This window comes from Arvicola amphibius, chromosome 4 (genome assembly GCF_903992535.2).
Source record: "Arvicola amphibius chromosome 4, mArvAmp1.2, whole genome shotgun sequence".
Lineage (NCBI taxonomy): Eukaryota > Metazoa > Chordata > Mammalia > Rodentia > Cricetidae > Arvicola > Arvicola amphibius.
The window spans coordinates 157,061,646-157,133,571 of NC_052050.1; the positions used below are offsets into that span (position 1 = coordinate 157,061,646).

A 71,926-nucleotide genomic window follows, 5' to 3' on the forward strand; every position below is an offset into this window, starting at 1 on the left:
ATGAATATTTCTAGCCCTCACTGATTCAACTCTGTCTTTCTTGAAAGTTGCATGTCCATGCCTCAGTGTTATGGGGTGTGGGTGTACAGACTGGAGGGCTCCCACAAGTGTCTAGAGCCATGATGACCCAGTTTCTCAGAAGTGGTTCGGGTCTTAGCTTGGAGACTTTGGCCTTAGCTTCCGTGGTTTGGGTCTGCCCAGCTCGGCTTGACTCTCAGGACTCAGCCATGGACACCCTCAAGCAGATTTGAAGATTTCATCCTTCTCCAAGGGTCTACTGATTTCCTCCAAAGTCCTGACCCATCAGTCCTTTTCTGGCTCTGTAGAGTAGAAAGAGCACGCCATGCACCTACCCCCACAGAAAAGCACTACAAATCAGTCCTTCTCACCCTTCGCCCATCCTAAAAGGATCCGTATCCATGTCCTCACCTTCTGCCCCCCACCATGTGTTTGCCTTTTGCCTGCTCAGGTTCAGTTCTCCAGAGTCTTCTCAAAGAAAAATGCTACATTTGCCAAGAGTATGTCCACCTCAGTCATGCTAAAATAGGGGTTGCTGCAGGCAGTTCTCCAGTTCCCACTCCAGTGTCCACCCCTCACGGTTATTACAGATCACCAGGAGAGGTGGCACACACTTTGCAGAAGAGAGAGAGGAAAAATGCTCACATACAGAGAGTGTCCAATGACACAAGCAGGTGCTTCCATTCCTTTATTGGAGCCTTGATCTGTGATGTTTAGATCCAAAAACAGGAGCGAAAGAAGTAATTGTCCTGATTAAACAAAGATGTGTATGTTACTAGAATGTAAATAATATGTATCCAAATAGAAGTCCGCAATCCTTCACATGCCCTACCTAGGGCATGAAGAAACATCACCTTAATGGTTATTTGCTGTGACCCGAATTGTGGTTTATTGGGCATTGTTTTCAGTTCGCAAGCTGACTGGCAGCAAGTGATGTTGGACTGGCGTGGGTACACAGTTGGGATTGCACATAACCAGGTAGGATGCTCAGCACATGAATTGTGGCATTTTCATGCTCATAGTTACGAGCTGAGATGGTACAAAGGAACAAGCTTCTCTCTAGAGATGAAACTGACTGACATCAAATAAAACAGGGGAACAAAGCAGGGGTACAAAACTTCCCAGTTCCCTTCTGCATGTGTGTCCTCTGTGTGTGCAGGTGTGTGGGGTGCACACATGGGGCCAGAGGACGACCTTGGTTTGCTCCCAGAAGCTGTCCACCTTGTTTCCCAGCTGGGGTCTCTCACTGTTCTGGAACACGCTGGATGGTTTGGGCTGGCTGGCCGGGGAAGGTCAGGATCTACCTGACTTTGCCATCCCGTGTATGATTGCAAGCAGGAACAGTCATGCCTACATTTTTATGTGGGTACTAGGTGTCAAACTCAAATCATTGTTCTTAGGCCCAAACCCTTTGTCATCCAAGCCACCTCCCTGTCCCACCCCAGCTCTCTTGTTTGGGTTTGTGGGTTGGATTATTTATTTAGCAACTTCTCAGCTAAGAAGCATGAACTCAGCTCCTCTGAGCCAAAGCTTGCGCTAAGCAAGGGCGAAAGCAAAGGGACTGAGCTGGAACTAGCTTTGGCACTGATCGACCCCAGTCTGCAGGCAGAGGTGAGCACAGGTGTATGGACAACTATCACACACCGCCACAGACACAACGGAAGCAACTTTTTCCCCTGATCCCTTTCTCATACCAACCCTGCTCTGTATTAGCATCCCTACTCCACACATCAGGAACCACTGGCCCAGGGGAGTAAGACACATGCCTAAAAGGAACACAGCTGGAATCTCAGCCAGCTCCCAGAACTCTGGGTCCCAGAACCTCACCTCCTCATCTGTCAAGGGCACACAGTGAGACTCGTCAGGTTATAAATATTCCCAAAGGAGAGCTGAACAATACTAAAAGGAGAAATCCACAGAATCTCCATGGCAAAGGCAGGGAGTGGCTGTGTGAGCAGAAATGCTGGCATCCAGTCGTAGACAATGAAGACGAAATAGAAGCGTTTCTGCCCCCAGAACCATGCTACATATACATACACTCTCTATAATTACCAGCTTACAGCTTGTGGGTCAAGGCGGAGTGTGTGGGCGAAGATTTACAGAAAGCTTTTCCCAGCTGATGTCTTGAGATGCGCATGATTCCTGAAATACAGCACAGGCCTGGGTTTCACAGGGTTGGGGTCGGGTACATTCATGCTTCGAGAAGAGGACTGGTGGGTTTCAGCTCCAAGGTCAACGTGAATACAACAGTCATTAACATTAACATGGTTCTAAATGCTAATAAGAGTCACTGAGATAGCCCTGATCTATGTCAGTTCCCAGCCAAGCTGAATCCTTCTGCCGCAGTGATGCCCCACCTGACTAGCCTATCTCAACCATGAATTTAATGTGGCTGCCTCTAAGGCTCAACATCTATAAGCTTTATTCATTATTATTAAACCCCAAAGCAAATTAGAATTGAAAAAAAAAGGCAGAAGAGATGCACCCTCCACCACGAATGGAGACAGTTAGGATGCAAAGCCAAGACTATGGCCATGCATGGACATCACATTCAAGAGCTTCAGAGAGACTTGGGGGCTGTGGTGGTCAGCTTTTGTCAGTTTGACACAAGCTAGGGTCACCTAGAAAGAGAACTTCGGTTGGAAACCTGTCTCCGTCATTCGGCTTGTGAGCAGTCTGTGATTCATTTTCTTGAATGATTATTGCTGTGTGAGGGTTTAGCCCATCGTGGCTGGTGTCACCCGGGACAGATGGTCCTGGGGTGTTGTTTACAAAAGCAGACTGAGCATGAGCCATGGACTGTACTGCAGCATGAGGTGCAAACAAATTTACAGCATCCTAAGTGCCTCTGCTTCAACTCCTGCCTCCAGATTCCTGCTTGTGTTCCTGCCCTGGATTCTTTCCACCGTGGCTGATGGTCCACACACAGAAGTCAAGTAAACCTTCTCCTCCCAAGTTGCTTTTGGTTGTGATGTTTTTGGTTTTTGGTGTTTTTTTTTTTATAACACAAAACAAAGTAGACAGGCGTCAATGTAAAGAAAATACGCTTATCACCCTCAGAAGGCAGGAAATAAGGCTCTAGAAGCTGTCTCCTCATGGGGGTGATCGCTCAAAGGCAGGAGAGGGAGATGGATGGTGGCTGTGGGTGGACAGCTAGAAACCCATCTGGTCATATTATAGCTCACTCTTTCCAATTGAGCTGTAATCGTGCGTGCGTGCGTGCGTGTGTGTGTGTGTGTGTGTGTGTGAAAGGGAGAGAGAGGGATACCAAATCAGCTTCAATAATAATTCCAGTGTCTCCATATTGGCTGTTTCTTGTGTTGGAAACATTCAAAAATTATTTCTTTTCATTATAGCTCATTTTGTAGCCAAATGAAGGATAACTAACATGAAGGATCTTTGAAAAGCCACGTAGAAATGGACCACTTCATAAGCTATATATAAATACATATTTATACATTCATTATTCATATTTGTTGTATGGTACATATTTACATCAACATAATTATTATATACTCCATTTATGTGTGTATAGGTAATAAAAAGAGTTTAACTGGAGTTGCCCTACACAGGGGATAACGCTCCTCCCAGAATCCATATGTTGCCAAATAAAAGACGTGGGATTCTTCCCCCTATGTTGTTGGTCAGCAGTGTCCCAGAGATAAGCCAAACTATATGCAAGTTATCACCGCTCTTAACTGTCCTCCTTAACCTGATTGTAAGACCCAGTGCTGAAGACACTACAGACACTGGTCACAGGCCATGGAGAAATCAACTTGCTACTGACCAGAAATCTTCCAGATGACCCTGATTCGATTCCCAGCACCCACATGGAGGCTCACAATTGTCTAAATCTCCAGTTTCAGGGGATCCAACATCCTCTTCTGGCTTCCATGCCCATTAGACACATACGTGGTTCACAGACATACATACAAGCAAAACAATCAAAAACAGGATGAAATTTATTTTTTTTAAATAAAATAATTAAATGGACACTCGTTTGGGAGGGTGAGACATCTGGGAGGAGTTAGGAAGAGAAGTAGGGGTGCATATGATCAAAGTATGTTGTTTGCAGGTATGAAATTCTCAAGAATAAATAAAATGCATTTTAAAACCGTCCTCTCCTTTATAATCTTTCATTGCATGATCTGGAATTTAGAACAGAGACGTGCATACCAGACCAGCAGGGCTTTGGACTTGCAGCATAACTTCTAGGGAAAGAGAATTAAGTGTTAACAAAGTCCAAAACATTCCATACTCTGCCCCGCAGTAAGAAAACGTGTGCTTCCACAGAAGAGAGAAAAGCCACACATACCTTTGCAGGCTGAGCCTAGTAATCAGACTAGTACCAGGTATACAGCAGGCGCTTAGTGATGGGGAAGGCTACAGACTGAGCCCTGCAGGCCACCGTGACAGTGTGGCTGGCAGTATATTGTAGAGGCTGAGACTCTTGTGTGAGGAAAGCTGAGGACATAGTTGGGAGAGAGATCCCATGGCTGGGAGAAGGTGGAACATGAATAGCAGGATGGGCACAAACCCACAGGAAGCACGGACAGAAAAACAGAGCAAAGTAGACTTCCAGCTATAAGCAGGAAACCGAAAGGGTGGTGACCGTCAGCCCTGGATCCAGTGCCGTCAGCCCTCACCTTCAGGCAGCCCTTGTCTCTTCCATGCTTGTCTGTACCCCAGACACAGAACTATACCAGCGATCTCCCTTCTGTTTTCTTTAGATATTACTATTTTTTTATTGTGGGGGGGGGCAAGGCAAGGTCAGAAAAGAACTCGATGGAATCTGTTCTCTCCTTCCACTGTGTGGGTTTCTAGGACTGAATCAGGTTGTAAGGCTTGTCCACAGAATTTTTTACAAAGTGACTCATCTCACTAACCCTCTTCCTTATCTTATGTGGGACCCCACAACCTCTACCCTCCTGAAGACGTCCCCTTCCTGAATCAAACGCTCTCTGTGTGTGTGTCTGTGTTCAGCCTGCGTACCTGCTAAGAAGTCCCACAAAGATTGTCCCACTTCCTGTTTCCATCAAATTGCTCAAAATCCTGTCATCAGCCCACCTGCCTCTTTGTCCCAAACTGCCGCTACATACGTGGACTCCTTGGGGCATGCCCAGAGCTGGCCCCTTCCCCAGGCTTCCTCCCTCCACCTGTGTGCACGGACAACAGCCCCAACCTCCTGGGCCTTCTCCAGTCCTCGCTTCGGTGCTGATGCTGGGCACCAGAGGCCACAACTCCACAGCGCCCATGTCTTGTCGTGTGCCCATCTCACCCAGACGTTCTGCCTGGAAGTGACTCAGCCGATCGTGTGAGCCATCTCCTGGAAAGAAGATCCCTCTGTGTTCTCAGGAAAGCCTGTCTCCAGGTAAGCTGAGGTGTGCACTCTGGAGCTGTGCAGGATAAAACATTGGTGATTATTTCTACTTTCAGTCGGCACACAGTTGAGCCTGTGTGGGGTTACGGTGGAGAGCGTCAGCACTCACACTCAATGAGTAAGCACTCACACTCAATGAGTAAGCACTCACACTCACTCAATGAGTAACAGTCGAGTGGCCAGCATTTCCAGCCTTCTTCTGCACACTTACCGTTTCTTTGACCGGGAGGTTTTGATGTCCTCTCTCCTAGTTCTTCATGACAAACTGCTGTCAGCTGCTGTCTCTTCATTGCACTGCAGACACCAGAACTCACTTCTTTCTGGCTACATTTTGGTGCTCAGCCCCTGCCCCCTCCACCACCATCCTCCTCCGCTTCCTTCCATCCTAGTTCATGCTGTTGATGTGATAAGACACAGACGAAAAGCAACTTGGGGAGCAAACGGTTTATGTGAATCATACTCCCCCAGTTATAAATATTCATTAGCCATATAAAACCTTCTCTCCCAACCCTCCTTCTTGTCCTATTTATAGTCCAAAATGCAAACATTTCCTGTTCAGTATCTTTTAAAACATAAATTTTATGCACATTTACAGAGAATCTGTGATGTTTTGGTACAGGTACTCATTATAAATGTCCAAATCCATCTACAAGAAACTATCTGTTCACATGTTTACCTTTCCCTGGTGGTGAGAACATTCTGATTCCTTTCTGTAGATTTCCTGAACTACTCCATGAGCATCGTGGAGTATCGATCTGTCTACAGTTGTTATTTTCCTGCAGGACAAAGGTGAGTCAATCTCAAAACAAAATGGGACAATTGCAGATGTTAGTCAGCTAGACCAGGCTCATGGCAGACTTTCCCACATAAAAGTGTCATCGGTATTTGCTCAGTGAAGACGATGGATGCGTGAATTCATATTTTTCTACTGGGATTACTTATTGAAACTGGAAGAATCAGTCCCATGATACAGTGAAGAAATATTTTTGGTGCAAAAAAAAAGTGTTAAGTACTTGGTGGTTAGATACAGAAACGATGATCGTAAAAAGGGAGCGCTGTCCTGGGGGTCCTGGGTGCTGGGTTGACAGAAAGGGTGAGAGGGAGGGGCGTGAGCCTCCCGTATTCATGGGTCAGACAGTGACAGGTGATCTAGCTAGCTTTTAGATCAAACCCTTAAAAGGTGAAAAGGTCAAGAGGAACATGGACTCCCTAAGATTCGTCGTAGCTCTTACGAGACTCAATGAAAGTGAGAAAGACTTCATTATAAAGTGCAATTTGAGTGGCCGCGGCCTGCAAATGTTAATTCAGGTCACTCCTATGAATATGACCCTCTGCGGAAGTGGTTACATGAGATGCTATTAGTTACCAAACCAAGGCATTTATAAACCAAGGCATTTGCCAAGTGTATTGGTGGGGACTCCAGATGAACGGGCTGCAGCAAAGAAGAGAAACTGCCATAGGCTTCGGAGGCTCTCTGACAATAGCCTTAGTGATCTATTGGGAGACCCCCATACTCTGAGTACATATGAATGCATGTTTAAGGTGTTGAGAGTCCCAGAAAGTTAGATCACACACAGGAGTGGAAAATGAATATTTTTCCATGTTATGAAATAGCCAGAGATAATCTGCACTGGCCCGCAGACTGTTAAATGCCAATACTCATGACATTTAGTCTCTTGGCCTTAGAGAATCTTCAACACAGGAGTGACTTCTGTCTGTTTGTCTATCTACTATCTATCTATCTATCTATCCATTTATCTATCATCTATCTTTATCATATATCTATTATCTAGCTATCATATATATATGTCTATCATCTATCTGTCTATCATCTATCTATCATCTATTTATCTATCATCTATCTATCTATCATCTATCTATATCTATCTATTTACCTATCTGTCTATCTATCATCTATATCTGTCATCTATCTATCATCCATCTATCTATCTATCTATTTATCTGTCTGTCTGTCTGTCTGCTGTCTGTCTGTCTGTCTGTAAGCTCAGCTACACTCCCCTCCCACTGGAGCTGTACCATGTTTTCAGGGATGTAAGTGGTTTGCCGCAGTGGAACTTCCCCAAAAGACGCACAAGTGGGAGCTCTGGGGATGCCTTGGGGGTTGGGGGTCCAAAGAACACACTTTGAGGAAACATGGTGTCTGCCTGGCGGCTCATTGTTCTTCCTTGTAGTCTTAACCGTTTCTACCATTGGCTTAATTGTAGTTAATGCTGCAGATGGCTCCATTAGGTGTTCGGGTGCTTCCCTCTAGTGGTTGCATGTGTGTACAACAGGGCAAAGGAAGGACCTGCTTTACCTGTTTGGTTTTGTCCCCAAGTGAATGTAACATGGATATATAGTTTCATGTCTAGAAAAAAAAAATTAGGACAAACTGTAGAATTAAAAGTAATTTCATGCAAATTGCAAACTGTGCCCATACAGGTGATTTTCTTAGCTTTCTCTGAAGAAAAGAGCGCTGGACCTCTGTCACAGCCACAGGGTAACAACAAAAATAATCGCCCGACCCTCTCACTCAACAAAACAAGCCACCAGCATGCCTTAAAACGGTTAGGGTGCAAACCCTAAAGAGAGCTAGAAGTCTCACTGATATCCTCTTCCTCTACACCCTCCTGTCCTGTGCTCTGAGCTCAAGTTCTGAGTATTTTAATCAAATATGTACCATCAAGCACAGCACAGTACATACATTAAAATTAAATTTAAAATGTATTAAAATGTGATGGTATTCCTGTTGTGAAATAGCATTTTAACTAGGCAAAGCTGTTACATTTGTTTATGCTGCAGAAAATTACTTTAACTGTATAAAGGTGTGTGACTTTTGTTTACACTACATTTGTTTAATGATGTAAGGATGTGTTACATTTGTTTATGCTTTGCTTAGTAATGTAAAGATGTGTTACATTTGTTTATGCTGCTGAACATTACTTTAACTGTGTAAAGGTGTGTGACTTTTGTTTATACTACATTTGTTTAATGATGTAAGGATGTGTTACATTTGTTTATGCTTTGCTTAGTAAAGATGTGTTACATTTGTTTATGCTGCTGAACATTACTTTAACTGTGTAAAGGTGTGTGACTTTTGTTTATACTACATTTGTTTAATGATGTAAAGATGTGTTACTTTTGTTTATGCTGCATTTGTTTAATGATGTAAAGATTGTTTCACTTTGCCTGCCTAAGGCACCTGATCGGTCTAGCAAAGAGTTGAATGGTCAGTAGCAAGGCAGAGAAAGGATAGGCAGGGCGAGAAGGCAGAAAGAATACATAGGAGAAATCTAGACTCAAGAAGAAGGAAGGACAATAGAAGGAGGAGGAGGGATTGAGGGAGACACCTGGGCCAGGGGCCAGCAGCCAGGCAGCTGCCAGCCAACAGACCCGAGAAGCAGTGGAAGAGATATACAGAAGGAAAAGAGAAGAGTAAAAGCCCAGGGCAAAATGTAGATAAAGAGAAACGAGTTAATTTAAGTTATAAGAGCTAGCCAGTAAGATCTAAGTAAGCTAAAGCCAGCATTCAAAACGAGTAAGTCTCTGTGTCGTGGTTTGGGAGCTGGTTGGTGCCCAAAAGAAAAATCCTGGTACAGTATCCCAAGTAATTTTCTGAAAAAATCTGGAGATTCAGTCCTCTGTTGATCCTATCTCAGTCTTTAAATACTGAAAATGCTTTGCCTTCCTCTCCTCCCGGCTCCTTCTTTCCTTCCCTTTTTCTTTGTTTGAGCATCATAGTGGGACAGTAAAGTGTCTTTAGTCCCATGGTTTGAATGCTGCCCATAGCTTGAGATACTTTGTTGAATATCATGGGGCCTTTTGGAAGATGTGAGAGACAGAAGTAAGTCACTAGGGCCTGATCTTCACAGGCCATACGCCATGGGTGTAGGCAGAGTTTCTGCTTGCTGGCCTGTGCTGTGTGAGCACCAGCCCCCTCACACAGGTCTCCCCGCCACACCTGTAGCATGAAGAACTGAAGCCTCTCTTCGACCAGAAGCCAAAATCAACTATTCCACTCTTAAATAGCTTCTGTCCTGTATTTTGTCGCCATGGTGACAGCTAACTAGTACAGTCACCATGGGGACAGCTAACTAGTACAGTTGCCATGGGGACAGCTAACTAGTGCAGTCGCCATGGTGACAGCTAACCAGCACAGAAAATTAATATCAGAAAAGTGAGGTTGTTGCAAAAATAAGCCTGCCTGTGAGATAACTAGACCTTTGAAAATTTTCAGGAGGAACTTGGGAGAGGCTGGAGCTGTGGGCTACAGGTGTCCTGGGATAAACTGGGCCCCACTTAATGGGGATGCTGCTGGGAGGCCGGACTCAGACTGCCTGGAGAAAGGTGGACCAACAAGGACAGCACTCATGAGGTTCAGGTGGGAACAGAACCTTCTGGGAGACTGGACTATGGACCATGTCATGTCACATTTGTGCAAAGAACCCTGTGTCCTTGGGCTGAGTGAATATGAACTCAAAAGTAATAAATTAATTGATTTATACATTTTTATATAGGACTTTATACAGGAATTTTGATACAGCATAGGACGTAGGCTACAACATTGCTCCTTCTTGTTTCTTTAAGCCAGACTGACACTGAGATTCAGCACCAAAGATCAGAACAGGATCTGAAAAGCGTGCGGTTTGGCAAAGCAAGGAGAGTGAGCTAATGTGGGCAGAGAAAGTGCAGGTCAAAGGGCTTTAACTGACGGAGATTGGCACCACTAAACTGAAGGCGGACAAGTGCCCAGAGGCCAGCGCAGCCATGGTCCGAGGGGACCAGCTACATCTCACAATGGCAGCTGAAGCTGGCATGTTCTCTGTGTGGTGCTGGCTTTTCAGACATGCTGAATACAGTAACAGAATCACAGAGGTCAGAAAAACAAGTCACAGTTCCAGGCAGTACTCAGCAGAAGTGGGGTCCCTCTCTCAGGGGTCAGCACATTCATGAAGCTTCGCACACACAATCTAGGTTGCCACGGAGACCTACAGATGCTACAGAAGTGAAATATTTGCCAGGGTAAGCTGCAGATGCCGTGTGGATCTAGGCCAAGGCATGAAGCAAGCGCCCTACAGAAGCAGGGCTACTCAGGCCCACTAGGGATCACAATGTGATAGCATGAGCCACAGACACCGGCCTGGGCTACAAGATTTGATACCTCCATTTCTACCCTTTGAGAGTGATATCAGGTTAGTACTTTAGACTGGAATATTATTTTGCATACCTACACATTACCTTGAGACTGAGAAATGACTTTGAACTTTGGAGATTGAAGAAATTAGAGTTGTTAATATGAAGGGACTAGTTGAACTTCCCACTGTTAGACAACCAGAAGCCTTTAGCTACAAGGGACAGAAGATTATGACTTGAATCTGAAAGGTGCCTTCTACCAGCTCCTATTTTGAATATTCAATCCCCAGCTTCCAGTGTCGTTTTGAAGGTCATGCAACCTTTGAGTGGTGACCCCTTTAGGACGGGCAGAAGTAGTCACTAGAGCCTTTGAGGGTTCTTGTCTCTTCTGGTGCAGACCAGTTCTCTGCTCCTGCTGGGCCACCCATCAGCACAGAATGGAGCCACCATGCCCTGCCTACCATGATCAATATAAATCCCTCTGAAACCAAGAGCCTAGATGCAGGTTACATTCTCTGCTTGTACACACTGAGAAGGAACACACCTCGTCATGTTCCCGCCACCACGGCTGCCCTGCCAAGGTGGAATGAGAGCTCTTTGAAGCTGTCCCCAGAACAAACCTGCCACAGCACCACAAAAACAACAGCCAGCACAAGTGTTGCTACAAACGTCCTTCTTTCTCTTCACACACTGGCTTCCAGGCACCCTCCGCTCTGTGCCTGGACAGATTCCATGTCTTTCACCATCATGCTATTATCTCTTAGGCACATCTAAGTGCTGGAAGCTGTGCATCCCAGAGCTGAAGACCTCCAGGTTTCAGAAGATGAAGGAAAGTTACTGCTGCCTCTTGATAAGGAATGCCAGAAATAGAAATATGATAGAGTGGATTGAACCTTAAACCTTGGACACAAAACCCAAACATCTATTTGTTATGTGATTTCAAGATGTTTAGTGTCTGTGTCAAACTCACATTTCAGTATGGTTAGCATATGCCTGGGACTGCTCAGCAGCAGAACACTCCGTCAACACGAGGGAGAACCTGGATTGGACCCACAGCAGCCCCATCACGGCTTTGTTGCCTCTCACCCTGCTTGTCTCAGATTTGGCCCCAGAGTCACTGTCCCTCTGGCTGGAACACACACTTTCTCAGAAGGAATGGGGGATCCGCGTGCAGCTTGTCAATCATCATGACAAGAGTTACACATTTTGAGATTTCTTGTAAATCTTACCCTGTCCTAAGTGCCAGATGTCTGTGACTTCCACTGTGTACACAAACACTCACACACACGTACATGCATGTGCACACACAAACACTCACACGCGTACATGCATGTGCACACACATACACTCACACTGTATAATTAATTAGTAAAGAGCATATGAAGACACAGCAGCACCTGGGATGAGGTAAGATGAAACCCCAAAGGTGCCACCAGGTCCCTGTTCGCCCAGGCGATAAGGATTTCATACTCTTCATGAACACATTGACTTCTGCAGGTCTCCACTCCAACCCCTGATGGCAACCTTCTGCGACTGGCCAAGGGAATTCCTTGCTTGGTGCTACATTGTTTTAGAAATGCTTTGTTTATTTTTGTCGTGACATTTGGAAGAGGGTCTGGAAGTGCTTTTAATGTCATGGCTCCTACTCGGGAAGAAATAAACTACTTCTCTTTAATTTCCAAGAGTCCCACTGAACATATTGTGCAATAACTTATTGGAAATGAGAAGCTAATGCAGAGGGGCGTTCTTTCCCACCCTCCCGACTGTGCTGTTCACACGGAGTGTGTCTGCTCCTCCATTGGTGGTCTGGGCCCCAACACACACTCCCTCCCTAGAGAGAGTTCGCGGGAAGACTTGGGGGATTCCTCTTATCTGGGGAAAACACTGTGGAGGGGCATGTTGCGGGTGAGCTCAGGCATTGCAGGCCTGTCCACCTTCCATGTCCTGGTCCTACACTACAGGGTGGCCAATACGGCCAATCCCTAGTCACCAGACCCTTTCCTGGATGGCTTTTCCTCATCCAGCTCCCATTTGTTGTTTTCCTGTTACTGTTACGTGGTGCCAAAATCCTGGTTGTCTTTCTCTTATATTAAATTAAATGCCAAGCAACCTTTGACCTCCACTCTGGAGTCCTTGCCACATCTGACCCATTATAAGGTGAGCTATTAGACTCACCACAGGTGAGTCTTCTGTGACGATGGAGATATCTGTTTGGAACCCAGAGGTTGCTTCACCTCTCCCAATTCTTTCCCTCATTAATCCCTCCCTTTCCCCACCCCTTCCTTACCCTAGGTGCCTAAAGAGAACACTCACTCTTAGATGGCTTACTTTTCTGACACCTGAATTCTTGACTGAAGAAACAGGGGAGGAAGAAAGGACACATTTGAACTTATGTCTGAAAGAGTACAGTTCATCACAGAGGTGTGGACAAATTCATGGAAGATAGAGTGTGTAGCTACAGAGCCTCAATTCTGAGCAAAGAAGAGGTTCAGGCCAGAATCGGCATAGCACCAACCCCAGTGACCTACTTCCTGCCATGCAACTCCACTGTGAGGGTCTCACAAATCCCCCAGATTGCATGACCAGCTGAGAACCAAGTGTTTGGCACAGGAGGCTGGGTGGGAATAGCTTACATCCAAACCATAAACCCTCTTCAAATTTTACTTTCAGATGTTTCGCTAACATAAAACCAGACAGTTGACTTCTTCTTCACCTCCTGGTTAATTGTTCAAATACGATATTAAATAGGTATGGATAAAGTGGGCATACTTTTCTTTGCTCTGATTTTTGTGGAAATGTTTTAGTTGGTTTTGTTTTGTGCTTTCTTCCCATTTAGCCCAATGTTAACTGTAGGTTTGTTATATACTGCCTTTATTATGTTGAAACCTAAAATTCAAGCTGATAGAGGAAATTGGTGGGAACACCTCAAAGGCAAGTACCTGACATGAGTCCAGTATCTCAGGAAAGTACACATCAGTTGAAAACTGAGACTTTATAAAATTAAAAGACTTCTTTGTGGCAATGAAAGCAGCATTTCTAGAGAATGAACAGTCTAGGAGAAATGAACAGAATAGGAGAAATCTTTGCTAGGTATATACCTGATGGAGGTTTGTTCTCTAGACTATGTAGGAACTCTGGTATCCAGATCCCTCATAGTTAAAGACTCCAGAGTCAGGATACAATATAAGAACTCAAACAAGACCGATGGATATGTGCTAATAAACCAAGCAATCAAATAAATAAATGTGCTAATGAAATGAGCAGGAGGTTCTCAATGATGAAACAGTCACAGCCAATAAACATGCAGAACAATATTCTACATCACTGGCCACCAGGGAAATTCAAATAAAAGTCACAATGAGACCCCATTTCACCCTGGTCAAAAAAGCCAGGTAACAAGTGCTGGCGGGGATGTGGACAAATGGAAACTCAGCACTGGGGATGTAAACTAGACTGGAAACTATGAAAATCAGCGTGAGGGTCACTTTAGAGAAAGCTAAAAATGGGTCCTCTTATGACCGGCCTGGGAGTTTCCCTAAAACACCCCTCTTCAAACCCTGCATTTTTTGTTGAAGTTTATTCTCTAAAAATAGTGATAATACGTAGACACGAGAAGATCCCCTGGAGAGGCGTGAAATGTCCAGACTGGATCATTACTGCCCTGACGTTATTTACAGCGCAGGCCAGGAATGCGGCTCACCTCATTTTTCAAGGTTACAGTTGAACAGAGACATCTCAGGGGTGGGAGTCGGCAGACAAATCACGCAGGCGACGGGGCAGAAGGCACAGTGGTTTTATTTGGCAATCAACCTTAGCAGCAACACCATGGAAATCGCTAGCCATTCCTCTGAGTCAATGCCCTTCCCTACCGACCAGACCACTTCTGCTTTCTAATTACTGTTTTATAAAACAAAATAAACTTCCAAGTCCATCTCACTTGAACCCCAAAACAAAAGATACAGAGGATGGAGAGTTAAGCAATATTAGATTTGTGATACGGATTCGAATTGTTTCCTGTGTTGTGGCAAGGTCACCTTCACACTGTTAAGGTGGATGGGGAAATAGATGTCTCCTCTTCCATTTCCTCTTTAGTGAAGCGAAGCTTCCAGTGGGAGCAACTAATGACACACAAGACCTAACACACAGGAAGCAGACGCCACGAGAGACGCATGTGCCGCTCTGTGAAGTGCAGTTCTCTGTGAGGAACCCCCTGAGGCACAGTCATCATGGGAGCATGTATGTGCCCTGTGTGACGCCAGACGCTATGAACTCTGCTTAAACCTTAACTGTTACAGAGCAAATAAGGCAGATCTTCCTGCAGGGCTGCACGGCAAGAACTGCAGCTGCAGCAGCAGCAGCATGCAATGGGACTGGACACCGGCGCAACGCATTCATTCCTCTGCTACAGATGCGGCCTCTACCTGAGGGGTTTGGTGGGTGTGACCGCAGTTTTGCATTTTGGGTTCTCGGTGCTCATCAGGTGGTGTCTGCAATAACGTTTTACAAAGCAGCTGAGAGATATTACAAGATACACATGTGATCCAAAATGAGGAAATGCCCTCCTCCCATGAAAAAGACTTCGATAAAGTTTTAGAAACAATATCACACTTGACCTAAACCAGGAAAACTTCAATAGTCAGCTCTTATCTATCTAATTATTTGATGTTTAAACATTTTAAATTAAGTTTATTTTAAAATGGTCAAAGTTGAACCTCTAAGTATTTTTGTCTATGACTAGTTCAAGACACCTAGATTTAAAAAACAAACAAACAAGCAAAATTTTTCCCTAGTATTAACTGGAAAAAAGAAGAGTCTATTTAATGTGAAAAGAAAGACAAATCCTGAGACTTTGCAGGAATGTTTCAGTGACTACAGATACGAACGAACCCTCTTCTCACTGTGAAGTCCAAAAGTCCTTTTCTGAAGAAATCTTCCTGCTTTCTGAACTGTGTGTTTCCCAAGATGAGAAGCAAGGGCATTGGCCATGTTGACACAGACTGCAGAGCACCGCCTTCCGGGTCCTGTCTTTACGACTACGGACTGCATTTCTCGTAACCCACATGATAAGTTCTGATAGTGGTTGTCCATTAAATCTCCTGTTTTGGACCAGTTTCAGTGAACCAAACTAAACGGCTCCCAGGGAAAGTTTGGGCGATGATTTCCCGGTCTTTTGATATTTCCAGCTGTTCATTTTTCCTGTGGAGGTCCAGGAGAAAGGAGGGAAGGGGTCGCAGTCCAGGAAGTGGGGGTCACAGCAGTTTTAGGGCCCCAAAGAAGGTGCCATCTCCATCTCTGGAGATCTGTGCGTTCTCTCGAGGTATCGCGAGCTGAATCTCGTCTCCTTCTTCCAATCTCGCTATGCCTAGGAGAAATGGAGTTGACAAGAGTTCTCAGTAGCGCCACTTAGCTGGGCACATTCAAGGAAGCTATCGTATAACGTCAACAGAGCATTCACGCTTCCCCCACAATGGGCCTCTAATTTGCTCATAATTCTGTTATGAGCAAATTAAGTAAAGTGAGGAAATTAAGAGAAGAAACAACAGATTCCAGAAAATGTGTGTCCACTGTGCGCAGACAGGGATTCCGGTGGCAAATGTCAAGGTCACGCAGGTCAAACCTTGTTCTTCAAGAGACTATTATATCATCACGGGTGGTGGTGGCGGCTTAATTTTGCTACTAAAGGAAACGTTTAATAATATTAAAAATATGAAATTAAGCATATGTACATGTGTGATATTGATAGATAAATAGATGATAGCCAGATAGACAGACAGACAGTCCTTTTGTAGCTTGAAAGAAGCCTAGCATTATGGGAGCCCCTTTTTTATTAATTTTTATTAGTTATTATCGAGTGAGAATGTATATGTATGGACACAGGTCACAGCACGCATATAAAGGTCAGAGGGCAATTTTGTGGAGCTGGTTTCTCCCTTTCCACCTTTCCACAGGTTCTGGGATCAAACTCAGGTCACCATGCTCGCATGGCAAGGGACTGAGCCATCCCACTCCTGATTAACTGCTACACACTGAGTTAAAATTCAGCCCAGGTCACAGAGTGAGACTCCGTCTCAAAAAGCCAAAAATAAACAAACAGCTAGAAAGTGAAACCCTTATTTAATTTCAATCTATACTGTTTAATAGTTTTTCTCTGAATCCAGGTTTCTGCTTTGACATCCTTGAAGTTCCTTCCCACCGTCTATACTTACGATTTCCTTAAGTGACCATGGTCATCTTTATGATCAAAAGAAAGTAATAAACTCCTTGATGATAGAGATGCCTGTCTATGCCTAGTTTATAACAATGTATTCTGTGACTTGGAAGTGTGAAATCCTGCTCAGGAACCTCAATCTGTCTATCAGGTGACCAACACCAACAAGGCTCCACAGACATGCTGCACTCGGTGCTTATGTGTTTCAAAACTGGCAAAGCATGAACAGATTAGTTACCTTATGAGTGTACAAGGTGGGAAAAGAGATCAGAGCATGTGTGTGGCACAGATTTGTGGTTGCCCTGGATACTGGGCATGATATACTACTGTGGCCAGGGCTTCGGCAAACACTGCAAGCTCTAGAAATGGATGTAAATGGGCTATAGGCTCCTGTCTCAAATCCCAACCCTGAGTTATTGGCTACCTTAGTTCTTCTAGGCTGTAGAAATCAGCTGTGACATTCTTCCCTATGAGGAGCCTATTCAACTCATCAACATTTCAATTACTCATCCTTGTTTATACAAGGATTCCTCCATACCATGCTGGGTTTCTCAAACTCACCACTTGAGGTTGGGCAGGTTCATGTGGGGTCATATGACAAACTCAGCATTAAATTAACAAGCCTGAAACTTTTTAGAGCTGGTTCTCATGCACAGCGCTGACCTGCTGATGCTGATATGTATCTTCAAGATCAAAAGCGTTACTCTTCAAAAAGTAAGGGGCCTGGGGAGTTCATCGGAATTCACCCACAGGAAGGAGCTGTGAGGAAATTAAACAATTTGGAATGTTTGGGGAGTGTTAACTGAAACATTTTATAGCAAGTGGGAGCAACAGAGTGAAGAGGCTTTTTTATTCATAAATATTTTTGCAATATCAAAATGCTGGTCAGCACTGGGCACAGACGCCTATGAAAATGAGGGACTTCCAACACGACAGACTTCCTCCTGACCACTGACATCACTGGAGGCTACAGATCTGGTATGGCACTGCCTCTGGGATGGAGCTGTGTTCTCTTCTGCTTCCAGCTGATTTATTGCGCGTTTGTTTGTAAAGGCCTTTGAAATACTTTAGAGGTATTTCACAATCCTGGGTTTAGTCCGAGACTAAAGACATTCTTTGGGTTCTGAATAGGTTTGTCAAGGCCAGTAGAGAGAAATACACGTGCATAAGGGGAAAACAGTTTTCTAAAACCAGCGTCAATGAATCTGAAAGAAAATGAAGAAAATGCTGGCAATTCCAGTGTGGACTGGCTGGAACTGATAGAGTCTACCTTCCTATGAGCCCCTGAGCTCGATGCAAGGCTGCTGCTGCAATTTTGCATTCACAACTAGCCATGCACCCAAGGCCACCTGTTTAACCATGAGAACGAACCCAGCCATTCTGCAATGCACCCTTCCTTGCACTCAGGACTGACCAGCGTCATTATTTCCTCCACAGGCTACACCGTGGGGCCAGACGCTGCTGCCGCTGGGGGCTGAGGCACTTGGGAGCAGCTGTGCTACTTCTGCAGCTGGGGTTTTCCTGAGATGAGAAGGTTGCGATTGTTAGGAAGCCTGACTGACAGGTGGTGACGCAGCCAGAGAACTGAGCAGAGGTGACTCTGGCCTTTATCTCTGACAGTGTGTGGACATTGTTTCTGTTGCTGGTCTTATAAACAATGGAAGAAAAGCCACCTTAGAATCGTCCCTCTGCAGCTGTGGTGACCTGCACAGGACCAGAATAAGATTGGAACCCTTACCTTTGCTGCATGAACTAGGCAGGGGCTCGTGAAGCTGATGGGGGGGTTCCCCTCTGTATGCTGTGAATATGTTTTATTGCCATTGGTTAATAAAGAAGCTGGTTTTTGGCCAGTGGCTTAATAGAGATCCAGATAGAGATGTAGAGAGAGAGAGGGAGTAGGTGGAGTTGAGGAGACGCCACGTAGCTGCCGATGGAGACAGACGCCCTGGAAATTTACTGGACCATAAGTCTCATGGTAAAATATAAAATAATAGGAATAGGTTAATTTTAGATATAAGAGTTAGTTAATAAGAAGCCTGAGCTAATAAGCCAAGCAGTGTTTAAATTAATATAATTTCTGTGTGATTATTTCAGGTCTGGGCAGCCGGGGAACAACCAGCCTCCACTGACATGAAGCCACACCTCTCCCAGAGAGACCATTGACAGCTAATGGCTTCTGGAGAAGGGACATCATTTTCTTCAGTGGTGTAACTTCTACAAAGCTGCCCAGGATCCTGACCTCCCTACCACACTCATAACACAACTGTGATTAATTAAGCTCAGTGGGGCTAACCCAGAAGGAGACAGGAAAGCAAGAGAGGGCTTGTTTAGGAGAAGAAGGGGCACCATCGAAGGGGAAGGTGGTTAAGGAATTGCAACAGTAATAAAAAGGACTAAAATCATTACAGAGATGCATGAATTCTCACACAAGAGAAGAAAAATAAGAATTGCTTGAACGTAAAACTCTGTGACATTCATTTTTAATTTTTTAAAAACACATTTATTTCACTTAATTACTTCTTATGTGTATTGGTATTTTCCCTGTGTGAATATATGTGTACTATGCATGGACAATGCCCAAGGAGACCAGAAGAGGGTGTCAGGATCCCTAGGACTGGAATTCCAGGCAGTTGTGAGCTGCCTTATGGGTGCTGAGAATCGAGCCAGGGTCCTCTGGAAAAGTAGCAAATGTTCTTCTCTGCTGAGTTCTCTCTTCAGCCCCAATTCCTTCTTAATTTTTATAAAAAACGGTTTGACCATAGTAATGATATTTTCTCAATTAACACAGACTATCGTAAAATAAACACCACAGTCTACAACAGAAGGTCTTTCCATTAAGATCACAAAGCACCACTATTTGGGGTATCACTGTCTACCTTATTCTGCTAAGTAAGTCTTAGGACAGCTACATACCAGCTGAGTAGCAGGAATTGTTGGGTAGTGTTCTTGGCATATTCTGAATACATCGGAAGAGGGTCACCAGGCTCAGCTCGTCCCCAAAGACGTGCACCTTTTTCCTCTGGATGAGGTGTCCCATGGCAAAGATGGTGTCTGTGTATAGAACCTGAGAAACAAGCCAGGACGTCATCCGACGTGCAAGATGGTGAAAATGCAGGACCAGGAAGGCCGAGGGAAGGACTGGCCCTACCTGGCTGTAGATGAAGAAGTAACCGGTTTGCCTCACCACGATCTTGTTCTCTCTCTCCTCCAGGGCGCTTCCTCTTTTAAAGCTGAGAAGCCATGGAACAAATGTATAAGATCCTGAAGTAGAGAGAATTACCCGTAAGAAAGTAAGCTGAGCCGGGCAGGGGTGGCGCACGCCTTTCATCCCAGCATCTCTGTGAGTTCAAGGCCAGCCTGGTCTACAGAGTGGGTTCCAGGACAGGCTCTAAAGCTACAGAGAAACTCTGTCTCAAAAAACTAAAATGAACAAACAAAAAGAAAGCAAATTGAGAAAAGCAGTTTTCCCTTCCACCAAATTTGAAACAGCACAAACAAAACAAAACAAAGGAAGAAGGAAAAGGACTATTCTCCCTTGGGCTGTCATGGGCAACCGCGGATGCGGATGCAGGTGCCTAAGAGACCTCACTCCACAGGAATGTCTGGCCTTCCATTCCTTGTTTTGTATACTGGCTATTTCCTTATAAAGCCCGGTTTGGGGGGGGGGTCAGGAGGAGAGAATGGACGGTCCTCTGCACAGCACACGGAGAGGAGCGTCCTCTTCCATCTTCCAAGCTGTAAAGAATGTAATAAAATGTGTCTGGAGGAAGTAACTCTACCCCTGACCTGGCAGTAGAACACAACTAGGAAAGACAGGCATCCACTGAGATGTACCCCGTTCTGGGAAGGTCCCCAGAGCCCAACAACATGCTGAAGAGAGTTCTGTTCAGTCCAGGGAAATCTCCTTAATCCTATCCAGAGTGACAGGAAGACCGTGTGCTCACGGCTGTCCTGAAGGTAGACAGGAAAGTTAGAGCAGCCGGCAAGCAAACCAAGCCACTGGGCCAGACTGGAGCAGGGTGCTTCCTAGATCTCACACCCAGGGAGGGAGCTCCAGCACCATTTCCTAGGAAAAGCTTACTCATGCAGGAGTGTGCACAGCTGAGCAGGCAGACAGAGGCATTAGGCTGGACCTCCACGCTAGATAAGAAGAGATAGTAAGTCAATGAAGGGAAGCGACGGGCAGAATCAGGGGCACGGCATAGTGAGGACAGAATAGTAAGCAATGCCGTGCTGTGAGCCTAAACATGCCAGGACATTCTTGTACAGTGGGAAATAGTGAGTCAGTCTTAAAACCTCACCTCTGTGAGAAAAACAAAAACAAACAAACAAAAAAAAACAGTGGGTGGGGGGGAGTCAAGAAGTTAAAAAACCAAAACATCAGTACTAAAACAAGGCAGATGCCCTTGTGAACTCAGGTCATCTTGAATATGATTAACAAGCACTGATTCAGCTCCTCAAGCCAGCATCACTATAGACAGATGGGGTGGAGAAAAGATGCGGGGCAGCTGGGGAATATGGGCAGGGAGGTGAGGGTGCTGGAGGTGAGCAGAGAGGTACAGCAGCATCCTGGGTCCTCTTTGTCTTCAGCCTATCTGGGTGCACTCACTCCCTGGGGTTACTTCTGTTGCTCCCAAGAGAAGTGTGCCCCTGAGGACTGATCACCACACTTTCTTCTCAAGAGAGAATTTCAAGGATTTTCTTAAAAGGAAATCCCTCCATGCTAATGAGGATAACAGATTCAAAAAATAGAGGTCCTATCCATTGTAAATTGTAAAGGCAAGTGCAGTGATATCTCATTTGTATTTTAATAAATAAAGCTTGCCTGAAATTCATAGAGTAAAACTGCTGCACTGGTCAGCCTTACAAACCAGGCAGTGGTAGCACACACCTTTAATCCCAGTAGCCACGCTGGTTTGCCATAGAAACCTGGTGCACGCCTTCAATCCCAGCCCTAGAGAGGAATATAAGACAGGGGGAGACAGCTCTTACACAGAGTCTCATTCTGAGACTCCTGGAGGCAGACTGAGGTAGAGGTAAGAGCCAGTGGCTGACTGTTTTGCTTTTCTGACCTTCAGGTTGAACCCCAGTATCTGCTGTCTCTGGGCTTTTATTAACAGTGCTACAGGGCCAGTCCACTTTACGGTTTACATGCAACATAATCCCAGTGAAAAGTCTGTAATGAGTCTTTTCATTTTCTTAAAATGACATGAGGTATTCAAAGTGCTCTTAAACACTCCATGCCGAAGAACGTGAGGAAGAGTTAATATACAGATTGTTACTGGATGGGCATGGGGCGTACATCTCTCAGTCCCCAGACTGAGAGTTCAAGGACAGCCTGGTCTACCACAGCACGTTCCAGGACAGTCAGGGTTACATAGAGAGACCCTGTCTCAAACAAACAAACAAACAAACAAAAATTGTTGCTATAGAATACAAAAACTGATTATGTTGAAGTTGTTTACTTTTACGAATTATTTAAAGTTCCAGGTTACAGTCCATCACTATAGGAATGCCACAATAGCGGAAGCTTGAGACCAGTCACAACATGTCCATAGTCAAGAGAAGAGAACAAGAAATGCATGCATGGATTTTGCATCCTTGACTGAATGTTTAAATGTCTTCATTCTTGTTCAGTTCAGGGAATGATGCTGCCGCATGGAGCCGTATCTTTCCACATCATGTAGACAATCCTTCACTGATACTCTCTTCCCAAGTACTTCTGGGTGTTTCTAGTTGACAATTAAAGCTAATCACCCCCCGCAGCTGACCTTTGGGCTCTGTGCCAGCAGGAGATGACAGTAGAGGTCAGATAATTAGGATGAGGGGAATGATCAAGCACAAAGCCCATTTGTAAAGGTCATGGGGAACAGTTGCATTTTACTTCAGGTTTCTAGTGTTTATGATAAATAACTATGAAGACTAGGATAATGGAAAGCATTTGTCAGACTGACTGCAGAGACAGCAGGACAGACCTCATCAATGTGGTGTGTGTATAGATGTATAGATAGATAGATGATGGATGGATGTGTGGATGGATGGATGAATGGATGGGTGGGTGGGTGGGTGGATGGATGTGTGGATGGATGGATGGATGGATGCATGCATGCATGGATGGATGGGTGGGTGGATGGATGGGTAGGTGGGTGGATGGATGGGTAGGTGGGTGGATGGATGTGTGGATGGATGGATGGATGGGTGGGTGGATGTGTGGATGGGTGGGTGGATGGGTGGGTGGATGGATGGGTGGGTAGGTGGATGGATGGATGCATGCATGCAAGGATGCATGGATGGATGGATGCGTGGGTGGGTGGGTGGATGAAAAGCAACTGAACAAATAAGCACTTATGCTGACAATGTCACAATAAACCACAGAAGAGTCTGTGGTGGGTGGGGCATGTCATTTTCAGAATCAACATATTATGATTTCCAAACTGTCTAATTTTCAAGAATATGTCAAAAGGCACACAGATATATAAGGAAATCATGAAGCAACCACAAGAGAGAAAAACCTTAACAAAAACCATCCCTGGAAAAGGCCAGACATTGAACTATTAGACTATGTTTATGCAACCGAAGGGAACCAGGATGGTGACATATAAACAAACTTCCAAAGACTTCCTCAAATTCTTCTAAAAAAAAGATTGAAGAGTTACTAACTCATGATATGGAATCACCCTGGTACTGAAGCCAGAAACCACAAGGAACTCCATACCACACACTAATCATGAGTGTAAGTACAACACTCCTTGGCATGATGCTAAGCTCACGGGCAGGACTCTTATTACTGCTGCCCACAAAGGTTCAATCCTCACCAATGATCCTGGTGTCAGTTACTCTTGGCTCTTCTACCATGGTGCAAGGTCACAATTAAAGGGAAACGGAGGAGGAGTGAATCTGGGGAGGGGAGAGATGGAGGGAGGGGAGGATTGGAGGGAGGGGAAACTTCAGTTGGGATATATTGTATAAGAGAAGAATTAGAAAAAAGAAAAGACAAAGACAAACACCACAGAAAACAATTGTATGTTTAACAGATCTCCTGGCGACTGGCTTTAGACTTTTCTAGCCCCCAGCATTGTAAGAAAACAAACTGTTGTATAAACAGTCCAGTCTATGGTTATTTACTATATCTACCTGAACTAATACTGAATTCAAATAAATAAAATGCCTAAGAATAAATTCACTCAATATATTAATATGTATTATAAAACTTATAAAGTATTGCTAAACACGGGAGACATAATAAATAAGAAGATGCTGCACGTCCATGGAGTATAACCCTTCAGTGTCACTAAAACGGCATTATTAGGAGATGCTCTCTAGAGAGTCAGCACAGCTTCTTGACAATCGCAGTGGCTCTTTTTCTCTAAGTGGAAAAGTCCACCTGAAGTTCATTTATTATTGACAAAGATACTTGAGTGTTGTAGGGCGAGGGTTGCTTGTTCATCCCGGCTGCCCAGAACCAAAATAAGCACACAGAAACTGTATTAATTAAAACACTGCTTGGCCCATTTGCTCTAACTTTTTATTGACTAACTCTTAAAACTAATTTAACCCATTTTTATTAATCTGCCATATTGTCACATGGCAGTGGCTTGCCAGGAAAGATTTGGCATGTCTTTCTTTGGCGGCTCCATGGTATCGTTTTTTATTTTTTTAATCTTTTTTTTAAGCACTTAGTTTTGTCTTCCCCACTACCTTAGTTTATCCCTGTCAACTAGGCCAAAGCAGTTTATTAACCAATGAAGGCAACACAAACAGAAGGAACTCCTACACCACTTGAGTCTCTGCAACAGTCTTTAAAAGGACACACCATGTCGAAGAGCTAACTCTCAAAACTTTACAATTTAACAAGAAGCAACAGTAGGCAAAATACTGTCGTGTTCTGTCACAAATGTAGGCCTATTACTCGACAGAATATTGAGTGCAGAAATAAGGCCACACTTCTAGTCCCAACTGGACCTCTACAAGGGTTCAAGCCTGTGCAGCCCTCTCCAACAAATGATGCTAGAGTAACTGAATATCTAAATATTATGGGTGATGTTGTGCCACTGTCCAGAACATAGACAAGACTGATGAAAATAATCCAGTGACTTCAGAGTAGAAACAAGTGACCTGAATGTAAACATACATGGTCATGAGGAGGAAGCAAGGGAGTCAACCGTGCTGCTGAGTTTGTTGACATATTCAGCAACAGTAATGTCCAAAGCATGAGAAACAAAAGAGAAACCAATAAAGAAATTGGATTTTATCAATTTAATATTTCTGACCAATGTAATAACCCAATGGCTGTAATTCCAGCACTCAGGAGCTATCTCCGACTTCATGACTAGGCACTGTCTCAATAAAATCAAAGAATAAAAAAACAGATAATCCTCAAAATAATGGAAAATATTTGCAAATCAAGCACTTTTTAAAGGGTTTCTCATCTACAATACAGTTTTATATCTCAACAGGATAAAAAGAAAAACAATTCAATTAAAAAGTGTAGAGTATTCAAGGATTTTGAATAAATTTTTTTTAAAAAAAAAGATACCCAAAAATTCAGTGAGAATTTGGAATGATGCTTAAGATCAGAACTCAAAAAGGAGATGTAAGTCAGTACTAATATGAGGCCCTTCATAGAAAAGCAACAGCAATAAATGAATCACATTTTGGTTAGCCCCTTCTACTCATTCATCATCCACATCTGTGTTTAAACCATATCCTTGCGGTTATCAGGAAAAACCTGTAGAACGTGTTAAAATATGACTTTACATCAGCCCAAAAATCAATGTCAACAGGTAACTCTCCCCTCTTCGCCACCACCCGCCTGACACTTGCACTGATGCATTTGAAAAATGCTTTGACTTATGGCTTTCCTTTGCTCTGCAGCTATAAAAATGTCACAAAGCTTTCTATATTGGAGCGTTTCTCAGGGCAACCTGAATCTGGGCTTCCAGTCCATCATCAGTCAAACATGGAGTAAGAATAAATGTGAATTTCTTTTAAGCAGCTTTGGATGAGCAGATCATAGTCATAGCCGACGGTGAGCAAATCGGATGAAAATCATCCATCTCTCTGGGCCCTCCAGCACGAACGAGACTTCACCTAAGACCCCAGTGATACACCAAGCAATGAGATAAAAATATGGTATCTGTTTGGGAAAGACTCGCTTGCCACTTGCAAGGGGCAGTGGCTTGTGGCGCGCCTTTTCCTCTCACGTGGGTCTGCCTGACTCCTCACTAAGATGCCAGTGCATGCCACAGTTAGATACCCTTCTCCTGTGTTTGTTCCTGTCCTCAGATGGCCTGCCAAGACCAGCCAATGCAGGCAAAAGGCCACGAAGTTCTGACAGTAGCCCAGGCCTGCATCCCTGTGTCTGTAGCACAAAGGCACAGAAAATACAGTGTTTTATGTGGGTTTGGGTTTTTTCCCCTCTGACAAATGTGAGCAGCAATTCTTTCCCAAGCACCGTTTTAACGACTTCAGTTCTGAGGCTGTTCTGGCTTCGGTTCTACTCTTAGAGAATCAGTTGCTGATTTCTGAGTTCTGCAAACATGAAACAGAAAGCTATAAACAATGATAGCTTTTCAGATGGTCTGGTATTTGTTTGGCATTTAACACCATTAAAATTATGTAGAAAAGTATAAATGCCAAACAGCACCGAGACTCACCACAAAGGTCAACCTGTACTCATCGGCCCTGCTTTGTTTCTCCATTCCTGGTCATCACGTGTGGTCTCAAACTCCACCGTGGCCCAGGACTCAGAAATCCCCACGCCCTGCCTCCCAGCCACCCACTAACATTCTTTACTATTAATTTATGGGGTTTCCCTCTTTTTTCTTTTCTCCCCATTAGTAGTCAAACATCATCAAAATTAAATGCCTGTGTGTTTTCTTCAATACAGGCATTCTGATATCCTCAGAGGTCCAGTCATTGTATGTTCTTAGTCAGTACACGCAGAATGAACAACTCGATCAGCAGATGGGTGGACAGCATGGTACATGTAATGGAATATTTTTTTCAGCAGTAAGTTAAATGAAATTTTTACATTCACAGGAAAATGGATGGAACCAGAGGTCATTGCCTTAAGTAAAACACAGACCCAGAAAGACAAAAGATGGCATGATTCTGGTGTGCGTGTGTGGCATGTATAAGTAGTCATGTGTGCATAGGTGTGTGTGCATGTGTTCACATGTATGTGTGTATGCATGTATGCATGCATGTCAAATGTATGAGACTCCAAGTGAGGAGGATGTCTATAGGAAGGGAGAGGAAGACAAGTAGAGACACAGGTGGCAAGAAAGCTAAAGGGAGGAGGGAGATCAAGGCAAGATGGGGGAGTAAGGCAGGAATGGCAGGGTACCAGCAAAGGACAATGACACACATGTATAAAAGTCACCATGGAGGGGACTCATCTCTTTGTGCCCTAATGAAAGGTGAACTGAAGATAAGACATGCTCACCAGATGGATCATTCCTTTCTTGAACATTTTTGCTCACCGATTATTCTGCATTCTCAAAAGCTGTGACATATCAATGTTCCCCAAATATTTTACTTTTCAGGCTGCTGCTGCATGCAAGAGTGGCCAGGTCACGTGACTCTGTGAGAAATGGGACTAAAAGGTTTTGCTGGAGCAGCGATGTGATAAAGAGCCTTGTGAGTCTGCAAAATCCTGGAAGGAGCAGCAAGCTGCTTCCAAGGGGCTTATCAACAGAGCCCTTGTATCAAGACCTTCCTCTGGGTCAAAATCGTGGGTGGAGCCATTTGGGAAATGGGGTGAAAAGTGGATTCTTGTGTCTGGCCACTACTAGAGAAAATAGTTTTGTTTTTTCTAAAATTAAAACTAGCAAAACTTCAAGGAAGCAAAAATCAAATTGAAAACATGCCACTCTTAAGAGTAAATAATCCATCATCAAGTACTGGGTGGACATGAAAAATGGATCAAACTACAGCTTTTAGGACATGGTAGCCTTGCTTCTATCTCTTAAGGAAATCCCCAGCCAAGGATCACAGATGGACACATGAAGACAGTCATGTGTCACTGCAGAAGCCAACACTGCCCCGAAAAATTAAAGCAAAACTCAATTTTCTCTACTTATCTAAAGTTTAATAGTAGCGTCTCTGAGGCCGTATGTTCACTGTGTTGTTACCCTAGTCTGTGTGTTCATTCCCTAATCATTTTGAAAAGGCTCATGTTATAGGAAGCCTGGATGGCGGCTGACGGCAGCTGCAGTCAAAACACTACAAGCGTAAGCCACACTGGACTGAATCCTGAGCAGACACAGAGCAGGCGGGTCATTACCTTTCCGTATGGTCGGTGTGGCACTGTCTGCAATCAGCTGTAGACAGTCTTGAGTGACTGAAAATCAAAAACACAAGGTTTTAGTCATTGGCAAAAACAGCAAGGCCGCAGAGGAGACGGGGATGCTCTGCCTGCCTCCCCAGAGCACTACGTTCCTCTCAGCTTACAGAATGGCACCCTTAAGAGTCTTGGTGAAATCTGCCTACTTGTCGGAATCTAAACACCCAGAGTTATTGACACCCAAGGCGATCCTTCCGTGTTTTAGGAATGCAGTGAACAGCCATCTGTACCTTCCCATCTGAGCTCTTTTGGAATATTTCTAAGGCAGATTTATTCATTTTGGTGTTTTCTTTTTATTACATTTTTAATATTTAAAACAACTTCTAAATTTAAATATATTTTGATCAACTCCTTCCAGATCTTCTTCCCCTTCCTACCCACCAAACTTTAATTTCTCAAAAAAACAAAACAAAACACACACAAGCCCAATATAACAAAAAGATCCTTCAAAATTAAGAAAACAACACCCAAAGAACAACAACCACACACCACACAACAAACAAAAAATATGCCAAACTTTAAACAAAGAAACACACACACACACAAAGACCTGTGGAGACAACTGATCTTCTCTCACCCAGCAGGGATAAGTGACATTTCATTGTTATTCTTTGCCTTTGTGACTATGTTTTCATTCATTCATTCATTCATTCATACATTCATTCATTAATTTTTTAAAAAATATAACAAAATAAAATATAATATGATAAAACAAAAGCTATCTAGTTGAAGTTAGTCAAACCGACAGAAGGAAGAGAGACCAAGAGAAGGCACAAGAATCAGAGAGCCCCTTGTCCGCACACGCAGAACCCCTAAAACACCAACCTGAGTGCTGTGACGCTGAGGACTTGGTACAGACCTGTTCAGGTTCTTTGTTTTTCGTACATCTTATATACTTGAAAAATTAGGTTTATGAGGATTTCTACGATAATTCTCATTAAAGATTCTAACATTAAGTGGAGAACTGCTCCCAGAAATAGAACTTTTGCCATGACTAAAAATGAAATAACTGTCAGAATTTACTGAGCAGTTTGAGTAGTAAACGCCATCCTAAGGTTTGTTGTGCGTTCTGTCTTTTGCTACTGACAAGTACTCTAAAGATCAGGTTCTGGAAGTCTAGCGTTAGAGAGTGTGGACAGCTGGTTCAGAGCCTCAGGGATGCCAGGGATGGGACCAGAGTTTAGAGTCTGTCTAATTCTATAGCCAAAGTCAAGGTTTTTGGCAGAATATTTTGGATAGAAGGGAAAAAAACAAAAAAAGCACCTTAAAAATACAAAATAAGAGTTTCATAAGGCTGCACACACAGTCAGTGAGATCCCTGGAACCATCAGGTCTAACCACACATGACCAAGGAGCAAATAACACTGCTAAATAACAGACATGGCCCAAAACAGAAGCAGGGCCTTTCTCTCGATGTGTAAGGAGAACAGTGAGAAACAGTAAAGTCCTGTGCAAGAGCAAGTCCTAAATCTAAGCATGCATTTAAAAATTAAAAAGTATTGGGAGACAGAAGCTGCGTGATCTCTGTGTATTCCATGTCAGTCCAGGCTACACAGTAAGACTTACCCTCTCAAATAAAGCTAATAATAAAACTTCTTATTCAAATATATTCATTGTCCATTGACTTCCATAAAGTAATTTTTCTTCAATGTATGATGTAGTTTGACAACATTCAGTCCTCATCACCTTTCCTATCCCCTCCTGTGAGCCCATCTCCTCTTCCCAATTATGCTGGTGTGTGTGTGTGTGTGTGTGTGTGTGTGTGTGTGTGTGTGTGTGTGCATGTGTGCATTAACATTGTATGTTCCACATACAAAAGAAAATATGGCATTCATCTTTATGGGGTCTGGCTTGATCTTTTTAGCATGATGATCTCTATTTCTGCCTCTTGCATGTGACATTATTCTGCTCTTCATGGCTGAATAAAACTCCCCTGTATACATCTGAGCATAAAGAACGTGCAGTTTAGAATTCTGCTATAGAGGAGGTCTTTAGTCTGATGGAAACAGTACTCGATGCCCCCATCTTCTTGATGAACGTGCTGGTTGTGTTAGGAACTGGTCATGGTAGGGAATGCTTGCTACCTCTCAGTGTTGAATTGAAAATGTTCTTACATTTGAAACTTGAACAAAGTAATAATGAACTAATCTTGGGCTGTCAAGCACAAATTGTTAAAGGGCAATCATATAGGAAAGAATATTAAGAAATCTTCCCTTGTCTTTTAAAAGTAGAAATACAACATTAAAATACAATTTCCTTATAACCACAAAGCTTGTGTGTGTGTGTGTGTGTGTGTGTGTTTCAACACGGGGTTTCTCTGACTAGCACCGGCTGTCCTGAAACTCCCTCTGTAGACCAGGCTGGCCTCGAACTCAGAGATCCTCCTGCCTCTGCTTCTTGAGTGCAGGTTAAAGGTCAGCACTTCCCAGCTCTAACCTCTTTTTCTGTTTTTGGACCACTCTGATTGCCCCAGGGATAGCAAAGCCACTGGAAGGCATGGGGGCTTAGGGAGTACCATGCAGAGAATGGTTTGCTCCAGTTTTTTTCCTCTCCTGGAGATGGAGGTAACCAGGCCTGTGCTGGAGGAGGGGAGAGGGTTCGCTCCAGTTCACAGCTGAAAACATGGAGGCACTTGGCAGCAGACTGAGTAGCTATGAATAAAGGCAGCTGGGAAGAAAGGAAGAACGGTGTTTACAGTCTGGAGCCCAAATTACGGAGAATTCAGGCAAGTTGCACAAAATATTTGAATTTGTTGTTTGTTTTCCCACAGGTTGTTCTTAGGTGCTTGCTGTTCATAAGGAGATACCGCGGGTTACATGGGCAGCGCTCATGCCAAGGGAGCATACGTGGCTCTCATCCTTGCCTCACAAGGCATGAGGGGTGTTAAACAAGAGCGAAGGCAAATTCCCGAATTTCCAAGCTTTCTGTTGTTGTGGTGCTGAGTGTGTGTGTGTGTGTGTGTGTGTGTGTGTGTGCGCGCGCACGCACAAAACACCTGAACAAAGCAAAGCTGTAAATCTTTACATTTCTACCCTGTGTAGAGCATCCACAGAGCAACACTGTCAGCAGTGTGAGCACTGTTGATCTTAGCAGAATCCACTCAGACAACCCGGAACATGCTAGAAAGCCGCTGGTAGAGCATGACCTAATTACTGAAGCTAATGAAGGCTGGATGCATCAACTTCATACTGCAATCCCTCTTCCCTGACTGTCTCTAGTGTTTGTGTCCTGCCTAGCATATCTGTTGAAACCTACCACCAACCTAGATCATCATTAAAAGATCATCATTTAATTCTAGCCAAACCTCGATACAACTCAGCTATAGCCTACACATTGAAAAAAGTTTATCGGGTAGCATGAGAAATCTAACCCTTTCAGAAGAAAATGTTTTTTGAAGGAAAAATTTATTTCAAGAACTGCTCCTTAGAGAAGAAAATGGGCTCCCAAGCCGGTGATTCAGTAACAGCTCCTCAGCTGCATCCACCCAAGCGTGTGGATTCACCAACGGTGCTTCGTCTAGAGAAAGTCTTCGGGCCCTTTGAATACATTTGTCTTCTTTTAAGAAATTTGAAATCTATCATTACATTTTCCAACTCTTTTATGAGAGTCATCCAATACAGCTCTTATTTTATAATATCTATAGTTGTACAGCAAAAGGTTTGCTGCACAGTAAACCAAACTCAGATGACTGTAGTGATTCCCAGCAGTGTAGATACCGAGCCACAGCATTTTAAAGACACACGTCTAGTGAAAGGAACAGATTCTGGTGACAACTGAAAGTCATTGACAGTCCTGCACTATGTTCTTCATGGTCGCAGCACTTTGTGAATTTAACAAATACCTTCTCCTCCCATACAACCGAAATTATATAAGAAGCTTATAGTTTCTTCTATAAGAAGATTCCTTCTCAGCTAACCTGATGCTACTCATTAAAGTCTCTCTGAGCCACAAGAAGATATTTTTCATGGTCTACTTCTGGAAATTATGTCATAACGATATACAAAACCAGGATAACTGACCCTCAGATTACAATTTAGATCTCAAGAGTACTTACTCATAATCTTTCTAAAAGACAAAGCACACTAGTGAAGAAAATAGTTTACAAACAAAATTCCCAAAGGATGAACACAACTGCCCCCACTTAGTATCGGTGCAAGGAGAGCTGACACTCTTCAAGTCGGGACTCTGAAACAGGCCTCATAGGCAAAGCCTGTCTCTATGGATAAAACCTCCCATTGGCAATATAACATCTACATGCCTTTTAGTTGAGAGAATTTGAAGCTCGTGATTTGAAAAATGAAGGAAGTCACTAATGCCCGCTGCTATTTTCTGTGTTGGAATCAAACCCTTAGAGCTGAAGCTGGTTGGCTGTCAGTTACTTCAACAACGCTAAGTCTAATATGAGCAAAGTAAGTAATGTCACTGTGGATGATTATGGCTGGTTCACGTGGAAGATGTCACACGTAGAGCTTTTGTCCGGCAACACAAATTTTCCAGTGTGTCCTGACAACACTTTGGCAATCACAGGAAGCACAGAGGAAAGCCAGACTTGAAGGGGAAAAAACACAGTGACAGATGAACACCCGCATAACTCGGCACTTCTTCCTGCCTATAAACGCGAACAACTCAGGACATTTTTCTGCATCCTATTTCATTTAGTTCCCTTAAGTTAGACGGTTGAGTACATTTTTCCAAGTCTATACAATCCTCAATCCCTACTGAACTATTCTTGGCCATGGTTGGGACAATTGCAGAAGCTGTCTATTCCTGCTTATGAAGTAAAAGTCTATATTTGAAAATAATTACTGATTCCTCAAATAACTAACTGGTCTTGTTGTTTTTGTTATTGCCAAGGAGACAGACATCACATGGTAGAATCATAGCACACTGTCAACTGTGGAGATCACACAGCTTCTATAACTAAAAACGCTGAACGTACAACCAATAGATAATGAATTCAGACACTCCTCCTATCACTGACCTAACACACATCTTGTAGTGTTATCAAAACCAAATTATTTTGAAACTTGCAGGTGGTTTTTCATAACTGTAAGGAGCTCATTTATTTGATTGCTAACTTATTATTTTAGACTTTGTGCTAACTCTGTGCAGTTCCTCCAACCGACGCTGGGCTTTACTTGACTCTTCTAAAATGTGTTATCTCTCCTGGGAATATTCACAAAGAATCTAGTGCAGCAGACTGCACAGAAGTGTGCATATTCGTGTGTATTATACAGCTACTCATAACAGCTAAGCTGTAGAATTCAGCCTGCCTGTTCATCCAAAAATGAACATTAAAAATGTGGTAATGTACATACAATGAAGTTTTATTCAGGCATAAAGCAAATTGAGTCATTTTCAGGAAAATGAATGGGCTGCAGATCGTTACATTAAATGAAGTATGACAGAATCAGGACGCTAGGTATGCGTGTTTGCTCACAGATTTGGAATCTACATTTTTACATATGGCATGATGTGCACAACACACATATATGACATATAACATGCAGTCACACAAACACACATAACACAAAAGGAAATTGGGAGTTATTTGGAGAGAGGAAGGAACCCACACAGTGTTGCATGGCAAAATGTTTTCTGGGGAGACACAACACACATGTCTGCATGTCCACTCACCCCAGATAAAGAACTCATGACAGACCACAGTGTGGATGCCATCAAAGTCCAACTTGGTGAACTGTGAGGTTTTTGGGGGATTACTTGGAGGAGCAAACATGACTCAAAGACAACTGCATCACCAAAGCCTACCCCAGCATGGGTGAAAGCTCACAAATTAGGGACCTGGAGCTCACTGCACAGCCTGCAAGCAGCTCAACATGTCGGCACATGTCCTTTCCAAGTGACTCAGATGGCCCAAACCTGTTCCAGGCAGCAGGTCTTGCCTGGGGTCTTCTTTGCAGCTAGCTTTCTCACTTCCTTCTGTCTGAGGGGGACCCTGAGCTTTCATTTCTTACTCTGGCAGGGAGGGGCTTGCTGAATCTGCTCAGTCTCAGGGACTTCCTGAAGTTATTTTGAGTGTCTACTTTCCTGTTAAGTAGCTTCCTGTAGAATAGAAATGTTCCATGCTCAGAGGAAACTGTTATACAACACATGGAGAGAACGGTAAAGGGGGAGCCAGGGGAGATGTGTAGGGTCAAATTATATGATATACTCTATGAAATTATTGTAATGAGACCTGTGACTTTAGTAAATATACATTAATTCTTAATTTCAAATAAAAACCATGTTTTTGCCTAATGAACACAAAGTTTCTTGCTGAGTAAAGGACACCAGTTTCATGGGGGAACGCATTATTCTGCCATGCAGGTTCCTCCCTCTCCTCTTGTCTTTTCCTTTAGAGAGACTATACAATGGCATACGAACAATGGTTATCCACCTATTAGCTCTTTAGAAACAGGCATGTCCTTAAAAGGGTACTAACACTGGGATGAGCTTGCACCTGCCCAAAGGGGATCTTTTAAGTTGGAGCTCACCTATAAAAACAACTAAATACTGAGACAAATATTCCCAGCTGTCGTAGGTTCACTGCCGGTGCCGTGACAAACACTCTGACAATGAGCATAGCTGGGGAGAAGACGGCTGATTTGGCTTACAGTTCTATGTTACACGCCAGCCATTGTTCGGAGGAAGCCTGGTAGGGACTCCAGCAGCTCCTACACCACACCCACGGTCAAGAGCAGAGAGAACACACACACACACACACACACACACACACACACACACACACACATGCACACGTGTCTTTGCTCGCATGCTTGTGGTGCCAGCTTTCTTCATTCTCCCCAGTTCAGAACCCCCACCCCCGGCCAGGGATGGTGCCACTCAGAGTGGTATGGATCTCCTACATAAACGAACAGCCGAGACCCTTTCCCAGAGACAGTCCCACACAGAGACAGTCCCACACAGAGTCAGTCCCACACTGAGACAGTCCCACACAGAGACAGTCCCACACAGAGTCAGTCCCACACTGAGACAGTCCCACACAGAGACAGTCCCACACTGAGACAGTCCCACACTGAGACAGTCCCACACAGAGACAGTCCCACACTGAGACAGTCCCACAGGCCAGCCTGCCTTGGCCCATTCCTCAAAGTCTCTCTCCTCACGTGATTCCAGGTCATGTCAATCTGACTGTCAAAAATAACCTACATGTCAGCCATCTAGAGTTATTAATACAAACAACATACCATTTGAAATTATGAAAGCAATTGTTGAAATTTTAAAGCAATTATTCACACCTGAAAAGTACAAAAGCTAAAACCCTGAAGAGATATTGATTGTTCAAGGGAGGTAGGAAGCCTTCCTCCAGCATCCTGCATGGGTCTGATACTCAGAAAGTTATCTTATGTAGTTTTCAACATACTGACCATTTCCAGTATTATAACAACAGATTACATGTATGAGTCATTCATTTTCTCTGTATATTTCACCACCATGAATGACTCTGGAGAACACACGCAATGCTTCATTTGGCTGTGCTGACTGCCCTGGCTTCTTGGCTGTTATTTCCCAAAACTTTGGGTTCAATCAGAACAGGGTTCAGAGATTTGGTTATCAGATCTGTAATCTTAATTTTAAAGAGAGTTTTGGAAATTGAACAGATTCCAGCTCTTGCAACACCCTCTCACAGGGTGGGGGGTGGTAAGGGGAGTCTTAGCCATGAAGCAAAGGAGAGGAGGAAAAAAAATAAGAGAAGACTGGGTCAAAGATCACTTAGCAGCAGCCAGCTGTTCTAGGAAGGAGCCCGCCCTTGCCCGGTAGGAGGCTCGAGTTCACCTAACTGGTGGAGGTTCTACACTGCATTCCTTCACAGACATGGTGCAGCCTGCAGGTCAGGGCCATGCCAGAAAGGATCAGCCAACACCGGACATTTCCAGTGTAGCAGATATTACAACTTTCCTTCACTGGATGGGATTATGAAGATCAAGAAAGGCCACTCAAAAAGAGTTTCGGCACCTTTTATTTTTAATATAAACCCTTTAGCCCAGGAAACTCTCATGTTATAATATTGGGTGTTACGTTTGTGTTGTCCTCAAATTTCTAAATTTTAGGATTGTTAAATGCAGGGCAGCATGCTGGATGGACCCTGAACTCCCAAGTCACTTCCGGTGTTGAATTCCCAAATGAGTATTAGCCTGGGTTCCTTCTTGGGGCCTGGCACCCCATAATTAAGTGGAGCTGCTTAGAGGTACTCCCCAAGACTCTGAATTATTTTTTGCAAACCTGTATAATTCAAAACCAATTCGAAACTGAGAAATCCGTATAAAAATGTTTAAAAAACAAAACAAAACAAAGTAGATTGGCCCAAGTTGTCCAGTAATTATCTGGAGATGCGGCTGTGAATGCTGAGCCGCTGCGGTGTGTGCACTCCTGATCTTTGGAGCCTTGTGGCGCTTGCACCCTGGCCTGTGTCTCTGAGATGTTCGTGTTTCCACCACTACTTTGCCTCTGTCATTGAAGCAGGCTTGATAAGTGTTACCCACAAAATAATCAACTCAGTAACTTTGAAAGAATTTTGTCTTTCTAGACTCTAAAACAGATTATCTCCCCACAGGGAATTAAACCTGGAGTACTGTGCTGTGCCAAGGAACCATCCCTCCCCCACTCCCCCAGGTTCACTAAGCTGCTGAATGCTGGGATAGAACTCAAGGGTCAGCCCAAGCCAGCCTGGAATTTCTGATCCTCCTTCCTTGGCTCCAGAGTAGCTAGGAGGTCAGCCCCATGGCATAAGCCCTGCTCACTAAGTGTTTTGTTTGGCAACAAGCTGTTTGAAAGAATTCACCTTCCTTAGGCACTAAAGATGATTTTGTTTGGATTGTGGAATGGATAGAAATCACAGACCGTGAGGGTTCAAAGTTCAGACCACTGTGAAGCCATGAGTAAGGAAACGGATTATGTAACGTTTTCCAATCATATTGCCTTAGATTTTTTCTAAAATTCAGAGTCTTTCCAAACACATTTAAGGGATTAAAAGCGAATTGTCGACTATGATAAAGTATTTGGCAATTTTTAATCCTGGATTTCCCCACATTTCTGTTTATTATACTTTAATAAAAAGTGACCTTATAAAATACATTAAGATTAATAAAATGTAATTTGAGATTCAAAATAACTTATAAAAACAAAATTCATCCCAAGACACTAAGTTTTAAGATTAAGTCAATGTAATATTTGCCCCTGGAGGGCTCGGAGGGTTGGCAATCTGACTGAAGGTCAGGGCTGCCCTTCCCTTCTCTGTTGGGAGATCAGGCTGCAGATGCCAGCGGCTCAGAAACAGGCACAGCAGTTCACACGTAAGAGCCTTGATGGACACTTGGAAAGCAAAAGGAGCACCCCAAGGTTATTAAGCCCTACAGAAAACAAATCAGAACAAGAATGTGTAACAAAAATTTGTAAAAATGCATAGAATTTTCTCAATTAAAAAAAGACAGGAACTCTACTAAATACCAGTTGAAAATCCTTGTGTTTCAGATAGTCTTCATGTATGTGTGGGCAACCATCCTGGTAACTGATAACAAAATAAAGTTTCCATCTTCAAAAGGATAATACAAAACAAAGTTGATACTTTAGCTGTCAGGGAACACTGGCACTTCCCTACTGAGACTCATATATGCAACCTTGGATTTATGAATGTAAGAAAAATACATATGAACAAAATATGATAGATTTATATATGTGTGTATTATTCTCTGAATTGTACAAATTTTAATTAATTGCCCTCCCCCAATTGTGTCAATCTGAAATATTTGGAAGCATAAAATCACACATTTGTAAAATGTGCAAACAGGAGGATTTAAAAAAATACAGCATTATAGAACCCTAGTCTCTCTCTCTCTCTCCCTCCCTCTCTCTATCTCCCCTTCCCCCTCTCTTTCTTTTTTTTTCCTTTTTATCCCTTGTTTCTCTGGAACTCTCTAAATAGATCAGGCTGGCCTTGAACTCACAAATATCTGCTTGCCTTTACTCCCAAGTGCTGGGATTAAAAACATGTATCACAATTCTCTGATATTCTTTTATCCTTAAAGCTCTTGAAATGAGGCTATGCCCTCTTTAGAATGGTGGGGTTGTGGTTGTTTTCAAAACCAGTCTTTAGAAGCCAGAAAGGATGGCAGAGAGACCACTGTGGCATCCTGACCTGAGGACACATTCATGTCCATTAAAATGAGGATGGTTGCAAACGTTTGCTTGTGACAACAGTCTGGAGGGAAATGAAGAAAGGAGGAAGTGATAGCAACATGAGAGGAATTTACACAACAGAAGTCAAAGGATTGATGAGTTAACTGCAAAGGACCTGAAATCCTGGCAAAAACCACTGGCTACTGACAGAGCCTGGGCAAATGTACTTTAACATGATAAACCAGAGGAAACAAAAATCTTGTTGATATATATACAACATTTCTGTACAGATTTGAAGGAAACACAAGATTCCATAAGAATTTTTACATCAATGCGAAATTGTAAAAAAAAAAATAGGATAACCAATTGATAAAAATTAGCAAATATAAAACTGAAAATAAAGAAGATAAAACAAAAATGTGGGAAATATTTGTAATTAGTAAACAGGGTCCATATCCAAAAAATGTGAGAAGCTATTTGAAGCCATGAAAATATCAAGATGAAGGTGTAAAGATGAAGATGTGGAGAAACCTGCATCCCAAAGACTTCAGAGTGATTCTATCAGATGTATAATTCAACAGAAACAAGAGATACGCAAAAATTATGCATCAAGTATCATAGTAATAATTAAAATTGGTGAGATCATCTAAAATAAACAAAATACAGCAGAGTGTACGCCCTGCTTCTGCTTCACCGTAGTACAAGCACTGCTGATTATGTGATATTATTGCATACACCGTGATATATGGGGCGCTATCATATGCTCTGTAATTACCTGCTGTTATCCTATGCCTTGTGGTCTATGTACTGAACTTACATGTACTGTGGCATATGTGTTACTATTATACACACTGAAGTATATTTGTTGTGATTATTTCAGCAAAAAATGAGGTAGCTCATGCTACATACAGTAAAATTCAAATTTGTGAAAGATTTTTTAATGTGATGTAATATTTGCATACTCTTTGGCATGTTACTTAGCAGTTCAATAATTTTTATTGTCTATATGACTTTAGTTATGTTTAACTAAAAGGTGATAACAGCAAGGGTGTGTTAAATTGTGCTGTTAACGAACATGGATTGCTGCTGTTTCCCTCCTGAAGCAATGAGAATAGTTTTAGTAAACTCCCAACTCGAAATGCTAGGGAGTGGCCGGAGAATCACTGAAGTCACTACGGAGTGATTGCACGGAAATTATACTGCCTGCGGAAGAGTGTGCGTTAAAGAGTCTTTGCTGTCTCCGTGTTGTGCACACCCTTGGGAAAGGCTTCTTGACTGGGATGCAGGTGCACACGTCACTCTGCAGGGACAGGAAGAGCTCTTCCGTTGCTGCTGAGCACAGTCTCTATCCGTGCACCCTCATCCTCCGTCATCTCCCACAGGGCACAGACGTCCTGCTGTCCACACACCCTGCTCGTTGGAGGACCAGGCAGGCACTCATGCAGCGGCTGCAGGTGTGCGCAGCCCCAGCTCCTAATTGCTACACCCCAGCCGTACCTGTTTCCTCCGGACTCTCGAAAGCGCGTCTGTTCCTGTGGCCAAAGCTGGAGTTGTGGGCTCGCGCAGCTGCCGGTGCCAGGAGCTAAGAAGAGAGAGACACCCACCAGGTTATTGGACGTGCAGGGGAGAGCAGCAGCGCGCCTGGTGCTCCCTGCCCAGCAGAGGAGGGGTGAACTCACTTTGGCTCCTGCGGGGGCCCCTGGAGCCCCTGGGGCGGCCGGTGCTGCTGCAGCCCGGTAGCGCTGCAGTTCCGCGCGCAGGCTCATCAGGTCGGCTTGCAGAGCAGCAAACCGGTACAAGGATATCACCGTGAGGCTGCTGGACAACAGGGCTAGTAGGAGAGTTGCAGTCAGCAGCCTTCCATCCCTGCAGATCCCAACCCAGGCGCACTCCTTCTGCGGAGTGATGGAAACACCTCCTACTTTCATTTCTTCTCCTTTCTCAGGGCAAAACGAAGGGCGCGGTGGCTGGGTCTTTGCAGACTCATCCATTCCACGAAGAGCACTTTGAAGGTCTGTGCCTTTGGAGTAAGTGACCACAGGGGTGGGTCATTTCCTGTCATCTGTATCTGTGGAGGCTCCCCTAGGAGCGCTCTCCTGACTTTCTCTGTTCTCCATCTTTTGCTATCCTGAAGTAGGTTCTCTGGCTCTGTCCTTCCATGGATTGCTCAATCTGCCTTCCTGATTTCACTTTCAGTTTTTGTAAGATTTTTCATGCCACCTCCTGCTGCGGGTGATGTGGGGCCTCTGACACGGCTGGGTGGGGGGAACTTGGGGTTCAGACTGGCTCACTCCAGACAGAACTTTTAACAAGAGGCTATTGAAGGTGCTTTCCCTTCTGCATACCCTTGAGAACTGTCTGCATGGGCTGCAGGGTTCTAGGGAAGGGGAAAAGGACACCACTGGTGTAATAAAGGATAATTGATGTGCAAGTCAGATAAGCTCGGTGCTTGAGCATGGAACTGCACTTGGCTGCAGGACAGCGAAGTTAACAGCTCCCCAGTGGGAGAGGAAATGAAGTGCCGTTGAGCACACTGAACTCCGCTCCAACTTCCCCGCTCTCATTTTGACAGTGCAATAAAGAGGCTGCGAGTGAGTGATCTATTTACGGCCACACTGGGGGCTCTTTAAATGCGGGGTGCATTACAGGGAAGCGTGGCTCCCCTTTGCCTTCTGAGGCCCAGTGTTTGAGAGCCACTAGCCTCAGTTTCCCCCCATAAACACTGCCTAGGAGCTGATGCGCAATCTCCACTCTGATGGCACAAGTTCCGCAAGTGTGGACACAGAATGTCCTGGTTCCATGGCTGGACTTGGTGACACGCAGTCACTAGTCTGGGTTGGTGGGTTGGGGACCCAGTACTTCAATGCCAGTTCATCTTGCAGCCTAGGCCACTGGGCGCTTACTTAGCCACACAGTCACCACCATTCACCTCAGCCTGACCGCCGAGTCTCATGCCCCCTTCCCTGGGAACCTTAGGAAGGAAGTCCCAGACACAGAAAAGCACAGACGCACACTCCAGAGGTAGGCTTCTCAGGCACCGGTCCTGCTTCTATCTCTTGCCCTCCCTATGTCAGTTACAGAACTTTGTGTGGACCAGCTTCTTCCATGAGACACTGAATGAGGACAGTGCAGATCCCTGGGGCAGCTCAAGGGTGGATCACATTCACCATGCTTCCATTTCTTATTCATCCTTTTCAAAGCACAGATGGAATGTTCTCATATGATGTAGGGTTTCCCATTGGTTAATAAAGAAGCTGCTTCAGCCCATGGCAGGGCAGAATAAAGCCAGGCAGGAAATCTGAGCAGAGATATAGAGAGAGGGTTGGCAGAGTCAAAGAGGCACCATGTAGCTGCCCAAGAAGCAAGAGGTAACAAACTACGAGCCTCATAGTAAAATATAAAATAATAGAAATGGGTTGGTTAGTTTAAGATGTAAGAGCTAGCTAGAAATAGGCCTGAGACATCGGCCTAATCATGCTATAATTAATATAGCTTCTGTGTGATTATTTGGGTCTGGGTGGCTGGGAAATGAATGAGCAGCCTCTGTTTACAAAATTTATAGTCAGTTCTGAAACTGGTGTTTTTGTAGAAGTAATATCTGCAGGGGCTTCCCCACCAAGAGACACATCTTCCCCATTGAGTAGTCATGTCCTGTCTCACTCCCAAGAGATGCTATGGGTCTTTCTCGTTGTGGGTGGGAGCTTTTCTTCTGTTCACTTCTGCGAGTTCTAAAGACCCTTATACCAGTTGCTGCCCTCATTACTCCCAAATGAGCTCTTCTCTAATCTCCCAGGCGGAAGTAGAATATTGAGTATGGGTGTGAACTGTTTTCAGTTCTGGCATCAAATAATGCTTGTGTTACCATGTTCTAGGTCACTGAGCAAAGCATTGTGGGTAACGACCCCGGTATAAAGTGTGATTTTTCTAAAGACCTCCACACTGCAAGAGATTACAATTCAATCTTGAGACTTAGTGATAGGATTGTAATTCCATTGCACGATAGGAAGACAGGAGGATTGTGGGTTCAAGGTTAGCCTTGGCTTCATAGTAAAAACACTGTTTCAAAATCAAGCATGTATCTCAATTGTGTGCTAGCATTACCTAACTGCATACAGAAATTAAAGGATGCGGAGGAGTGCAAGAGCCAGAGACGGCCCATTTCTCCATGTCCTTCTTAATAATCATCCAGAGAAAATTCTCTCGCTGGGCTAAAAGACATCCTTTGCCTTCTCTGCTCTATTGGGCAAAGAACGTCATAGCCAAGCTCTCAAGACAAAGCCCAGGCCAATCTGAGTCCAGGTCATTTTAGAATAAGTACCCAGGGTTGGCTCATGGAGCGGTGTCACCCTTGCTTCAGAGGCTGCTGCTTCTCCTAATACAGGTTACCAGGGAGCAACTGGCTAGCAGGCACTGTTTGTACCACCTCCACAGAGTTCACACAAAGACAGCTGTAAAGACTGCTACATTTATGGATTTCTTAAGAGATGAACAAGACAAAGTTCTCTCTGTGTAACTCAAAGGTCTGTTTCCTGCAGAGGAAATGGTCAGATGATGATTTAATCAGAACTTTACTAAATAAGTACTGCATTCTTATGTCTTGACTAACTCACAGTGCTAGTGTATCTGCTTGCTTGACAGGGTATCTTCTATCCTTAGACTCTGCGTGTCTCTCATATAAGGCGTGTCTCTGAATAGTTAGGTCTTGCTTCAATGCAGTGAGTTAGTATGCCTCTTTTAATTGCTGTGTTGAGGCAAAGTAGAATTCATTCCTTCACAAGCTATAAAACCGTATAGCCTTGGGATTCTGTTGTGACAACATAAAGAAAGGCTTCAGAAGCTGTCATTATCCACTGGAACCTGACTGTGTCCCCCAAAAGCTTGATTTGGACAGGTGTGACACTGGCAGAAGACAGACGTGTAGAGACATGTTCTGACGGTGAGAAAAGAAGCACTTTGTACTTTGTACTAATGTATTAATGTATTAATCTCACCATTTTATAGCTGTTGCCTTGTTTTGCTTCCAAGGACAAAGAAACTATTTTCTGTGATCTCATAATTCCAGTGCAGGTTAGCTCACACCCATGTTCTCTGTGTCTGATTGTCTAATGCTTTGTGTAAACATGTTCTAGTCCCATGTTGATGTTCTCTTCAGTGGCTTTTTGTGTGATTTAAGTGAAGGCAGGAGATGGCTGATACATTTACTAACTACGGTTCTTAATACCAATGCTCTGTGTTCATGCACACATCAATCTGACTTGAATCATTGTACATTACTTCCTGCCAGTGCAAACAACATCCTGTATTTCCTGAAAAGTGGGTCCAATAGCAACATTCTCAGCTCTCCCTTTTCATTTCTGAGTTTCCCCAATTACACGCGTCCCCAATGGCAGCTGTCCCCAGCATGTGAGCCCACAGTCCCTCACCTCCTGTGCTCCAGGGTTCCCAGTGAGCCCTCCGTCTCACTGGAGATTCCTTGACATAACTGGCTGGTTTCTTCTGATGCTCTCTTAACTTTTCCTCTCAGGGTTTCTACTAAATGTTTCTATGTGCTGGTCACTGTGTGTTCACCCTGTTTGGGGTTCTTTCATCTTAAATATGGATATTGGTATTTGTCATCAATTGTTTGAAGTTTTCAGCCATTGCTTCTTTGGATATATTTTCGTTCCCACTTTTTCCCCTGGCACTTCCATTCTGCTTAGATGCCAACAGCTCTGAATCTCTATTCACGTTCTTCCTCCTCTGTGTGCTTCAGACTGCATTGCATGTTTATGTTAGATATTTCCACGCTAGAATTTCTATCCGACTCATTAACCAATCCCTGCCATTTTTGTGGTTTTCTATTTGAGGAGAAAAGACTCGGTTTTGTTTGTTTACAGGAAACTATCCATGGTGTTATCCACCGTGTAGGTGTTTATGGGCTGCAGAGTCTGATTTCTGCACAAATCCACAGGAGGTTTGCTCAGCAATACTGAAAACAGATGCTAGACATTTCAGCCGAAGCAGTGTAAATATTGACATTTTCTTAAAAAGTTATGTGCTCATCCCTTTATTTGGCAACAAATATAAAGATTGAGTAAGAAATGTACTTATGAAATCATTCTTGTATTTTACAGCCTATGGTTTTGACAGTCATGATTATATTCAGTTGTCAGCTTAAAATCAATAGGCCCATCTCATGGTGTGTCATAAGAGGATTTCCAAAGGGAATAGCTGGGGACAGAGGACACCACCCTAGGGGCTGAGGTGCTGGACTAGAGGAGAAAAGTGATGAGTATCGGCATCTGCCTCTCTGTCTCCAACCGCACTGCAGTGTGACCAGCGGCCTCCTCCCTTTGCCTCCTGACTGCACTGTGGTGTGACCAGCGGCCTCATGCCCCTGCTGTACTGCATCTACCTCCCTTTGCCTCCTGACTGCACTGCGGTGTGACCAGCAGCCTCCTCCCTTTGCCTCCTGACTGCACTGCGGTGTGACCAGCAGCCTCATGCCCCTGCTGTAGTGGTTCCCACTACTACTCTCACATTCTGAACCAAAGGAAAATCTACTGAAGTCACCAGTCAGGTGTCGTGCTATCGTGCTATAGCAAAGAGAAAAGCAACTAGAATGATGTTCAGGCAAGGGTCAGTGGGTCACTGGCTCACTTTACTGCCTTGCTGTAAGCAGACCCATGTATGCCATCCACATCAGCACCTAGAACAGCAGTGTTTGTAATGTTTGGCCTCTAACTCCAAACCAGATGCAACATGCTTGATAAAACCTATCTGATGCTGTGGGCAGTGCAAAAAATCAGCTGCAAGCTTAAATAATTACCATGTGAAAGTAGGAGATTTTATAGTTATGCTTAAAGTGATGACCATAATAGTTAATCAATCTAAAATGTAAATCATGCTGATAAATTGCCTTTTCCCCACCAAATGAATAGAGAACACTGAGAAGAAAAGCTGAACTTGCATTTATCCACAAAGACCATAAACTTCACTCTGGTCTTTTGTTCACAGTGCATGTTAAAGCTCATGCTTCTGTCTGACATTTGAAGGCTGCATCGAGTGTTTAGTAAAAAGGCTGTATTGAGAGGATGTTTGGTAGATATGCACCGCTCACAGGTGACCGAACACTAGCTTCACAGCTTAGACATGGTTTAGGAGAAGTTACTTTGATTGTTTGTTGTGGTTTGCAGTGTCTTGCAGAAAGGACCATCTGTGGAAGGCTTGTTGGTATTGTGGAGAGGTGATAGACTGAGAACAAAGACCTAACGAATGGGTAACTCACTCACCTCAGAGGTGAAACGGCCATGAGGAAGCAAGGCCTAGTAGAGGCACGTGCGTTTAAGGTCATTCTTGTCCCAGAACACTTTAAAGCTGTTTGCCAGGTGCCGGGCAGTGGTGGCGCACGCCTTTAATCCCAGCACTCGGGAGGCAGAGGCAGGCGGATCTCTGTGAGTTCGAGACCAGCCTGGTCTACAAGAGCTAGTTCCAGGACAGGCTCCAAAGCCACAGAGAAACCCTGTCTCGAAAAACAAAAAAAAAAAAAACAAAAACAAAAAAAAAAAGCTGTTTGCCAGGGATGTAAGGTGAGTAACCATGGGCAGAGACCTCTCAAACACAAGCCAGAGGAAACTGTTCACTCCATTGGAATGGCTTCTCTCCATTTGTCAAGGAGATAAAAACTAACACATGGTGCTTTTCTCTACGTTCATGCTTCCCCCTCACCCTCCACCCCCCGAAAAAGAGAAGGAAGGGAGGGAGGACACAGAATAAGTGTTGTAGAGAATAAGAAGTGTAAGGAGACAGGACTTAGGGACTCCCCATACAGCCAGAAGAGCTAAGGCTCAAGCAGGAAGGGAAATCCACAAAGCTCCACATGACAGCCTCATATTCCAACATCTTATTGCCTGGCTCTCTCTTGCCTTTCAGTAGAACATACTTTGTTTGCTAACACCAGCTTCTTATGAACCTAGTAGATGGGTTCTCGAGAGTACTGGGTAGGTTTCCAGTCTCCCCTTTCAGTCTCTGTCACATGACAAGACACAGTAAGTTGCCCAGTGACCTATTTTCTCAAGTTTGAAGATACAATAATAATCATACTAAAAAAGGAAAAATGATGCTTTCCCAGCAGAAATGGCTTTATCTACTCCCCTTAGAAGACAAAACACATAATACATGCAATTTAAACACATGGGTAAGTTGGCATAGAAAGTCTGAATCTCATTTAGGCTTTTCCATTCGAAGTACGGAGCACAGTAGCTACTCCTCATCTTGTATTCTAGTAAAATTGTTATGTAAACCAGCACTAGTGATTCTTATTTAAAAGCGTGTTTATTTGAATGACTCTGCTTTAATGAGAATAATTATCATTTACACTAGGCTGTGATCTTTATGATCATCTAACTCTAATACCCTGATTAGCTCGGACCTGCATACTATAGCATTCATGAGCTTTGACACAAGATGGTGACTCAAAGACCACTTTGAGTTCAAGAACTTTGCCCCTGGAGAGAATGTGACTGGGAGATACACGTATTCACATCTCCTATGGCTGATCCATGCAGTGGGGGCACTGCCTACATATGAGGGGCTTTTCATTCATTGTTTACGGAAACCTAGTTACATATTTGAGGAAAGAGAATTGTTTCCAAATTCATATACTTTATAGGTTTTTCTGAACCAAATATATATACAATGTCTGTAACTCAAGATGCTAGTGACTAAGTCACAAGATATCCAAATGTTAAGCCATGATAGAGAGGGTTGAAAAAGATAGAGACTTCATTGGGAAGTCAGTTCTTATCTCTAGGCCCGCTTAGGAATTCCAATTGTTTACTTATTCCATTTAGGCTGCAGGAATAGAATCCCACAAACCTGGAGGCTGAGAAAAAAACATTCTATTTCTCACCATTCTGGAAGCCTGGAAAGCCAAGACCAAGGCACCGGCAGCTCTTCTACTACGGGTGCTCTGTAGAGCTTGGAGACAGCTAGCCACCCTTTTTAAGTTTTCAGAAGGCAGAGAGCTGTCTAGCCAGCTCTTTCCTTGCATGCCAAGCTGGCTGTGGCCCTCCCCCATGACCTAACTACCACTTAAAGCCCCTCCCCAACAGCACCTACTGGAAACTGAGTTGTCAATACACAGGAAAACCCAACATGCAGGGTGTGACAGTCCTGTCTCTGGAGATAGCAAAGCCCTGTCCCTGTACTTTCTGGTGCAGTCTGCTGCTTGTTCTTCTCATTTTTAATGCTATTACCTCAGGAAAATGCCAGTGACATTTACTTGTGTTTTAAGACTAATGGTGATAATTTTAAGAGACAGTGTGTGGGGGAAAAAAAAAATCAAAGATGGGACTACCACCCTGTCCCCGCCAATCCCTCCCAAGAAGAAAAAAAAATTCCTATCGTCTAATCCTGGTGGGCCACTTCTGGTCTGCTGATCAGTATTATCTATTAGGTGTATAGTCCAGCCCACCAGCTTTTCCTTTACAATCGTCCCAAGTGTACCCTCCTTTGTGAGTCTGTCCATTCCTCAAACTCTGCTTTCTCCTCGATACTCCACTTCTGTCTTTTCCTCTCCTCAGGGTTTCACGAGTTATTCCCAGCATTTCTACTTTAAGATGTGTATTTAAGTTCTAGATCTGTTAGTTGTGGTTCTAGGTTCAACCCCTATGGAACCCATTTTTATAGTAACCGCTTCTCTGTGTTTCCTTCCCTGGGGGCGGGTTTAGTAACTCATGAGGACATGGCGTGATCCCCATGCAACAGAGAACAATTCTGTCAGGCCTTGCTGTTGCAGGAGGAAAGGAAAACAGGAGTATGCAATAGAGACCTGATAGGCAGCTACTCAACTCCCACTGTGGGGGATGGGGGCAGCCTTCAGGGTTAAGATAGGATTGACAGACCCTTCAGTTACAAGAATGACAAAACACGGGAAGGGACGCTTGTGGCTCATCTGGAGGACCCAGATTCGACTCCCAGCATCCACGTGGCAGCTCCCAGACATCTGTAACTCTAGTTCCAAGGGATCAGATGCCCTCTTCTGGCCTCTGAAGACACTACACACACAAGGTCCCACAGACACTTGCAGGTAAAATACCCAAACATGTAAAATAAAAACAAATCTTTTTACAAATGATAAAAATGAAGAGAAATACCGATCATAAGGTCACAATAAATATTGTCCACTGTCATGATTTCAGCACGGGAACGGCAGCACTGTGAGGAGCAGGAAGCAGCAAGTTGCTTTCCAGTTACTAGGACCTTACCTTAGCACCTCCCAGCCAGTCCTCCAGCTGAGAGGCTTCGGAGAGGAGGTTAACTGAGTGCGCTGAGCCTCTGCAAGACCACAAGCATGTAACTATTTATGAGTACATACAGTTTGTCATACACTTCTAAGTTCCAGTTCTTGGCAATTCCTCGGGAGTGATCCCCAGTGAGTCTACTTTGGATTCCAACTGCAGCAATTCTAATCTATTCCAAGATGGACATCATTTTTCAAGCTCTTTCATTGAGTAAACTTAGAAAATGTCTTCTAGATGCAGACTGAGAGTGGGGGAGGGGCATCCTTCGGCCACATTACTCACCTGTTACAGAAATCTGAGATGGAGACTTGGTGACTTAGTGTGACACACCCATTAACACCCAGGCCTTGCTTCTAGGTACCCACACACCACCTCCTCCCTGCCCTCAGTAAATCAGTTCTACCAGGTCACACTTCATTCCTTTCTAGAACATTGTAGGATGTTAAGGAAGAGATGAAGTCGTCTCCAGTTCGGATCCAGGCCGGGGTCTTCGACAGCACCTGAGTGCCTGCTCCCTAGCACACCTTCTCACAGCAGACAGCCTGCAACAGTGACTGCCCAGGAGCCCGAGTGCCTGCTCCCCAGCACACCTTCTCACAGCAGACAGCCTGCAACAGTGACTGCCCAGGAGCCCGAGTGCCTGCTCCCCAGCACACCTTCTCACGGCAGACAGTGTGCAACAGCGACTGCCCGGGAGCCGCAAACTTCCAATCATCCTCCTTGGGTGGGCACTACTCAATACAGTGTCTTTTTAGGGAAAGCAAGTTACAGACCCATAAAGACCAACTATAAGACCACTTTAATCAGCTGGAGTCATAAGTAAACACAAATGGGAGGAAAAGAAACCATGAAGACTTCTTAGAAAGGTGTTTATGAAATCTGAAGACAAGGAGACAATGGCAAACGGTGGCACTCAACAGTAGCTCATATGTAGGAAATATTGCTGACATCAGCCTAAATTAAAGGCACACAGGATGACTGTCATGTTCTTGGGAGAAGGAAATGCAAGCATGTTCTTCCACACCATTAGAGTAAGATTCATTGCTTTCAGTGAAACAGTTTTATTGAACAATTAGTTACCTTAATGTTCTACAATACATGAATAGAATTTTTAAAAAGACTGAATACAAACTATCTAACATTAATCAAATTGTTCATGTATCAATTTATTGCATGTCAGTACAGAAAAATAAAAAGTATACCTTAAATGTAAAAACAAAAAACAACCAAATTAAAAAATAAAACTCACTTTCCTTGCCATGGTTAGTGCACAGATATGAGGACATTCAAATTTGAGCTATAAAACTTTATTACTACTTTTAAGGAAATATGGCAATAACAAAATTATGGCTCAGATTATGAAACTGGACTAACTTACTTCATGCTGAATGCACCTCACTACGGAAGCTGAAACTTCAGCATACGCTGTACTGACAGGAACTCTGTTATAAATTACGCTGCACACACACCCGTGACATACGTATATATTGCACTTTATGTCAAAAAGTATGGGTTATACAGTCCTGTCTTTAATCTATACTTTTTAATACAAAACATAAATGGAGGTATATCTGTGCCCTTGGCCAACGTTGACTGGCATAGGATGATGGCATAGCGAGCGAGCAGTGCTTCCGATGGGGAGAGGAGGTGCATGTGCGGTGAGAACACCAAGAGCCTTGCATTTCCTATCCAGCAGGCTGAACAAGTGCTCCAACTGTCAATTCCCACTCTTCCTGAGTCACATGAAGATACCGACGCTCAAGTCAACTATCCAAAGGATGTACTTACGACTAATTCTTTTCCTTTCAGTTTGTAAAAAATATATACTTATCAAACATAATGGGAAAAAGGCTCAGGGGATGACCAAAGGTCTCAAATATGGCAATGATGGCCTCGATTCGTGGTTTTCAACCTTCCTAACGCTGTGACCCATTAACACAGTCCCTTGGTTATGGTGAACCTCAACCATAACATTATTTTTGTGGTTACTTCATAACTGTAATTTGCTACTGTTACGAATCATAATGTAATTATCAGTGTCTTCTGATGGTTTTAGGTGACCCCTGTGAAAGCGTTATTAGATCCAAAGGGGTTGCGACCCACGGTTGGGAACCACTGGCCTAGATGAAAAGGTGACTTCTTTCAATGGATCACCTTACTAACTCCTGATCCTAAGGAGGGAAGACAGCTAACACAAACCACTGCTAAGAGCAACTTCCACGATAGTTTACATACTATTTAATCATCTCTACCAGGCCTATTCCCACCCAAGCCAAATCGAACAGGAGGGCAAGCATAGCAGGCAGGAACCCTCAGCTACACACATGCCATCACCTGTGATGTCAGCAGAGCCATGGCCTGTCTCATTTCAAGTGTCTGCAGCCCACCTGTGATTTAAGCTGTTGTGTGACCGACCCATTTTACTGCAACATTTAATGGGTGTCATCATGGTCAAATTAATGTTGTGAAACCCTTAGTTACATCAGGCACAGGGCCATGTTGTATTAGGACTTTGACTGAAAATGATATTCTACAATTCCCTGCTATTCATCTCAGCAATTAAGTATTCCTGCCTCTTTAAGAGCAGAGTCACCAACTGCTGTCAAGTGGTTTCTAGTCTACTGACACCCTTTTGTCTGTAACAAATACTTTCTTCCCTTAGCTTGCAGTATTCTCTGTAGGATCCTCTTTAAAAAAAAATCTGGTTTTCTCTATTTTTCTTTAAAACAAGGAATTTTAGATTTTTTTTCCCCAAGTAAACCGATTTGTCATGTTTAGGATAATTTTAGTGATTATAAATTCATAGTAGCTGAATAATTTAAGATTCTTTATCTACTTCTCTCACTGCTATTGAACAATGCTAGAAATCGACAGAAAGACCATGACCATTCCCCTAATGACTGACTCAGGTATAGCCATGGTTCATTGAGGCCAAGTGAGAAAGTTTTAAAGCTGATGCTGGGGTGTCATGGCTCCTGAATGTACAGGTTTGTTTTCTATCCCTACTCATCAAAGAAACTGCATCAAACACAAAGCTGGTAACAGGAGATGCCCTACAACTCTAAAGATAGCTCTATCTTTGCTGCCTAAGAGACGGTTCCTCGAGGAGAGCAAAGGCGGTAGGTGCAGTAGGTAGAATGTTCTTCCAGCCCTCAAGTCCCAGCCTGTGAATCTGAACAGAAGGAGCAGCAGGGAAAACAGCTGGGAAGGGGAAGAGGAATTTAAGCGGAAGGGGTTGCTGTCCTATTTCATCAGGAGAACATGTACAACCCAAGCTGGCTGGTCACTCACCCCTCCAGACCAAGCGACCCCAGATGCAGCACTCTGTAAGCATCAGAAGTGATCAAGTATGCATGAGAGCTTGTTTCTGCAGAAACTACATTCCACCTGTTAGTTACTCTTTTGGTCCTTCCAGTAGATGAGCATTCGGGACAGTCGTTCTACACAGCAAAGACCGACAGGATGAAAAGCAGCCTTTAATTGTGTAGTGAATTTACACATACAAAATACACCTTCCATGATGAGTACCAACTCTTTAAAAAACAACTCTTTACAATTAATAATTTATAGAAAATCATTATTCTTTAGAAATTATACTCGCTATACATTATTATTGTCTAAACATTAGCATAAAATGAAGGCTAAGAATGCTACTTGGCATAAGTATATCTAGCCCTATGTTCATGGAAAGTTTTAAATTAAGGTCAGGATTATTGACTGATTAGTACTCTGTTCTAGCTGCTTGTGGAAGGTCAATAAATATAGCTAAGTGATCTGCAGTAGTGTAGGAGCTGACCTAATGCGCAGGGCTCAAGCGTGTCTATCTGGTGAGGACTGTGGGGAAGGACTCGGCAAGCCCCAGCTCATGGCTGCATGCTAGCACACGTTCGCAGTCCTCAGAGGCTTGCTACTTGGTCAAGCACAGCCTCCCACCCACAACTCCTTAACGCTACCTGTGTGACAGGCTGGCCAAAGCTTTGGGGCCCTTCAGACCCAGCTGGGGAAACTGACAAACTATCTACGACTGTCACTTTGTATAGAGCCCCGTTACACAAAACTGAAATATTAAGTCATACTTGGTTATTTGCTTTTGTGGTTTTCTTTCATGATGTGATTTACTTGCAGAAAGTACAATAAATGATGCTTGTCTCTGTCAGGTCAGGCACATCCGAGGTACTGCGACTTCAGTCAGATGGACACTGCATAAGGCTGTGTGCACACATTGGTTGAGGCAGTCTACCTCAACTATTGGCTAGTTCTAGCCCTTGCTGCGGCTGTTACTGTTTTAGCTGGAGATTCATAAACTGGCAGAGGCTAAAATTCTGCTTAACTAAAATCACGAATTTTACAAAGTTCAATGTGCAAAGAAAGCTACAGTAAAATGCTGACTTCCTAGCCCACGAGCCACGATGCAGACAGTACCTAACAGAAACACAGTACATCTACAGTGGAAAATGGTCCTGTTTATTATTAGGAAAAAGCCAGATCTCGGCAGCAGAGCATAGAATCTGCTCATAGGCCTCACACTCATTCCTCACCACAAACAAAATAGAGTTTACATAAAAATAGATATAACCCAGGAAACCATATACATTGGCATGTGACCAGAGTTATTTACATTAAAAATATCGCATTGCATAAGTCAAGAATAAAACACCGCCATGCACTTCATCTTAATGTTTAAGGTGACAAGGCAGTAGCACTAGGCTTGCTTACCGTGATTGTCCCAGTATTTACTGAAGGAATGACACCCGAAGGTTTCTTGCTTGTGTCTCCATCTGATTACAATATAGATTTTACCACTTAACCAACAGGAGACTTTTGGATGAGCTCTAGCACACCAGCATCTTAAACTAAAGACAAGGGTGTTAACCAGGCTAGAAGTTCTGGTGGGACTATGAAAGAATCTCAAGAAGACCAGTTCTGAAAACACGGAGAGTTACAGGATCATCAGGACGGATCAGTCACTGTGCAGACCCCGGGAACACACACCCAGAGAGGACCGAAACCCAGGGCACCATCGAGAGGGGCATCAGATGATGGTGACGTTGGATGATGTTTTCGTCATCTCCTCGGGAGAGTGACTCTTGACCACTTCCTTGATGAACTGTTCGAGCGCAGTGAAGTAGCCTTGGCACTGCCATGTGTCGTTGTGCGTCCCATCTGGGAAAATGGCTAGTCTCTTAGTCCGGGATGGGGACAGCTCATAGAGCTGCTTCATCATCACGGGTGGAATCAACTGGTCAGAGAGACCAGAGATGAAGAGAGAAGGCATCCTGCACTGGGAGATCTTCCTGTAGGACAGAAACTTATTTTTATAGCACCATAGAGGAAGATACCGCATTGGGAAGAAGGAAAATAGTGTGCTGGCCATGTGTGGGATGCTCAGGAATGTGTTCTCCACCATGATGGCTGAGATCCTGTGAGAGTTCTCAGAAGCCAAGTGAATGGCCACCGCCCCTCCCAGGGAGCGGCCAAAAAGGAAAACCTTTGTTTTATCGAGGTCAGGTCTAGTCATCACATAGTCTAGCACAGCTTCGGAATCCAAGTACAGTCCTTCTTCGCTGGCTTCTCCTTCGCTCTTCCCATACCCCCGATAGTCGACCAGCACGAGATTCACTTTGAGGTTCACCAGCATCAGCAGTGCGTTTGGTAATCTGTGGCCTATGTTGCCCGCATTCCCGTGAAAATAAATTATAGTTGGGGAGTAGGGGGAGTTGTCTCCAGTGTATCTCACCAAGATCAGATTCAGGCGTACTCCATCTTTGGTTCTGATGAAAATATTCTCATGTGGAATCCCCGTGGGCATGGGGACATAGAGGCGGGAGGAGGACGGCTGTTCTGGAAAGTAGAGCAGGACATCCTGGAATTTATACAGGATGCCCGCGACGGACACGAGTATCAGCAGAAGTAAGACCACGCCTCCGTACAGGTGAAAAGTCACTATCAAAGGCAAAAGCGAGATGCGGCACAGAGCCCAAGACCAGGATGCCAAGGCTAGTAGCCACCTTTCAATAAAGTTCCACAGCATCCAGGATTTTTCCATGGTAGCTCCACGCAGGTATCCTAGGAGACACAGAGAGAACCATGACTCAGAGGTGAGACCATCATGGAAAGTACTCAGTACGCTGGGACTACGTCCTCGCCCGTCCTTCCTCGCTCCACTCTGTCTTCCCAACCCGCAGTCACAGGACACAGTCACACTGGGAAAAGGCGCTTCTCTGCTTCCAGGTTCCAGTCATGTGCTTTCAATGATTTTATTAAAAAAAAAATAACAAAAAACAAAATTCTAAGACTATTCCCATTCTGATCCACGAGGAGATGGAGACATGGATCTGGCTGCTGTCCTTGCTCTACAGTAACTCATGAGACAGCACGCTTCCTAGAGCCCCTCCTTCCCTCACTTCTTTCAACCCTTACACATTGGTCAAGAGTCTGTTATTTCATAAAGTTTTTACTATTGTTTCATATGTTGCTACACTTAGCCTTTTTTCTTTAAAGATTCCATATACAGTCAATTCTATATACAGACAACTTTGAACAACTTTTGATCCTCCTGCCTCCGTATCTCCAGTGCTAGGATTACAGCGCTACACCATTATGTTCAGTTTTATATGGTGCTGGAAGCTAAGCCAGGGGCTCCAGCATGACAGGCAATTGAAACCATGCCCACCCCCATCTTCTTGCTTGGATTTTTATTCAAAGCAATAATGTTGAACATAAATAATAGCATAACCCTTTTATCTTTAATTTCTGAAGTAAACAACGCCATCCATTTAGCAAGCTTTGCTGTAGGAAAAGAAACACTGAAGGTCAAATAAAAGCACAACTTAAAGAAAAAATACGCAAGCACTACAGGTATTCAATGTAACCAAGCACTGCAGGTATTTAGTGTGGCTAAAGCAGAACTGCAGGATGCAGTAGAGGCACTCAACAGAGCACTGCAGTCGCTGCTTGCTCACCGCATGCCCCTGTCGCCTGTCACCAGTTCACACAGGGCTCCTTTATCCCTTGGGACAGCAGACCCTGATGGCGCATGGCATGCAAGCTTCCCATATAAAGCTTGAACTTATTTTTGAATTGGATTAAAGAAAAATGAAAGAAAGTGGCTCCAACTTGATATAAGATACAAAAGGCCGTGGAGGCAGCAAATATAGGTCAACGAGAGAACATCTGCTAGCACGTGTCAAGCCTGGGATTTCATCCCCAGCTCTGCAAAGTAAAAGGAACAATGACAATGATTTTAATTATGACCCAAAAACAGATTTAAAAGGTTTGGAATAATACACACACATTGAGCCTGCATACACATTGGAGTATTGCAAAATATGGTAAGATACCATTTAAGATTTCATTTAAGAAGCAAGTCAAAATCCTTATTGCTCTTTTCATAGCCACTTAGTTATCTGACAGAGCTATCAATGATGAGTGGCCAACAATAAGGAACTCAAGGTCATTTTAGTGACTTCCTAAACAAAATCACAGGGAAACCCCACTGCCCTTGCGCCTCTGTTCAACAGTTCCCAACCTACCATCTAGCTCCACACTACCTCGACAGGAAAAAGCGAGCTGAAACCCCACTAGCAACCTGTGACTATGGAACGTGTGCCTGCAATTGGGTAAGTAGCAACAAAGTAACTTAGTTTTCAAATAAAGGAAAAAAGAGAAAGTGTAAGGGGAACTAGAAAGCCCAGCACACACAGAGGAAGCACATTCTGAACTCAAACCCACATTCAGGTCTGCTTAGACTGCTCTACAGCTTCAGTCCTCATTACTACAGCCCCAGCCCCTTTTCTTGTCTAAGTACCGTATCCCTCAAAGCTATGCACCCAGGACTGAAATATCTAAGAAAATGATCAGCTTGCTAAAGCAGGATATTCTGAGCAGAGGGTACTTAAGCCATTTGTCTGAATGTGTAAGTGATTGGCAATAAGTAATATACTTTGGAGTTTCAAAAAAAAAAAGCTCCTCAAAGCCACCTTAAAGGATAATAAAATTTTGACAACAAAAAAAAATGATAAACGTAATTTATAATGGGTGATTCCATGACAATGCAGGAATAATTATGAGCTCATTTTGAAGAATACCAATTGAACCTGAGTTTTTAGAATAGATTAATAAACATGTTTCCTTCATACTGACAGACTATGGTTCAGAATGAAACCACATAACCCAGTCTGTCCGCCTCATTCCACCATCCGCCTCAAAGATGCTCTGAGGGGAATGGCAACATGGCAAGTTTCAGCGAGGGCGCCTCTGAGTTGGATGCCATATGGAACAGCGTGTCCTCTGCTGGGTGTTGGAGTCTACGCCTATGGACTGTTGTTAACAAGACAGGGTTGTGAGAAGCAGGGAACAGCTGCACTGTGTGGGACCTACTCCCCCTCTTGTGCTGTCTTCCCACTGTACCTGAGCTACCAATGGGAAAGAAATGCTTGATGCCAACATGGCTCTCAAGAAGTCGCCATAAATAATGCAGAGCGTGGCTGGTGCCTTGTGCAATACTTAGGTCTTCTGAGTCTGAAAGAAATGTCCAGCTAACTCCAAGACTTGGTCATGTACCATGGCTCAGGTAATCAACTGTACCTCAAAGTGTGCACCATATGGCAAAATATTTGTGAGTTATCACCAGAAAAAAATAAATTGCTTCCCGGCGAGTGCCATGTAAAGGTGCTGTAGCCTGTCCTGCCATCAGGGCTGCAGCCACTGCCATGCAATTTCTGCCTCTTCTTTACAGGGCTTCAGTGAGGCACAAGGAAAACTAACTCCTATGTGTGACACCAACCAATTGGAGGCCGAGATGAAAAACTATTTAAAGTACTGAGCATACTGGCCACACGCACCTGACCTCCTCAGCCGTGCAATGGTTTCACTTCTAAGAAAACATCCTAAGGGCTGGAGAGATGGTTCTGGGGTTAAGAGTGCTTACTGCTCATTCAACTCCCAACACTCACACAGCAGCTCACAACCACCTGAAACTCTATCCTCAGGGATTCAACGTCCTCTTCTGGCCTCATAGGTTCCTGCACACACAACGTAAACATGATCTCACACAGGCTCACACATGCACATAAAGTAAGAGACAGAGCATGTAATCACCTTATAAACTGGTGTGTGAAAAATGGAGTTCAGGATCAAAGTAGCACTGCCCCTAGAATACTGCCAGAGGCCCCGGGAGCGCTGTCAAAGCCATCTGAACTCTCGCGCCAGTTGGCCTCCCAGCTTTGTCTCTACGCGAGCTCATTAAGAAGCGCTAACGCATCTTACCATGCTATACCACTTAACGTTCGAGGGCAATGTCACAGACAAAGATGCCACTCTGATCCCTGCTGCTTAAATTCTGCACTTTTGAATATGATCAATATGCCAGTTTTGATGTGTGGCCCGTGGTCTGCTGAGTCCTCTTAAACAGCCTTGAGCTGCTCACGTGGCAGACACACTCATGACTGTACCCACCTCACACACGTTCATGCAGTTACAGGAGACTAAAGAAACTAAAGATCACAATCATCCATAACACAACAAAGCAGGCGTCAACCGTCACGGCCGTCATCACAAGAGGGAGAACTCGAGCATCTTTTAAGAGCAGGACGGAGCACGTGTGCAGAGCTAGGAGTCTTTTCTTTCCATTAAGCAGCTGTCGGTGCCACTTATTTTTAATCACTTAGCACAATTATTCATGGAAACACAAAGGATTCAAAATAATCTAAATACATACTTGGCAAGAACAGCAGAGAGGAAATTAGAGCAGCTAGGAGCTGTGAGCTGAGGCCCCAGCTGAGACAGACGGTTTTATGCCCTGAGTTCTCGAAAGATGGCGGACTTCTGGAGCTGCCCCAGAGCCTGTGCAGGGCCCACAAGATCAGCACCGTCTTCACAGCAACACCACGGTGCTGCCTACCCTTCCAGTGTCTGACATCTGCCGTGTGGACGCAATGATGGCTGAGACTCGTGCCTGCGCAAGTACAGAGCTAACAGGCAAGACTTTCCTCCCATCCCCAACCATGAGCTCAGGGAGGAAGGGGAAAGGCAGAAGTCATGTGACAGCACTGAAGACGCAGTAAAAACTGTCATCTATATGCTAACACCTTTAAGGCTTGCATGGGATGCATGGTATCAGGAGCGCACATGAAGCTCTTGTGCTAAGCACGGACACACATGAAGCACAGGTTACACTGGCTGCCGTCTCACAGAGACAAACCATGGTCAGTATTACATTTATGCAGACATATGTGTTTACAAGGCCTTTTTGGGGGGAAATGAATGAAGTTCAAATTTCTAATACTTGAAAACTGATAACTCTGTGTGGTGGTGGTACCAGCAAGTGTGATTTCTGGCAAGTGATTAGATGTGTTACCATCTGCAGGAAATGCTGAATTCAGTGAACACACTCTAAGTGGCCAGACACTATGCAGGAGTTTAGGTTGACAGGAGGGTAATGTAACACACTCATTTCAGACCTAAGACAGATCCAGTGGGCCTCACTGCCTGAGCATCAAGACTTCCTTCACAGGTTCCCAACACCACAAAGTAAGTGACCTTTAAGTAAATTGCCCCAAATGTGCAGCAGCAGCTGCGGCAGCAGAGAACACCTTGTTCCTTCACCTACAGCCACAGCCGTGTGTGGGTCGACTTCGGCATGCTGTACCTACAGAAGCCTCACTAAGCAGATACTAAAGTGAAGTTGAAAATGTTAAACCGTGCCATAGCCCTATTTCTGCAACTACAGGAGGTTTACAAGAAATGTTGCTTGCTATCTTGTCATGGATTTATTACTAATGCACAAACTCTCACTTCTAATTTCTAACACAATAAAATACTATACAACCCAAATTTCTTGAGTCCTCAATAATTACTCAAAACATAAAGAGGTCCTGAAGGCTGGAGAGATGGTTCTGTGGTTAAGAGGAAACACTACTCTTACAGAGAACCTAGGTTCAGCTCTTGGCACCCAGGCCGGACACCTGGACACCTCTCCACAGCTCCAGGAGATCCAACACTCTCCTCTGATCTGTGAGGGCACTGCCTCAGGTGTACATGTACAAACTTAATGTGTACACACACACAAACACACACACACACAAACACGAGAGTGCATGTGTGTTAAAAAATAAAAACCAATTTTTAAAAAATAACACAGTCCTGAAACCAAAGTCTGAGCGCCACTCTTTAAGACAAGTAACTCTATGGCCTTCCCCATGAGTCCTGAAATTAAGAGCAGCATACTATTTAAATCCTTCATGCAATAGGTTCTTTACCCAGTAACATTACACCTGAAAGAGCAACAAGTCTAAGAATAATTGAAATACAGCTATAGGAGTAGAAGTGTTTTAATTGTCAGTATGGTAATAAATTAGACAGTAAACTGGTCAAATCTATTTCTTTATCATGGACAAGTATATTTTTTAATAAAGGTCAAAACTACTTCACAGATACAATCTTTCTCTACTTACTCTAATTATTTTAAAGTGCAAAAGAGTGAAGTTTACATTTGTTAACTGATGCTACCAACATCAAGAGATCTTTGAAAACCACCTCTGTGAATCACAATGTTTAGCTGGCTGTAAACCGTCAAGAGCGGTGAGCACAGGTCCCTGCTGACACTGTGCCAGCCGCACAGCTGACGCGAAAACACAAATAGCTACTCTCAGGGTGCTGAAGACACCACGGCACGAGCTAGCTGTCCCCGATGGTTGCCCACATGCCATCAATACTGAGAAAGTGTGTTCTATGGTCCTAGGGGACAGATGAGCAGATCTGCCCACAGAGACGCTGGAGGGACTGTCAGGTCCAGGGGGCATTCAAACCTGAAGCAGACACCTCCAAATTACACCAGGTAGGAATTTAGGATCATCTCGGTGCTTTTCCCCTCGAAAACCCCAAGGATGAACAAAAGCGGTCATCTTAGAAAAAACTTGGATGGTACATTATTGTCACCATGAAAGCCAATAACAATTAGTTCTCAGATTTTATCTCCAAGTAAGAAAATGGTAAACGACAAAAAGAAACTCTCAAGTCTAAAATGTAAACAATGAGGGCTACACTGTAGAATGGTAAGCTATTGTAAACAGGCCAAATTTTAGGTATTAAGCTGACATTTATTTTCTTATATGAAGCAGACTTCATAGAAGTACCCAGGCTCTAGGCTCCCAGGGTCACTCCAAACTGGAAAACCTGCAACCCAGAAAAGCAAACTTATCAGGATGCACTGCTTTGGGATCTAAGACTTATGAGACTCAGTGGCATAAAATGTAATAAGGTGTTTGGAAGCTTTGCCACTCGCCAAACATCGTAATTACAAGAACTGGGGCTTGTCCTAGATCTATTCGAAAGTGGGTGTTTAAGGGCCTGAGGTTTTCCTGAGGCAGAGCCACAGCCATTAGAAAGGTATCGGGAGCTCACAGGATGAACGATCCAGAGAACATAAACAATTCTGAGGTAGCAGAGCCCGACAGCCCAGCAGAGTCTGACCAGGAAATCATTCAGAAGATAAGCTGCCACCAGTGTTCTGGGGGAAGGCAGCAAGCCAAGCACTACCTGTAGGCGAAGCCTATCTTCAACTTGCTTGGTCTTTTTGACTATTTAATACACAACAGCAGGGTGAAGCACTTACTCGAAATGTGGCTGAGATGTGGTGACAGGCGCTGCCACTCAAGCGTTTTATTACACGCCACAGCCAAGGAAGTCTCAGTAAGCAGGTCGAATCCCAGCTAAATCACAGCAATGACTCACTGGTAGTTACGGCATTTATATGTGGTAAAGTTATTGGGGTAAGGCTTCATTTTTCTGTGGGAACCCAGCTCAGACTACAGAGCCTCCGGAACGCTTCCCTTGGACCTTCCTCTCCTGCCACCAGTTCCACGCTGTAGTCTGTGCCAACTTAGGTGCCGGTATTTACCTATGTGGTGATGGGCCTGCTGACACAGGCTGGGAGTTCCTGGATGGCAGTGACCTTATGTCACTCCACTGTACACTTTGAATGTACAGCAAGACCCTAGGTGTGCAGCGAGTAAGTCCAGCTCAATCGCAGCTCAGCTGGGTGATGTCTCAGGCAGTACAGTTACGGCATTAACTCTACAGGGACCGTCACTAATTCTCAGGGAGATAGAACAGTGCTCTAGAAAAGAACACGTCTATCACACACACACACACACACACACACACACACACACGTAAGTACTAACTCAAGCCAGAAAACAGGTGGATCGACAAACAAACAACAACCACTCCCAAAACCAAACGTCAAACTTAAAACCAGTGGGCCACTCTGCGAAGTAAAAAGTGCACAACAGAGGAAGGGGGTCAATTTAAGGTTGACAGCTCAGCCAAGCACACTCCCTGACGCCTTCTGGCTTCACATTGACGGTGGCACGAGTCTAGCCCTGGCCAAGTGACTTCAAGTGTGCGGAAACTCTTGCTCTGAAGGCCCCGTGGCATGCAGCTGCGGGGTTCGCAGGTCTGCACCTGTTACAGAGAATCCCAAGCCGGGGCTTTGGTGACCGACTGCTCCGGGAGGAGGGGAGGGGACCGAGGGCGACACGGGCGCCGGGGTGCGAAGGTCGGGGAGGCCGCCCGACAACCCGCCCGCCCGCCCGCCCGTCCCCGCAGCACTCACTCAGGCTCGCGGGCGGACTGCGCAGTCGGCCGCGGGCTCGGAACCCGGCTCCGCGCAGCAGCGAGGCCCCGCGCCGCCCCCGCCGCTCCTCATCGTCCTCCTCCCGCCGAGGGGCCGCCGTCGCCACCGTCTAGCCCGGGGCTCCCGCACTTCCGGCTCGAGCGCGGTGTCGCTGGCAAATGCCGCCGCCGGCCCCCACATAACCTGCTCTCCGGCTTCCTCCCCGGAGTCGGAAGCCGGGCTGCGCTTCTGGGCATGCGCAGGGCACCAGGCTCCGCCCTCGCGCTACGGTGGCCGGCTAGGGGCAAGATAACGGCTTGGCGTTTGCAGTTCGCGCAGTCTGCACCCGCTGCAGGGAGCCAGGACTTCAATTCCCGAGGCCAAGCGCTCCCGTTTCTTTCTTTTTCTTTTTTTTCTTTTTCTTTTTCGTTTTCATTTCTTTCTTTCTTTCTTTCTTTTTTTTTTTTACAGTCACTGAAGCGGACCTGTCAAGGCAGATGACGTCTTATTCTTAAAGTCTCTCCAAACTCTCCCAGACGTCTCTGCCTCTGGTTATGCCCTCACTTTTATCTACAATACACTTACTTTTCCACCATACCCAGGAGCGCTCCTGTCCTCTTTTTATTTCTTTTTCTTTTGTTTTTAATTCCGTGAGTGAAAACAAAAGAAAACAAATTTGGTTTTCTCTATGAACCGTGTGGCTAAAACAATACATCACTGCCAGGGCTTTGAGTCGATTTCCAGTTTTCCTCGTCCTGCCGAGTTCTGCCTGTGTCTGACGTCGGAGCCCAGGAGCGGTGAATCAGGCACAAGAGCTGTCTCTCCGGACCAGCAAGTGGGGCCTCTTACCTGTGGCTTTGCATCACCGGGAACAGGCGGGAGATCAGGGCAAACTAAAAAGAAAATAATTGGCCACAAGAAGCCTTAGGACCTGGCTCCACTTTGGACTACTTAGCCCCTAACCCTCTAGCGTTTCACCTGTGCAGCAAAGCTTCACTTTCAAAGGAAATGATCGCAGGCGTTCTCATCTTTTGCCCGTAATTTCTGAATTCTGATTGGAGGAATAGGGCAGGTCACAGCGACATTTCCAGTGAAAGGCAAAAGTTCCTTGGATGTAGGGCACTGAGACTATATTCCCGTCTATTTTGAGTATCTAGTAGTCATTGAGTGAAGTAGGAGTTCAACAAAACTATCGGCTAACTTTATTTCCAGTCCCCGACCACATTTAGAAAGCCTGTGGTCCATAAAGATTATGTTTCTGTGCCATGAATTATGAATATCAGTTGTGTGTCGTTTCTGCAAAGTGAAAACGCTACAAACTGAACCTGAAATAATTTTGCAAAAGACGTTTTCCGCAGCCCTGGACGCTTTGGGAGGGAGGATGCTCCTGTCCCCTAGAGGGCTGCAAACCGAGCACGTCCGGGCAGCAACCCCCTCGCTCAAATTCGGCTCAACGTCGACACCCAGCGGCGTGGAAAGGAACTTGCTCGGCTACAGCCCGAGGCCTGGGAGGCCCTGCTGCGCAGGCGCTCTGAGTCGCTGCGCCCGCCGGCCTGCTCATCATTGCGCCTGCGCACCCCACTCGCCCGCGGCCTTAAGCAGTGCCAGGCGCTCTGCCCCTACTGCGCCTGCGCGGCAAGCAGCTGGCGGAAACGCAGAACCGGCTTGCCGGAAGAGCCGCTTCCGGTCGGAGCGAAGCTGGGCTACTGAGGGGACGCTGCGAGGCTGGAGGTATGGATGCCTGGGAGAGGGAGGGCGGGCGAGGTCCTGGTGAGGCTGGCATCCTTCCCGCACTTGGCAGCCACCTTGGGATGGCACCCTGTTCGTTTTAATTGCTTACATCCCTTCTGACAGTGACGATGATCCTCTGCACACAACTCCCCCGTCCCGCCCCAGCCGCCCAGGTTGCTTAGGTTAGCAGACGTTGAAGTAACAAGTGTCAGTCTTTCTGAAGCCCGGCACCGGCTTGAGCACCTTCGAGAGCTTGTGGTAGTCGACTTTATCGAGTGTTAAAAAGTGTAAGAGTGCGTTTGAACTTCAGCGCCTGAAGCCTACCTACAATGATAGTAATTTTTTTTCTTATTGTAAATGAAAGCATTATCTCATACCTCAGGATGCAAAAAAAAGTAAAATAAAATTGGTAATCGGGTAAAAGCAGAGATTCAGATATATAACTTCCCTTGCAGTTGTATTGAGCAAGAGTTGTGTGTTTTTAGAGCAATTTGCAACCTGTTATTTGCTATTATAGTTATTTTAAGATGCACATGTAGTCACCGTTTCCCGCAACACACCGTGAGTATAAATTCACCTGAATCGCTTGCTCCGTTTTGTTGAGGAAACGTTTGAGACGACATGCATTCTACAGATAGACCTATAGACAATGTGCCTATGCTTGAGCATTCAGAACGTATTTCTTAATATGCTTTGTTTTACGTGTGTTGTGCAGAAGTTGTAATTAGAATGGCGTCCGGGATTCTGTTCCCCTTTGACAGAAGCAGGTGGTACAGTCAGTCATGCGAGCCAGCTGCAGCAGGTGGTGCAGTCAGATAAAATGCAGTTAGTAACGTAAAGAGTACAGCTCCAGGTGGGCTTTTGATCTCACCTACTGGGTAACTGGGTTTTCTCTGTCAAAAATAAGACTGAGAAGGGAGGTTTGTTGTTTTCGTCCATGGGCCACAAGTACTGGCTGTGAATTATTGCCGGTGTGGGCAGAACCAAACTGGCAGCCAATTTTGCTGGTGTCAGTATTTAACCAGCCCAGTTCCCGTCCTGTGTGCTTTCCCACAAATCGCCTGTAAGCATTTAGTAATTAGTTCCACAAGCAAATTTGCATCATACTCGTCATGGGTAGCACAAATTAGCACTTGACGTGAGACTTTTCTCTGTGGGGCGGAGAAGTGGAGGGTGGGAATTTTCATAGTCATCATTGCCACTCAGATGCTGTTGTCTGAAGTCATGTGATAAGGCATGATTGTGATTTCTGGAACATACCTTTTGCTTGAAATCATTTCTAGAAAACTTGCTAAAATGTTATGCAATATAAACCATGTTAAAGCCGGGCGGTGGTGGCACACTCCTTTAATCCCAGCACTCTGGAGGTAGAGGCAGGCGGATCTCTGTGAGTTTGAGGCCAGCCTGGTCTATAAGAGCTCGTTCCAGGACAGGCCCCAAAGCTAAAACAAAAAAAGTATGTTAAAGTAACTGACATAGATCCCTAGAGGACTTTCAGGGATATTTAAAATGTCAGACAAATTCCATACATGTGTAACTATGTTAGCAATCATTCCAGACCCTACTCAGTTACTTCCTTGATTTTAGATGTCTTTGGTGAAAGGGCCGTGATTGTTAGGGTTTTAATTTTATTTTTGGTAAAGCATTTGATGTATTGATAGCTTTCTCTTGTTGTACCTTTTATTCCTTATAGAACATATGCTGTCTCAAAGCATACTGTCTGGCTTGTATGTAGTCACCAGACATTTGGGAAATAGCAAGTACAAAGACAGAATCAAAAGGAAATAATAATAATGAATAGATATTTGTGTAACGGTGATAGAAATAGGTAGAAATGAGGCTGTTATGGGGACAGGACTTCCAGCTGGTTTTGAGTGGCAGAGGATCTGTCTTAGCCGTCAGTGAAGGAATGAAGATAAATGCAGACATTGGTTTGCTTTGTAAGCAATGATTTTGGATTTCAGAATGCCTGAGAAATCAGGTTCCAGTTCAACGAGCAAGTAATTCCTTAAAAACACTGGCAGCAAGTCGTTTGTTTTGAGTGCAGTATGATTATCCAAGAAAGACGAAGAAGCATAACAGACTTCCCTCAGACCGGGAAATAAAGTTTACCACATCTCACTTGATTTTTCATTATTAGAAATGATATTTTTGTGTTCTGTGCTAAATACTTAGGAGATAGAATGCCAGCGAAGTTAGTGTTTAAGATAAATGGTGCTCAGTTACGGGACTTGAAGCTGTTGAGACTGGATGGGAAATGCTGGTTAGGGCAAAAGGAAACGCCGCTGCATGTGGGTCTGTCATTTACTGCATTGATCTGCTTTCCTTGAGTCAACTATGAATAGTTATTGGGATCCAAATCGCCTCTCTAAGCTCATTGTTTTAAATATTTATAGACTGCAACTGCCACTTAAAGTTACTCTCTCTTTGCTTTATTAGTTCAAATCAGAGGACTTGCTGCCCCTACTATGGCCGCCTCACAGTCTCCACAAACCGTTGCAGCTCATGTCCCCTTTGCAGACTTATGTTCCACGTTGGAACGGATACATAAAAGTAAAGACCGTGCAGAGAAAATCAGGCACTTCAAGGAATTTTTAGATTCTTGGCGGAAATTTCACGATGCCCTTCATAAGAACAAGAAGGATGTTCTAGACTCCTTTTACCCAGCCATGAGACTTATTCTTCCTCAGTTAGAGAGAGAGAGGATGGCGTATGGTATCAAAGAAACCATGCTTGCCAAGCTTTACATCGAATTACTGAATTTACCAAGGGAAGGCAAGGACGCCCTGAAGCTCCTAAATTATCGAACACCGAGTGGCGCTCGCACGGATGCTGGGGACTTTGCGATGATTGCGTACTTCGTGTTGAAGCCACGGTGCTTACAGAAAGGAAGCTTAACCATACAGCAGGTGAATGAACTCTTGGACTTAGTTGCCAGCAATAATTCTGGCAAAAGAAAAGACCTAGTAAAAAAGAGCCTTCTCCAGTTGATATCTCAGAGTTCAGCCCTGGAGCAAAAGTGGCTGATTCGCATGATCATTAAAGACTTAAAGCTTGGTGTCAGTCAGCAAACGATACTTAACGTTTTTCATAATGACGCAGTTGAGTTGCACAACGTCACCACAGATCTGCAGAAGGTCTGCCAGCAACTCCATGACCCCTCCACAGGGCTCAGCGATATCTCTATCAGTCTCTTTTCTGCCTTTAAGCCGATGCTAGCCGCCGTTGCCGATGTGGAGCGCGTGGAAAAGGACATGAAACAGCAGAGTTTCTACATCGAGACCAAGCTGGACGGCGAACGCATGCAGATGCACAAAGACGGGGCGGTGTACCGGTACTTCTCCAGAAACGGCTATAACTACACCGATCAGTTTGGAGCATCCCCAGAGGAAGGCTCCCTCACCCCCTTCATCCACGACGCCTTCCGGACAGACGTGCAAGAGTGCATCCTTGACGGTGAGATGATGGCCTACGCCCCGACCACGCAGACGTTCATGCAGAAGGGGGTCAAGTTCGACATCAAAAGGATGGTGGAGGATTCCGACCTGCAGACGTGTTACTGCGTCTTCGACGTGTTGATGGTTAATAATAAGAAGCTAGGGCGTGAGACCCTGAGGAAGAGATATGAGATCCTTAGCAATACGTTGACACCCATCCAGGGTCGAATAGAGATTGTGCAGAAGAAGCTAGCTCACACGAAGAACGAGGTGGTGGATGCCTTAAATGAAGCCATTGATAACAGAGAGGAGGGCATCATGGTCAAACACCCTCTGTCAATTTACAAACCAGACAAGAGAGGTGAAGGGTGGCTGAAAATTAAGCCGGAGTATGTCACTGGCTTAATGGACGAATTAGACCTCTTAATTGTGGGGGGCTACTGGGGCAAAGGTTCTCGAGGCGGCATGATGTCTCACTTTTTGTGTGCGGTGGCAGAAGCGCCGCCTCACGGTGAGAGGCCATCCGTGTTCCATTCTCTATGTCGTGTTGGGTCAGGATACACCATGAAGGAGCTCTATGATCTTGGCCTGAAATTGGCCAAATATTGGAAGCCTTTCCATAAGAAATCTCCACCGAGTAGCATTTTATGCGGCACAGAGAAGCCGGAAGTGTACATCGAGCCTCATCACTCCGTGATTGTCCAGATCAAGGCGGCAGAGATCGTCCCCAGTGACATGTACAAGACTGGGACCACGCTGCGCTTCCCGCGCATCGAGAAGATCAGAGATGACAAGGAGTGGCATGAGTGTATGACCCTGGGTGACTTGGAAGAGCTGAGGGGGAGGGCATCTGGGAAGCTTGCCACAAAGCACCTTCATGTCGGCGATGACGACGAACCTAGAGAAAAGAGACGAAAACCCGTCTCCAAAATGAAGAAAACCATCGGAATTATCGAACACTTGAAAGCGCCTAACCTCTCTAACGTAAGCAAGGTTTCTAACGTATTTGAGGATGTTGAGTTTTGTGTTATGACTGGGATGGAGGGCCATCCCAAGCCTGACCTGGAGAACAGAATTGCAGAACTTGGTGGCTGCATCGTGCAGAATCCAGGCCCAGAAACGTACTGTGTGATCGCAGGGCGCAGGGGCATCAGAGTGAGGAACATTATCTCCTCCGACGAACACGATGTCGTGAAGCCCGAGTGGCTGCTGGAGTGTTGTAAAACAAGAACGTGTGTGCCATGGCAGCCTCGCTTCATGGTTCACATGTGCCCGTCAACAAAGCAGCACTTTGCCCGTGAATATGATTGCTATGGAGATAGCTATTTTGTTGATACAGATTTGGAGCAACTGAAAGAAGTGTTCTCAGGAATTAAACCCAGGGAGCAGCAGACTCCTGAAGAAGTGGCCCCCGTGATCGCCGACCTAGAATCCCGCTATTCCTGGGATCGCTCTCCTCTCAGTATGTTTCGCCACTGCACCGTGTATCTGGACTTGTATGCTGTTGTCAACGACTTGAGCTCCAAAATCGAAGCAACGAGATTAGGTGTGACAGCACTCGAGCTGCGGTTTCATGGAGCCAGGGTAGCGTCCTGCTTATCTGAAGGGGTGTCTCATGTGATCGTTGGGGACGATCAGAGCCGAGTTGCAGACTTCAAAGCTTTCAGGAGGACTCTTAAGAAAAAGTTTAAGATCCTGCAAGAACGTTGGGTGACCGATTCAGTAGACAAGTGTGAGCTGCAGGATGAAAGTCGGTATTTGCTCTAGAGCTAACTTTCCGGGGAGAGCATGGGCTGCATCAGTGTTTGCTCTAGAGCTAGCTCCAGGGAGAGCATTGGCTGTGTCAGGCAACAGCGGCACTCACAAAGAAATAGCCAGCGACGTTCATTTTATCTCTTAAATACTTCAAAAGCATTTGTTACCCCAAGACAGTAATTTTTAGGTAGAAAAGACGAAAGAAAAGGGCCAGCGCTAAAAACAAAGTTTCAAACTTGGCTGATAACCATGATGCACAACGACAGTTTCTAGAGGCGCTTGTGCAGCATCCACACAGAAGCTAGCATTTGACTCGATATCAATAAAGTATATTTGGAAGCTTTTAGAACCATCACAGCTTTTGGCTTTCTAAACAGAATTTTCCAGAGTTAAAAATTGTAATTGTTTTTAGCTAGTAAAAGAATTATTCAAAAAAATCAGAGTTACTACAGTTAGACTTATAAAAGTAAGTCTTTTTATTCAAGAGCTCAAATACCTCCTAGAAGCATGAACTATTTTAATAATCAGTTTTTTATGGTTATGGTCAAATGAATTAAAAAGATTTTTTTGATAATGGTGAAGTTAAAAGAAAAATCATCTAAACACTGGACATGAGAAGTTAATTGACTTGATTACAAAATAAAAACCTTTGCAGTGCTAAGTTATCTTAGATTTAATCTTTCTGAAGTGGGACACGTCTCATAGAGAAATGCTTTTCATGAATGTACACTCCAGCATTAACAGAGTTCACAGAGCTTGTTTCCTGTCGGTGACCCTCTGAGGAGCTGCCCATACCGAGAACAAGCTGTGACGTCAGTAGAGAAAGCTTTGGCTTTTAGAGATGGCTTTATAGTTAATTGAAGTCACAGTTGTGTGTATTATGTCTGTACTCAGAAATGTGCTTCCATGGCAGCCCTGAAATGGAGAAGGGTGGGTCCTGAGGTAATGGGTATCAGTTATCTGAAGCAATTAGACTTCTTTTTGAAGCAATTGAATAAAGTTTATGGTTATTGTAATTTAAATAAAATTATTAAATATTTAATTAATACCAAAATAATGTTCACTTATTTTAAAGCAATTCGTCATAGTTCTTTTATTCAGATTTTATAGTGCTATTATACTTTGCGTCTTTGTGTGAGGTGGGTGTCCAGGGTGACCTTGCACTTACAGTAATGTGACTGTAAGCTCCCAAGTATTGAAATTACAGACACGAGCCATCGCTCTGTATACTTTCAGACTAGCTTCGTCCTGTTCCTTCTGGAATCGTTGGGTTTCACATACCAAATGAACTTTGACAATTTAAGAGTGTACTAATTCGTGTTTATAGAGGCATATTCCAAAGTGCAAGTATAGTTGAAGGTTTATAATTTTCCTACCAAAGGTAGCAGTGCTGAAACTTTCTACGCTTATTTATTTCCTCAGTAAGTTGTGAGAATATTTGCAGGCCGTAAAAGTTGCCCCACCGCCTCACTGCAGGCTAGCACTGCCCTGGACGCACCGCATGGACCTTTTAACCTGGGCCAGCGTTGAGTTAGCTCCTCACATTCCATCCACTTTTCCTTACCCTGTCAAGCGGTGCGGTGGATCTGTTATGAGGTTGTGTGATGGCTCTAAGCTTGGTTGTCAGTTTGACTGCCTCTGGACGCACCTAAACACAAGCTGTTGGGCACTCCTATGAGGGGTGTGAGGGGTTTTAAAACAGGAAGACTCCCCCTGAGTGTGGGTGACATCTGGTGGCAGTCCAGATGAAAGGACACGGAAGGTGGAGACAGCTCTTCCCTCACTGTGGCTGACAAGCTTATCTGTCCCTTGCCTGTGTTGGAACCTGCTTCTTCAGGATCCTTGCAGAGGCTGAAGACCAGCATTCAGGAATCCTCCAGACCCCCAGGGCCAAACAGGGACTGACGAGACATCCAACTTCATGGACCAAGTGACTTCTAGATTCACAGCCTCCTGTATGAGGTGGCCATCGTTTACCGACCTGAAAAATATCCTGTACTTCAGTCCAGTAAATCTCTTTTCAATATGTGGGTTTCTCTTGTCTGTTCCTTTGAAGAATCCTAAGTGGTGCCCTGAGTCCTAGAGCTGTCTCCCAGTCACACTATCTGTGCCCTGAGTCCTAGACTTCCTAAGTGTTGAAAAACCCTTAGTGAAATGCTTTCTTTGGTTCCTCTTGACCAGATCTCAACGTTTGCTGCTTGGTTGCTCCCAGCCAGGCCTACTCTGATTTTATTGACTCGGGGTGCTCTGTATCACAACAGCTCCAGTTTGTCATACAACCCCTCAGTGTGAAGTCTGATGGGCCTCTTGTGACAGCTCAGAGATAGCCAACTTGGCAGGACCTAGAATCATCTTGAGGCACACTTCTAGGAATGCTGTGGGGGGCTGTGTAGATTAGCTTAGCTTCTGGGCATGCCTGTGAGAGATTTCCTCGATTCGTTAGTTAGAAGTCAGAAGATCCACCCTCATATGGCAACCCCTGCTATGAGGGGCTCTGAGGGAAAGGTGCTTGCTCCGTGTCTGCTTGCCTTCGCTTCTTGGTGAAGCACTTGATGGCCGCCCGCCGCCACCATCACCACCACCTCCTCCATCTTTCCTGACACCAGAACCTGCTTCCTCATCCTTCCAAGGTAGCATGAAGACCAGTGGCTCTCTGTGAGCACCCCTGGCCTCCTGTGCCATCCTGAGACCTCGGAGGCCCCAAGTCTCCACAGCAGCTACCCGGTCTTCAGTCTTGGAGAATAAAGAACCATTGTTGGGCTCCCCAGACCATACCAGATAAGTCAACCTGATAAATCCCCTTTTGTTCTGCTGCTCTAGAAGTCACTGGCTGATAGACTCTTCAAACTTACAGTTCCTTTTAAAAGAAAAAAAAAATATCT

At 44.5% G+C, this 71,926-nt stretch overlaps 3 protein-coding genes across 3 annotated transcripts; 1 reads left to right on the forward strand and 2 right to left on the reverse strand.

Moving 5' to 3' along the window:
- Positions 1 to 14,308: 14,308 nt before the first annotated feature.
- Positions 14,309 to 40,332, reverse strand: Tnfsf13b (TNF superfamily member 13b). Its single transcript, XM_038328100.1, has 6 exons — positions 39,903 to 40,332; positions 39,721 to 39,805; positions 28,027 to 28,083; positions 19,888 to 20,000; positions 19,653 to 19,803; positions 14,309 to 15,893 (listed from the first exon to the last, which is right to left on the reverse strand). Exons 1-6 carry the CDS (start codon positions 40,212 to 40,214, stop codon positions 15,781 to 15,783), a joined length of 831 nt encoding a protein of 276 aa, XP_038184028.1. The 5' UTR covers positions 40,215 to 40,332; the 3' UTR covers positions 14,309 to 15,780.
- A 9,219-nt stretch (positions 40,333 to 49,551) lies between these two features.
- Abhd13 (abhydrolase domain containing 13) lies at positions 49,552 to 62,350 on the reverse strand. The gene is made up of 2 exons (XM_038328579.2): positions 62,122 to 62,350; positions 49,552 to 54,572 (listed from the first exon to the last, which is right to left on the reverse strand). The coding sequence occupies exon 2, from the start codon at positions 54,550 to 54,552 to the stop codon at positions 53,539 to 53,541; it is 1,014 nt and encodes a 337-aa protein (XP_038184507.1). The 5' UTR covers positions 54,553 to 54,572; positions 62,122 to 62,350; the 3' UTR covers positions 49,552 to 53,538.
- A 1,446-nt stretch (positions 62,351 to 63,796) lies between these two features.
- Lig4 (DNA ligase 4) lies at positions 63,797 to 70,086 on the forward strand. Its single transcript, XM_038328510.1, has 2 exons — positions 63,797 to 63,852; positions 66,292 to 70,086. The coding sequence occupies exon 2, from the start codon at positions 66,321 to 66,323 to the stop codon at positions 69,054 to 69,056; it is 2,736 nt and encodes a 911-aa protein (XP_038184438.1). The 5' UTR covers positions 63,797 to 63,852; positions 66,292 to 66,320; the 3' UTR covers positions 69,057 to 70,086.
- The last annotated feature ends 1,840 nt before the right edge of the window (positions 70,087 to 71,926 follow it).

What these genes read in the sequence shown, in the direction of transcription:
- Lig4 (XM_038328510.1), top strand. Translation starts at nt 66,321, where the DNA reads ATGGCCGCCTCACAGTCTCCACAAACCGTTGCAGCTCATGTCCCCTTT.
- Tnfsf13b (XM_038328100.1), bottom strand. Translation starts at nt 40,214, where the DNA reads ATGGATGAGTCTGCAAAGACCCAGCCACCGCGCCCTTCGTTTTGCCCT. An exon ending in GGGCCCCCGCAGGAGCCAAA is followed by an intron (nt 39,806 to 39,902) that starts GTGAGTTCACCC and finishes CTCTCTTCTTAG; the next exon opens with CTCCTGGCACCGGCAGCTGC. An exon ending in CGAGAGTCCGGAGGAAACAG is followed by an intron (nt 28,084 to 39,720) that starts GTACGGCTGGGG and finishes TTTGATTTTCAG; the next exon opens with TCACTCAAGACTGTCTACAG.
- Abhd13 (XM_038328579.2), bottom strand. Translation starts at nt 54,552, where the DNA reads ATGGAAAAATCCTGGATGCTGTGGAACTTTATTGAAAGGTGGCTACTA.